At 37.6% G+C, this 72,089-nt stretch overlaps 1 protein-coding gene and 1 pseudogene across 11 annotated transcripts; one reads left to right on the top strand and one right to left on the bottom strand.

Moving 5' to 3' along the window:
* Positions 1 to 15,379: 15,379 nt before the first annotated feature.
* AGTR1 (angiotensin II receptor type 1) lies at positions 15,380 to 60,211 on the bottom strand. 11 transcript variants are annotated; one of them, XM_005546044.5, is made up of 4 exons: positions 59,777 to 60,211; positions 50,302 to 50,384; positions 19,512 to 19,609; positions 15,380 to 17,393 (listed from the first exon to the last, which is right to left on the bottom strand). In XM_005546044.5, exon 4 carries the CDS (start codon positions 17,344 to 17,346, stop codon positions 16,267 to 16,269), a length of 1,080 nt encoding a protein of 359 aa, XP_005546101.1. In that variant the 5' UTR covers positions 17,347 to 17,393; positions 19,512 to 19,609; positions 50,302 to 50,384; positions 59,777 to 60,211; the 3' UTR covers positions 15,380 to 16,266. The 11 variants fall into 11 exon arrangements, with proteins under 11 accessions (XP_005546101.1, XP_005546100.1, XP_005546099.1 ...); XM_005546043.5 differs by having other exon boundaries at positions 59,808 to 60,211; XM_005546042.5 differs by having other exon boundaries at positions 59,987 to 60,211.
* A 1,608-nt stretch (positions 60,212 to 61,819) lies between these two features.
* On the top strand, positions 61,820 to 62,047 carry LOC102118034 (large ribosomal subunit protein eL38 pseudogene; annotated as a pseudogene).
* Positions 62,048 to 72,089: the final 10,042 nt, after the last annotated feature.

Raw genomic sequence — 72,089 nt, 5'->3', positions numbered from 1 at the left:
GGTGAGTGTCCACTATACATCAAGCACCGTGCTAAGTAATTATGTAGCACTCATTTTGTGATGTGACATTAAATATCTGTAAAGCATGTCATGCCTCAACCAATTTTAATTTCTCAGTCTGACTGCTGGTTTCCTTTCTGTTGCGTTTAAGTAAAATGACAGAGTGGAAAGCCATGAAGACTTTCTTACAGAGCAGTGGAAGGATTTAGTTATAACACCTTGGAGCTGTTAGAAATTTTAGAACTCATCAAATCCAATCTCCTAACTGTATGGAGGAGGAAACAGACTCAGGGAGGCTAATCAACTTTTTCATGGGCTGACCATCACTAAACTGTGGGCTCATCATATTTTGGGACCATTTCCAGGCATTCTAAGTGTTGTGTGATGTGCAGATGGTGTTTCTTGGACATGGGATTTGGGGATTAGGTGGATTCCCTTATCTGTTTTTATTCTATTTTTAGATATCCACTTCTGCTTTCTGTGTTATCTTGTTCCATTTCCTCTGGTGGCATCTGGATCTTTCCAAGTATCTTGCTGTAGCTGTGTTAGGGATGGGGGATTCTGAGAAATCAAACCAGAAGTTTGACATTATGAGGCTTGACTGAAAGTAAATTAGGATTTATCAAAATGTACACCAGGAAGCTCAGCCACAAAACTGATTGAAAGACTAAACCTGAATCTACAAGTCTTCCTCTGTGTTTCACAATATATTCTTCTGTGCCAACATTACCTATTACATTTTTGTAAGTGTTTTTGTATTCACGCTATAGCTAGAAGAATGAAAAGTTTATGAAAGGATCAAAGCATTTATTTCTCAATTTCCTTGAGTTATAGTATGAATCCCTTCACACTGATGAATCTATTCATAGAAACGTGTTTGTCAGAGAAAATCATCCAGGATCCCATCAGTGAAACACTCATTTATTTTCTCTCTCTCTGTGTGCACTGTATATCAGAGTGTGATAAAGTATTATTTCCACAAACTCATATTTTCTTTGGGCTGGCTATAGGATATTATTCAGCAAGCTATTTTGAATTCTATGTGAATATAATTTTCCTTTGGGCTCTTTAGCAACTATATTTTGTAATTTTACTTCAAGAACTGTAACTATTGAAGATGTCTTAAGATAGCTCCTTAAGATATTTGTTGTAACAAATGAAAATAACCTTCCTGGCTCTCAGCTTTCATCTTCATGAAGTTCTTTTCTCAATGATAGTTGCAGACATATTTGTATTTCTTATGTGTTTCTACCTTTATTTTACATAATAAGAGGGCTTCCCTGTAAAGTGTGTATAGGTACATATAGTGCTGGTTTTGGTTGACACAAATTAATAGGAATTGGAAATTATTACATAATTCTTCCATTCTTCACTGGGAGCTGCAGTTACAATGCTGGCACTGGCTAATTAACAGACTCAACCCTGCCTTTTCAGTGAGAGTAGTCCATGAAGGATTTGATACTTTCCTTCCTGAAACAAACAAAAACAGCTTTGGAACTGTCAGAAATAACAGCGGCTCTTGAAGGCTAATCATTACCAGCTTTTGTCATGTGGTTGTAATTGTTGCATGAATTCTGCTTCAATCAGGGAAAAATATGCTTAAGTGCCAGTAAAAGTTTTTATGCTGCTATGAAATTTTGCAATTTATGGCTTTGTACAGATCAGCCTGTGTTACTAGGCAACACTGTATGTGTCGTTTACTCAAATTATTCCTTAATCCACAACATTGCTACAAATTCCAGATTTAAAAATGTAATAAATTATTATAACATACAGTTAATTTCTGATGACAAAAGTGAAATTGAGTTTTTGATGCTGAAAAGGAAGCAGTATTTTAAGAAAAAACACACTTGATGAAAAACAGTAAGAATATTTACAGCTTAACTATATTTACCTCAGGGAATTTAAAAAAAAAAAGGTTCTGAATGGATTGAACGATCATGTAGTTCTCTGATTGGTCATTAAGCAGACCAGGTTTTTGGCACTTAAGCAATCGTATTCGTGATGCTGGTTTTAATTAAGAAGTACACTGCAGGATATTCAATGACCAGGGAAGTGTGGCATTGCCGTTTGCTTGCTGTGCATCCATATGCATTTGAGAGAAGATAAAAGTCTGAAAGAGATTTAAGGGCTCTGTCCCTCCATCTTTAAATAGTCTGCCTGAGATTGCGGGTTGCTGCGCAGACTGAGTCTTGGAATCTGCACAAAAGTCTGAGCATTCTCATTTACAGACAAGAAATTGCACCTGGTTTCTCAAAGCAATAGCAAGTTAAATGGCAAGAGCAGAGCCAAAGATGCTTTGGAGATGTTTGATGACTCAGAGTGATCTTAGAGAAACCCTAGCCCCAGTGTTGAAATAGGCATAGTAGCTTGGTTTGTGGTTTGGAAGTGCTTTCTCGCTTGAACACTTTTAGTGTTTTGAATTTCTGGTTATCGTTCTCAAGCAGTCTAAATGATATTTCAAAAATAATCACCATGCCAAGATAATAAAAGTCATGTTTTGAGCAGAAGCTCCCCAAGTTCTATTCTAGTATAACGTTCACATATAGGAAATACTGCTGAGGTGAGAGCACGTGGTTTACATGCCTAGGAAGTGGGAGATTTGAGTTCAAACTCTGGCTGAACTCTGACCTCATGTACTAGATCCTCACTACTTGAAGTGTGGCCCACGGATCAGCAACAAGAGAATCTCCTGGCAGCTTGTAAGAAATACACACTTAGGCTCTGTCCTAGACCTACTAACGGAATCAGCAGCCTCACAAGATTCCCAGGTGAAGTGTATTGAATGCTTTTAGAGTTTGGGAAGCACTGCCATAGACACAGACTGGATTCCTCGCTGCCACAGGCCCTTTGCTTTGCTCAGTGTCTCTCTAGCTGGAAGGTGTAACCCCTGGGGGTAGGTAGGAGTTGTCACTCTGAAGAATTAAATAGGACAAGCTGCTATTGAGCTGGGATGGCTTATTACAGCGGCTTCTGCATGAACCTCTAGGCCTCTCCTTCCTAATTACTTGCAAATCTACCTTCCCCTTTTCCTCTTTTTCAGATCCCCTGGGTAGGGGTGATTTGTCATTTCTTCTAATTGCCTTTTTCTATTCTCAGGGCTGGCCTAAGGTGTGATTTTAAGAGTCCTAGAAATATTTTCTGCTCTGGAGTTCTCTCCTCTCGGTCTGATATTTAAGAATTGGGATTCTATTTTTAAAGGTCTGTTGATCTTAAAGCTAAGATTGTCCTGTGCTAAGGCAGAAAACCTGCCTCTATGCCTGGGTTCACCTTTTGGGGACTTGGTGTCTTCATCTGTAAAATAAGGGGGTTGGAGAAGACCTTACCCAGTGACTTTTCTTTTCCTAAAATTTATAACATATGAAGGTTTATTTGTGCCTTCTGACATAACTGAAATCTGACTTGATAAGAGACGGGGGGAAGATTTATGAAATTAAGTTATATGGTAAGTAAGAGATTAGCCAAGAGTTACCTTTTCGGTTAGTGAAGAGATGTGGGGAAAGAGGCCACAGGAAGGAAGGCCAGGAGCCCAGTGCACAGGCAGGCAGTGGGCTGACACCAACAGCAACTGGCATGGCTTTCCTGTTGCGTCCAGAATGCACTCTCGTCATTATCATTTTTTAACTTGGCCTTTCCTTCTTGGTATCAAATGTTTTCTGGAGAGCTCGTTTGTTATTGCTTGGTTGCCCAGCAGCTGAACATGGAATTGGTGCTGCAAACAAGTCAGCAGGTTTTGGGGAAAATTCTTTTCCCCAAAAAGAATTTTTTGGGCTGTCACCGTAAACCCACCCTCAAGCCTCTCAGTCCAGCAGTGTCAGTGAGGGCAGGGGACGAGGGAAGAACTCAGTGTCGAGTGCCAAGAGTCTAGGTGGCACTTGAGTCAACCATTGCTGGCAGGAGTGTCTTCACCAGGCTGTTTAGTCAGAAAGGGTTTAAGCTACATACCTTTTCTTCCTCCTTAGTGTTGGTGCTCACCTACATTAGGTAAGCAGGAGACAGAAGAGATGCAAAACAAGGGGGAGATGTGAGTGGGCCAAATGTTGGCAGAAATCCAGAATAGTGTAGTATTCATGAAGGCTACGGAGGAGAGAGTTTTAAGAGAGCCAGTTGCATCAATACAGAAAACAGATAGATGGATCTTCCTTTTGTTCAGGTTTGTACACAGAAAGTTAAAAATGAATAATCTGAGTATGTATTTAGGTCAGGATAACTTCAGGTTTGGTCATGAAACAATACGGGTTGTGTGCTTAGGTTCTCATGACTTGATAATTTTTCACAATAGGAAAAAAGAATTGTTTGGGGCCTCAGAAATAGTTAGATTATGATTATTTGAAACCCTCTGTCTCTTTCTTTTTGTAATCTATAGGAAACAGGAAAATTACTCCAGCACTTTAAATTTCAAGTGTTCTCTATGAAAGGTGGATTCTTTTATAGGCAAGTCTTGTGTTCTTTTTCTTGTGGGCTATGTAGGTTTTCAGGTTTTGGAAAAAAAATCTACGGAAAGTCAACTCATTTTCTCACCTTGCTTAAGAAGAAATTTGGAGATTCTTCCAACATCCAGAATGGAGAGGAGGAATAGAGAGGAGGAGGGGAACAGTATGATGCTAGGGAGAGGAGACAGGGCTCCACGCTCCAGGATACCGCATACCTTCCTCCCTTTTTGAGGAGATTGAATGAAACACAAAAGTGCTTGATATGAGTGGGTTTCTTAGGCACAGTGAAGAAAGAGCTGTGTTTTGCCCCAGGGCAATGTGGTATAGAATGGAGGCAGTTTGTGCTACAGGAGGAGCCCACGGGGGAGCAGGAGAAAGAAGGAGAAGGGGAAAAAGAGGAAATGGGGGAGGAGCTAAGCACTTCTCCAGGCTGTGGGGTCAGAATCACAGGGCTCTGCCCAGATCCTTTTTTCAGTGCTGAGACACTCATCCCTCAGGGGCTGGGAGGATTTGTGACCCACAGCTGAGAGCCCAGTTTCCTCATCAGGACAGTTGTCCTCTGCTGGAGAGAGCTATCTAGGTAGCACCCGTTCCTGAGGGCAGACCACATCCACAGACTGGTCAATGTAGGGGTAGAAAGATCAACTCTATTATAAAGGTATAGTGGTTACACCCCAACCTGGTGTTACTGTGCACGGTCATTCCGCCCCAGAACTCCTTGTGGGATTGTCTGAGACCGGCCGGCGCCTGTAGTCCCAGCTACTCGGGAGGCTGAGGCAGGAGAATGGCGTAAACCCGGGAGGCGGAGCTTGCAGTGAGCTGAGATCCGGCCACTGCACTCCAGCCTGGGCGACAGAGCGAGACTCCGTCTCAAAAAAAAAAAAAAAAAAAAAAAAAAAAAAGAAAATATCCTGAAAGTCTGTTTTTGGGAGAAGATGAACTTTTGCAGGAAAGAAAGGATGTCTAATATTCAGAAGGGAGTGGTTAATGAGACGAATGCCTAGGGTGCTAGGGTTGAGGAAATAGAAACTGGGTTTGCTTCTCCAAGGGAGGTGGTGATAAAAAAGGAAAGGATGCAGAGAAGGAAGGGAATGATGTGTGAGATGGAGTGAAGTCTGGGACTGCATGGAGTCCAGAGGAGAAATGTTCCAAGGGGCAAATGACTTTTTGAATCAAAGGTAATCCCTAATGACATAGCATGTTAGTATGCTGTTGAGTGAGTGTGTGTGTGTGTGTGTGTGTGTGTGTGTAACTGGAATTGTTTCATGTCTGTTTCACATGGAATATGGCATCTTACAGTCATGCAATAATGTGGCATCTTACAGTGTGGAGTAGTGACATAATAATCTCTAAACTGAACTGGAAAAGCGGATGGTCAAAACTAAAGGAGACCATGAACACATAAGCCCCTCAGGCTTCTGTGGAAATTTCTGGAGATCTTACACTGTTTGAGGAAATCTAAGCCTATCTTATCTAAGGTTTCCGTGGACCAAGAGGTCCCCATTGACATCATAAGGACATTGCTGTGCCTGTCAAGTACACCGTTGGGTGACTCTTATCTCACAGTGCTGGATACCCTTACATCACCAAGCTTCACTGAATTGGTGTCATGCTCTTGGCTTTTCAGAAGAACATTCTAAGAACAACTAACTAAGAATCAGGCTGAAATAAAAAGTGATGCTTAAAAACGACCCCTCTGTGACTCTATGTCTCTATCCACAGTCCCACGTGAGAAATTTCCTTAGGAATTCAGTGTCGAAAAGACTGCTCCATATGGGTACCTGTTCTGCAACTGCTTTGATAAAAAGAACTGGAGATTTAGTGATGCCTTTTCAACCTGGCTGCAAGAAGTTCTGAACCCAATATTCTTATCTGTCACAACACCTTTTTGTCTGTATAGTCAATGGTTTTGCTTCTTCCTTTTTGTGATTCGTTTGTCTGGTTTCTTTTTATATTACCCTGTTTTTTATTTATTTATTTATTATTATTATTATTATTTTTTAAATTATACTTTAAGTTCTAGGGTACATGCGCACAACGTGCAGGTTTGTTACATAGGTATACTTGTGCCATGTTGGTGTGCTGCACCCATCAACTCGTCATTTACATCAGGTATAACTCCCAGTGCAATCCTTCCCCCCTCCCCCCTCCCCATAATAGGCCCCGGTGTGTGATATATTACCCTGTTTTAATGTGCTTTTCATTGAAAGCCACTCAAATCCCCTATGGAAATATTTAGAGTAAAAATAAAATGCACCTTTGATTTTGTTCAATAAAAATTTTCATCAGACTCATATCAAATGCTAAGATACCGTAGAGTGTCCTGGTGGAGCAGCCAGCAGCACCACATGCTTACATGTTTCATTTCTGCACTTAGTGTCTTCTCTGAGGATTAGTTGCCCACTGGAACCCACACCTCCATTTTGTCTCCCATGGAAGTGGGGTTATAACCCTTTAGGTTTATGCCATGCTACCAGCTGCCTTTGTTACTAACGTTCATGAGTGAGTTTAAAATAAACTTTTGTTTTTCAGAAGCTTAATAGACTTGTCTACTTAGCCCCAGAAATGACACTGTCCCCCCACCCTTTACTTTAAAACACAATTTCCCCATGAGTTAGGTTATTTGGATGAAGTTCACGTGCCATGCAATTTGAGAAAGAGAGTGGGAGCACAGGAAAAAGAGAGAGGGAAAGACACTTTAGAGGTTATAAAAACTGGGAGACTGGCACTTCATTATTTAGCACAATTTACTGCAGCATTCACATAGCTTCAATGGTGTTCTTCCCTTCCTCATCTGCCCCAGGGGCCTCAGCCTTGGCACTACTGATATTTTCTACCAGATAGTTCTTTGTTGTGTGGGACTGTCCTGTGCATTGTAGGATGTTTGGCAGCATCCCTGGTCCCTACCCACTAAGTGCCAGTAGCACTCTCCTCTTTCAAGTTGTGACAACCAAAAGCATTTCCAGACATGGCCAAATGTCCCCTGGGGATGCGATCACACTTGGTTGGTTTTTCATTTTTTGTGTTTCTTTTTGAGACTGAGTCTTGGTCTGTCACACAGGCTGGAGTGCAGTGGCACAGTCTTGGCTCACTGCAACCTCCATCTAACAGGTTCAAGTGATTCTCCTGCCCCAGCCTCATGAGTAGCTGGGATTACAAGTGTGCCCAACCATGCCCAGCTATTTTTTTTTGTTTTGTATTTTTAGTAAAGGTGCGGTTTCACCATGTTGGCCAGGTTGGTCTTGAACTCCTGACCTCAAATGATATGCCCACCTTGGTCTCCCAAAGTGTTGGGATTACAGGCATGCGCCTGGTCCACACTTGGTTGGAAAACACTGATCTATGTCTAAGCCCAGCTTTCCTGTTGTGATAGGCTACATAGCTACTTTCTGATTCATCTTGACTTCTGGAACTTCCATCATGTTATGATCATTTCCTCAGCCTTTAATATAATTGCTTTTTTTTTTTTTTTTTTTAATGTTTTGGGTATAATTGCTCCTTTCTACTTGTTCTGCAGCCAGAAGCAAAAGGTGAAGCAGTAAACATATTTTATCTTTTCTGTTGCAGCTCTCTCCTTACCTTTCATGGTCTTAAATAGCATCCATTTTGAGGTGGTTTTCAATGATGCTGCTACAACTGTCCTTAGGACTCATGGTATGATCATAACATCTTTATCCTCTGGGTCTCTGTGCACAGTTGAAATAAATCCTACTTTTGTTTTAATTATGCCAGGTCTATTCTTCACCAAAATCTGTTGCCAAACCTGAACTGCAAACCTTAAAAGGAAATCTTTCTCAGACTATAATGTAGTTTCTTTAAAACATATATATTTTAAAGAACATCATTCCGTTAGGCTGTAAGAAGTTAAAACTTTGATATGAAAATTAATTTAGGAATTTCCTTTCCCCTCCCATTTAGTAAGTGCTATCTAAATTCTTGACTGCAGAAAGGACCAGAGCATTTAACTAATTACTGTGACAGTTAACAGTTGTAGCCTGTTTATTTGCTAGACCCAATATAAGCTCATCCAAAATCACATTACAATAAATGTAAAATCCAGTGTTATGCTTTGTAAGGTCAATTAGTGCTTTCCATTAGTGAGCCCAATTTTCAAGGACAAAGACTATTGAAATTCTATCTTGAAATCCAGTAAGATTGGTTTCAGACAAAGTAAAATAGTATTGCATTGATTCTGAATAAATAGGCTTGGACAATATATTGGAAAGTACCTACATGACTCATATTTTGTAATGCCATTTTTGGAGGTCAGGGGAGAGGTGAGGAGCAGAAGAAAGCAACACAGCTTAGCAAATAAGAGCACAGATTCTTGAGTCAGAATGCCTGATTTCAAATGTCAACACCAACATTTGCCAGTCATGTTACATTGGACTGATTATGTAAAATCTGTGTTTTATTATTTATTTATTTATTTATTTATTTATTTATTTAGGTCTCATTGGATAAAAACAGAACCAACATGACCAGGTGTTGTGAGGATTAAATAATATAATGCATATAAACAGAGAATTCTATGCCTGTCCTATAATCAGAACTCAATAAATGATAACTATAATAATTGTGTAGAAGATTAAATTCTGGTGGATAATTTTGACAGAAAATCCATCCCCAACTTCTTAAGATAGGGAGGTCTGGAGGACAGTGCAAATTTCTAGCACAGAAAGTCAACTCTCAAATGATGTCATAAGGACTTTGATTCATTTCCATTCTTTGTCTAGTCTTTCACTATGTTAGCTCCATACTTACAGTATAAATATACACTGTGACAAGTGTATGTGTCTGGAAACCCCACCTCTCCTTTGGAGTGACAATGGTTACAACAACTCCTCACATCTACCCAGGTTCCATAGAGTGGGAATGAACAAGCTTTTTGTCTGATAGCTGCTGGCACAACCAGGAAATTCACCATAACTGGGTTCATTTAGGTTATGTGTCCAACTCATTGCAGCTAGAGGAATATGATGGATTGATTTGCTGAAGTCTTCTCACATCCATGGTCCAAATCATATAGTTTGCAATAATGGGAGTTGAGCCCCTATACAAATTCTACAGCAAGAGTGGGCATGCAAATTGTAATAGGAGACTATTTCTTGAAGAAGGTGAAAAAGATAGGGAGACTCAAGAAATAGCTATAAAGGTGATATCATCAGTGGAAAGGGTTTTTTTTTTCTCCTATCCACTTACTACAAGAATTACTGAGAATAATGATTGATTGCTTAATTGAATAATTGCCTATATAGCCTCTACTTAGCTTTGTGTGCACTGAGTACTGCTTAGAAACTTCTCTGTAACAGCAATGGCCGGAAGAAAGCCACCAGTCAGGATGGATCCGCATTTGTGGGTTCTTGTGTCACATGGCGCTGGCTGATTCTCAGCAGATCTGCTCTGGTGTCTACGGACATGATGCTCTCCTCTCTGTGGTGACCTCTAGGAGGGCTTGTCTCCGTTGGGTAACACCAGCTGCTTTCTATCTGCCATTTTGGAGAATTGAAGCTTATTTTTGGAAAATTATCATTTAGCAACTGTACATGTCCATATGGCACAGCAGAACTTCGTCAGGCTTGGGAAAAAGTTCTGTGAGATGCATCCCAACTCACTGGGAGGTTGAGCCAGGATCCCTATTTCTCATCTTGTTCAATTTTTCTAAAGAATTTTTATAGGACGTGGAATGAATCAAGAACTGGGCTTAGGGGCATATTTGGCTCATCATCATTTGGATACTTGAAGCAAAATAATCGTAATAGCAAACTGGCTTTTAATAGTTTTAAAATTAACATCATTTTTTCATCAAATTTACATCTCTTGTGCATATAGATAAATATTTTCCTATTACACTGCTTGAAGGGTAAATCTCATGGTCTTTAAACTCTTAAAGGATTATTATACAAAGCTTCCTAGTATATGAGTGATTTAGAATTAAATATTACTAAAGCTAAATTCTCTTATTCTCAGCTTCTGGGAAAAAAAAAAAAGTCTGATTTCTAATTCTGGCTGTTCCTGATTTCCTGATTGTTGAAATGCATCTTTTCAACTTCAGTTATATGATTTCTCATGTAAGGTGTGTTAGCTTGGTAAATTAAGGCCTTTTCCATTGGATTTGGGCAGGTTTGGATGCTGTGCTCACTGGTTCTATCACTGTCGCTACCACTGTCAAGTAAAGAGAGGTCACTGTCAAGTAAAGAGAGGTCACTGTCAAGTAAAGAGAGCCCAGGCAACATGCAAGCCATGCATTTGGGCCCTCAAGTGGTGAGGAGTACTTATTTCCTCTCTCTGCTTATGATTTCATGGTCCAAATCATATTTTTTATATTTTATAATTGTTCTTGCAACAGAAGAGTATTTTACCCCTGTGCCATCTCAGGGAGAGACCTCAGTTTATAATAATTTACAGTAGTAGCTACTGTAGTAGCCTCAGCCTCCTCTCACTGTTGGTCCGTCTATATCACCACACCTCTTCCCCCTTAACACACACTGTTGAATGTCCTGGCTCTTACCATCTCATAAGGAGACATATGGAAGTGGGGTAGCACTTGTGACCCCTTATTAAGATAGGGACCAATACGTTTTGGGATGTAGACGGTATCACTCCTGCTGGGTAGCCAATGGATGATGCGCTGGCCACTACAAAAGGGAAATTCTTGTCGATCATAAGCGGGAAGAAACACTTGTAAATCTTAGCTATAGATCACTGTATTGTGGTCCCTTGATTAGAGAGGAGTGGGCAGGGATATAGCTGGACATAAGACGCAGGTAGAATCAAGGACTCAAGTATCTCCAGGGCTCTCTTGCCTTTTCTGTTTACTTCACTCTGCATGCAGACTAGCTTCTTCCACGTGGTGAGAGATGTGGCTGCTTTTGGTATCAACCTTACATCTCAGAAATGCCAACACTGGGGCCAACTCTTCATTAGCGTCTGTTGGAAAAATCCTCATGAAAAGCTATGATTGGTCCACTTCAAGCCTGGACCAACTAACTGTGGCCTGGGGATGGAGTTAGGTAGGAAAATGGTTCATTCTGAGGTGGTGCTGTCCCTGAGTGGGGCAGAACATTCATGTGATGAGGGGAAAATGGACACTGTTCAGATGGTTCCATGGGTGTTCACTACACAAGTAGAGAAGACTGGATATAGTTACAGACGTCATATGCTAACTGACTCAGTTAAAATTTTGAATTTGGAAAATTTGACTCTCTGATCATTAGCTCCAATATACAGTCATACAGCCTGAACTCTACAAAATCCATATGGTTAGGGTTTGGCCCGTACCATTCCATCTACTGTTTATGGCTTCTTCCCACCTTAATATTTGGGTTCCCTCTTCCTCTGGTTAGTCTGAGTCTAGTGGATCCAACATGGTCCTGGGGCCCTGAACATCTGTGTCAGCTCTCCTATGAGGTCTGAACCCTGGCCTTGTGGGCAGTGTGCGGCTGCTTCCAGCCTCCTGTCCACTCAGTCTCTCTGTATCTCTCTTGCTCTTGATTTACTTTCTTTACCCTCAGATATCTCACTCTTCATACCAAGTATCTGAAATTCTTTGAAACTTGTTTTCTTCACTCACTACTTTTGTGACCTGCTTCAACCTATTTTCTCTTCTTGGGCTTCCTAGAATGGCACATATTGTTGGAAAAAAATGCACCAGTATACAGAGTTATGAAACTGAAAAATCTGTGGTATCAAAACTCTGAGAGCCTTTCCATGATTTGCAATCAAGCTGCTTCTCACTTTGCTCTCCTTCATACTGCTCACAGCAACTGAGCAACACATTTATCCTACATGCTAAGCTGCTATATGTTACACAGCACTTGTTACCCAGCACAGAGCAGGGAAACAATACAACACTTATTAAATCCATGAATGAGTGAATTATTAACTAAATAAAAGTCTTCAGGCTGGGTGCGGTGGCTCACACCTGTAATCCTAGCACTTTGGGAGGCTGAGGCAGATGGATCACCTGAGGTCAGGAATTCGAGACCAGCCTGGCCAACATGATGAAACCCTGACTCTACTAAAAATACAAAAAGTTAGCTGGGCATGGTGACGGGCACCTGTAAACCCAGCTACTCGGGAGGCTGAAGCAGGAGAATCACTTGAACCCAGGAGGTGGAGGTTGCAGTGAGCCTAGATCATGCCATTGCACTCCAGTCTGGGCCACAAGAGTGAAACTCCCTCTCAAAAGTAAAACAAAACAAAACAAAACAAAATAAAACAAAATAAAATAAAATAAAATAAATAAAGTAAAATAAAATAAAATAGAATAGCCCTCATTCACCAAGCCAACTCACTGTACTTGAAAAATGATGTCACTGAAGTCCAAAAAGATGAATTTCCACAGTGAGAAAGAGCCAGCATTAAAAATCTGACTAGGCTTTTTTTTTCCCCCAAAAGCTTAGAATGAGGTAAACTTTAATATTACGTATATTGAAATTTACACCTCAGAAATGGGTGTAAATGGGTGTATATTGAAATAAATATTTCAATATAAATGTAGCTTTTGCATTCTGTTGGGCACCCAGATCTCTATGGTAAATATTCTTTTCTGTATGTATTTTTTAAATGCACCAAAAATAAGGAGTCTACCTAACTCGTAAATATGTTCATGAAGAATACATAATGGCATCCTATCCTAACATTTTGGTAAGTAGGGTCTCAACTCCAATATTAGGTTGATTTCACTAAAAACGGAAGAATAATCATCAAGGTTAGTAACATCGATTTCACAAGTAAGATGGGATAAAATCCCAATATAATTTGATGAAATTAAAATGAAAATGAGGCATGGAACATGTTATTAACACCATTAATAAATACATGATATAGGGGATATCTAAATACAATTATCTATCAGAAATTTTGTCAACTATAAACTATAATAGTTCAGCAAGTTTAAGATGATTACAATCACTTGGATTAAAATGACTATTGAGCAGGGCACGGTGGCTTACACCTGTAATCCCAGCATTTTGGGAGGCCGAGGCGGGCAGATCACCTGAAGTCAGGAGTTTGAGACCAGCCTGACCAACCTAGTGAAACCCCATCTCTACTAAAAATACAAAAATTTGCCAGGCGTGGTGGTACGTATCTGTAATCCCAGTTGCTTGGGAGGCTGAGGCAGGAGAATTGCTTGAACCTGGGAGCTGGAGGTTGCAGTGGGCTGAGATCATGCTACTGCACTCCAGCCTGGGCAACAGAGCGAGACTCTCTCAAAAGACAAAACAAAACAAAACAAAAAACAAACAACAAAAACAAACACACAAAAAAATCCTCAACTATTGAAAAAGAAAGAAAGAAAAAAAAGAACAGTTATAAAGCTGACCTGGAGGGATTTCCTATAGGATGTTTATGCTATAATTTAGGATAAGGTAAAATTTATTTTTTTGAGGTGATCGTTTGTGAAAATAGTAAAGGACCTTTGGGATGAGTGGCTGGCATTACATTAATGAACTTAGAAATAATATAAATTATATAAGGCATATGGAACCATATTTATTCACAAAAACTTTATATTTAGGAATGTGAGAGTAATACAGTCTGCTTTGTGAAAATTCTGCCCAGTGGCCAAGGCCTCTCTCTGAGGCGACACCCCCTTGCCCACAGCGACCATCAATTATTTTATGCATAATTCCAACCATTTGGCCACAGTTTATTGAGCCATTCAGTCTGCCCTGTATGAACTTCAGGAGCATTGACATCCTTTAAATAGAAGAATGAAGCAACTGTCCAATGGGAGCAGAAATGTTAAAGTACACTTTTCAGGCACAATTGCATCCTGGCCCTTGCATATGGCAACTGGATCCTTATAGTAAATCTCTCTTTTCTGTTAAATTTAAGCTGGGTGTGGTGGCTCATGCCTGTAATTCCAGCACTTTAGGAGGCCAAGGTGGGAGGAACACTTGAGGCCAGGAGTTTTGAGACCAGCTTGGGGAGTATAGTGAGACTTCCATCTCTATAAAAAAAATCAAAAATATTAGCCAAAAGTGGTGGAGCAGGCCTGTAGTCCCAGCTATTAAGGAGGCTGAGGTGGGAGGATTGCCTGAATCTAGCAGTGGGAGGTCGCAGTGAGCCGAGATCACACCACTGCACTCCAGCCTGGGGGACAGAGTGAGACCCTGTCTCAAAAAAAAAAAAAAAAAGAATTTAGAAAATACCCCATGCTGACAACAGGTAGTTAGAATATTAAAAAATGTTCATATGTGTATTTTAGTTGCACCACTTCTAGGAGTATGGGAAATTTCTCAGATTCACATACTTGAATGCTCATCTCAGTGTAATTTATAACACTGAAAAATCAGAAAAAAGCTCAATTTTCCAATTTGGTGACTAGTTAACTGTATCAGGGTATGTCCATATTTTGTAGTATTATACAAATATTAAAATGTTTTAGAAAAATATTTAAGTGGGTAAGAAACTACTATGCCATGACATTAAGGGAAAAATCTGTATACAAAGTACTATACACATCATGACTTCAATATCAGGATTGACACATGTATGTGTGTATAATGAATGAAAAAAGTAGAAAAAAAAGTTCCCAAATGTTAAAATAATGATTTTTGACTGGGGAAGCTAAACATGACTTTTATTTTTATGTTATTCTATATCTTCTAAATTTCCTGGAATGACAATGTATACAACTAGAAAAATTCTGTTATTAAATTACTAGTAAAATAATGTATTGTTCTAGCATTATAGCAAGAGTTAATTTTTTTCTTTGTTATGTGAAAAGCTGAAAAATTCAAAACGATGTGTTTATTCCATGTCATGCAGTAGAACAAAATGTTTTTATCTTTTCAATGGCAGGATAAAAAATCTATAACCAATAGTATTAAACTATCAGTTGTATCAAAATTTAAACAAAAATATATTCATATCATTCAAGGTAGTCTTATGTTAAAATAAATTAGTATCTATTTTAAGTAATGAAGATAAATACATTGCAATAAAATTATTTTATTTTAAAGTATATATAACTTTGCCAAATTTTAATCAATTAACAGCAGTTCAGATATAGATATACATATACATATATGTGTAGAATATATACTTTTTTAAAACAAGAAGGCATACTTCATGATATATAATCTTTTTACCACAAACTATATACACTTCTCAGATATTAAATCAAACTAATATATTAGGAAGACACTACTACGTGGGACCCGCGCAGCACCTTTACAAGTAGTTTAACTTTTATATGTGACTTTAGTAACACCATTATACAAATAAGCCATCTTACGGGCATTGTTTTGGCAGTGTAAACCTATGAGACACAGGTTGCATTTCACAAAAAGATCTGAAACTTGACAACTACTGCTTAGCAAATCTTTGTACAAAATGTGCAGTAATAGGTGCAAGTGTGGCACAGTTGCTAATAGCTAAAAACAGGCACAAAAGCTTTACTGCCCTTTGGAAATTGGACAGAACAATCTTGAACTCTCATTTCCTGTTGCTCCTCTAACAATTTAATATGTTCTAAATACCTTTATGTGGAAATAAAAAAATAACAGGACAAAAACAGACTAGGGAGATTGCATTTCTGTCAGTAAAATTTCTCAAATCAACACATTCAATGAGTTTCTGACATTGTTCTTCGAGCAGCCATCATCTGTCTAATGCAAAATGTGGCTTTGCTGTGTCTTGTTGCAAAGGGAAAGAAAAGCTTTTGTTCAGAGCTTTAGAAAAGTCAGTTCAGTCCACATAATCCATTTTCTCCTTCAATTCTGAAAAGCAGCTAATGCTCATTTGGTAGTGAAGTGCTGCCGAGGAATGTTCTCTTGCTCCTTCTTTCACAAAATTACTTTATGGACAGGTTTCGAACATGTCACTCAACCTCAAAACATGGTGCAGGCTTCTTGGTGGATGAGCTTGCATTATCTGAGGGGCGGTAGGAAAGCGTGCTCATTTTTGTTGAAAGGTTTGAGTGGGATTTGGCTTTTGGGGGAATGTATTTTAGAAGCTGGAGAAAATATTTTTTAAATTTTTTCCCCAGAAAGCCATAAAAAAGAGGATTCAGGCAATTGTTAAAATAAGCTATACAAATGGTGATGGGCATGGCTGTGTCCACAATATCTGAAATTCTACAGTCACGTATGATGCCTAGTTGAATCAATACATCCAGAAAAGTGAATATTTGGTGGGGAATCCAGGAAAAGAAAAAGAAAAGCACAATTGCCATAATTATCTTAAAAATATCATCATTTCTTGGTTTGTTCTTCTGAATTTCATAAGCCTTCTTTAGGGCCTTCCAAATAAGAGTATAACTTGTAAGAATGATCAGAAAAGGAAACAGGAAACCCAGTATATTTTTGGTCAGGCCCAGTCCTATCGGAAGGGTTGAATTTTGGGACTCATAATGGAAAGCACAAACTGTAATATTGGTGTTCTCAATGAAAAATACATTTCGATGGATTATAGCTGGCAAACTGGCCAAGCCTGCCAGCAGCCAAATGACGATGCAGGTGACTTTGGCTACAAGCATTGTGCGTCGAAGGCGGGACTTCATTGGGTGAACAATAGCCAGGTATCGATCAATGCTGAGACACGTGAGTAGGAACACACTAGCATACAGGTTGAAACTGACGCTGGCTGAAGCAATCTTACATAGGTAATTGCCAAAGGGCCAGCGGTATTCCATAGCTGTGTAGACAGCCCATAGTGGCAAAGTCAGTAAAAAGCATAAGTCAGCCAGTGCTAAATTCAAAAGAAAAACACTGGCCACAGTCTTCAGCTTCATGTAAAAGTAAATGACTATCACCACCAAGCTGTTTCCAAATATTCCCACCACAAAGATGATACTGTATAAAGTAGGAATCATGACAAATATGTAATTATGCCTTCCAGCTTTGGGACAATCGTCTTGGATTCTTTTAATACCATCTTCGGTAGAAGAGTTGAGAATCATTTTGATCTCCTGGGTCGAATTTGTCACAAACACTATATCAAATGCACCTGGGGAAAATAAAAATAAAATGGTAAAAATAATTCTTGTTGTAAACAAACAAATGAACATTCATGTCTCAGTCATAAACGCAGTAACTCAACTTTTGTCTTAGGAAAAAATACTAGATCATATTTCCTAAGGAAACTCTGTGAACTGATAAAGCTTAAGAATGCACATTTAAATTTTAGAACATAATTGCTTTTGTAGAAAATGGTAAATATCATCCAGAGAAGTGAAATTGGAGTTCTATGTGAATAAACCTATCCTTTTCCTTTTTTCTATAAGTAAATCTTAGTTTCCAAATTGATTAAAAACATAACCTACATCTTAGAAAATACTACTGAATTAAATTAGTTTTTCAGAAAGACTTGAAAGTTTTTCCTGAGGTAAGCAGGACCAATTCTTTTATCATTAACTCAGAAGTGTGACACATTCATATCGTATTCTTTAAATAATTTCTTTCCTCTCACAATCTTTACTTAGGTATAAAGATTATAAGTATTCTCCCTTAAGTGGTCAGAATAGTTGCCTTTAGGTGACTGACAAATTGGTCACTGTGGCGATTGATTTAAGAGGGGTAGGAGGTAGGGCTCAACTTTGAGGAACAGGATTTTTTCCATTGTTTTCCAGGCCTCTGCAGTCAGTAACTATGTATTCTTTAACTTCCAACTCAGTCTAGCAAAAGTGCATGAATCTTCTAACCTTCATATCTGCCAGCCATTTCTGAAGTTAACCCTGTGGTTAACGATTTGTGTAACAAAGATGTCAAATGAATAGGTTTGGCCAGGATTATCAAGAAAGCATGTCTTTACTGAGGGCTTGAGAAAGCAGCAGGTTTTCTGGAATTCTGGGAAGAATCAGATGCTCAGGAATGAACTGCACGAAGCCATGCAAATATTTGCTCTGATTTTCTACATAATCAACAGTCAAGCTATTCATTTATGTGATTTAGAAAATCAACACATTCTGCCCTGGATAAGAGTCCATCAGGAAGTCCCAGGAAGGAGGCTGAAAATTCAGCGAGAGTGACGTCACCAAATGTAGTACAGTCACACTCTGAGGTGAAGGTTAGCATTGGGCACAGGCCAGGACAGCTAGGTGAGCAGTGGTGCTGGGCACACAGATCCTATTGCTCTACCAGGAGCAGGTCCCCAGATGAACATGGCTGAGCATTCTCTTGTAACAGCATGCCCTGGGGAAAAAGAGCAGCAGAAATAGGACACCACTGCCATGCCAAGCATGGTTTGCTTGGCATTCAGGAGAGCTGAACACATGTTCTTAAAGTAGTGTTCACTTTGGTGCAAAGGGATGCTGTGCAAGGGATACAACTCCAGTAGTCAGCTTTTAAGAGAGAACACATGTGAGGGAGTTCTTAAGTGGCCTCTTCGCCTTCGCTGAGTTAGTGAAGTTGTTCTCCCTATGTAAGTTTTTGGTTGCATGTCCTCGTTATTGTTCCTTTTTGGTATCCATCTTATATAATGTACATCTTTTTCTTCTTTGACTCATGGGGACATTGGTACCCACAAACAGGTGCTATCTACCCTAAATGTCACATCTTTGGTAAAGCCTTCCCAACTTTTCTGAGCCCTTTGACACTTTGGATGTAGGCTTGACACTTTTTTTTTTTTTTTGAGACAGAGTCTCACTCTATTGCCCAGACTGGAGTGCAGAGGTGTGATCCTGGCTCACTGTGACCTCTGCCTCCCAGGTTCAAGTGATTCTTGTGCCTCAGCTTCCCTAGTAGCTGGGACTACCAGTGCATCCCACTATGCCTAGTTAATTTTTGTATTTTTAGTAGAGACGGGGTTTTGCCATGTTGGCCAGACTGCTCTTGAACTTCTGACCTCAGGTGATCCACCCGCCTCGGCCTCCCAAAATGCTAGAATTACAGGCATGATCCACCGCACCCGTCCTTGACACTTTATTGTAATCATCTGTTGACATATCTGTCTTCTCCACTGGTCTGTCAGTTGCTTGTGGGGAGAGCCTGTTTAAAATTTACTAGTGTTTACTTGTTTCCTTGTTTACTGGTGTAGGCCCTGACACATTCCAGGAGGCAGATGATAAATATCTCATGAATGAGTGACTGAATGGACAAATGAATGGGTGAGCAGCATAGAACTTACAGCTAGGAATGCAGCGTATCGAGACTAATTTCTGTGAAATCACGTGTTGCTCCTTGAAGAGTTTCACAGAGAATACTCAGTGTCAACCTGGGCCTCACCTTGGGAAAAAAACAGAAACAAAAACAAAACAAAATAAACAGGTAGAAAATTCCTTGGTGCTTTTAGAAACTTGTGGTTTAGAAAACAGAAGATGAAGGAAGAAATAATGTAACAGAAACTAGGGCTAGGCTTTTAGGGAGGTATGACTAGTTCTTTCTCACCCAGAGGATTTCCCTATAGCTTGTAGATTTTCTAGTTCATCTTATTATTGTTTCGGAACTTATGCCAACTTAGAAGTATACATTCATTTATATAAACACATATTCTTTATTAAAAATTAATTAGTCATTAAAGGGTTATGGCTAGCAGTCATTTGTGCCTTAATGTGGATTAATTTACCTATTTGCTATCCTTTTAACCATCTAGTAGAGATCAGCTGGATTTTGCTTAGAAAAAGAATTAGTAATGTAAAGGTTAAGGAACCTCGAAGGTTGAAAAGGGCCTGGGTGAACTCCATAACTGAAAATGAGGGCAGAGGTAAATATTTGGTTCAGCTTGGGAATAAGGGCAGTAAAAAATAGAAGGGAGTACATTTTATGCTGTAGAAGCCCTTGGGTGCCCTGTGCTGTGAGAACAGGGAGGAAATTTTCTTCTCTTTCTTCTCTCTACTCTTGACTCTACTTTGACAGCACACAACTCATGTGGGTTCCATTAATCCTACGTTTGGAGTGAGTAGAATTTTATTAACTAGTCTCAAACTATAACTAGCATTCATAATACAATTTCTGTGGGAAAAAGTCTGCCTTTGTGACAATCAATTTATAAGCATAGTTCTGTACTCCAAGTCCTTCACAAGCTATCAACCTTTTTTTTTCAGTTACCATTGATTCATATTGACTGGTATTTAATATATAAAAGGTTGCTTTGAACAGCTAGGGGATCATCCCTGGAAACTTTGGTGAGTTATTATTACCTCAATGAGAATTCACTTGAAAGAATCTGGACATAGCATGGAATATACCAATTAGAAGAACATTTTACATAAATGTTTGTATAATTACCAGGACTCCCTACCCAATAAGGAAACACATTTTTTTCATACTCGAGGGTAGAGGAAAAAGGGAGAAGAATTTTAGGCGATAGAAACAGTGGAAGGAAGCACAAGGAAGGAGCAAGGCAAACAGCACATTCAGTGGGTATTCATCAACTCATCATATATTCACTGAACACCTACTATGTGTGGGTGTCCAGGATGCAAGGGGAATAAAGTCACAGTTCTCCTCTAGGAGTCTAGCCGGGGGGACAGGAGCCTTAAAGGCAGTATTAGCTTTAGTTTGTTGAATGTTATATCAGAGGCATGTGGAATACTCTGTGTTTATCACTGACCCAGATTGGTGGGGAGAGTGGGGTTTGGGGGAAGGATGGTGAGAGGGCAGTGGGAGTGGGGAGAGGGATCAGGAGATGGCACCCGGAAACCAGCCAAGGTGCAGTAGAGATGGTGTCATTGCTGGAACTTTCCCCTCCTTACTAATGCCTGCAGCATCATCTATGGGAAACAGCTCTCATAAATTAATAGATATTGCACAACCCTCTTGGGGGTGTGGGATCTGGATGTGCACTGTGTATTTCTAGATGGGAGGGTGACACAGGTCATTTCCCAGTCTGCACTTCTGCTACTGATAAGCTTCCCTCGAGAAATTTGTTTCTAAGGAAAGAAATAAAGATGGGACTTTTGTGATTGGCAGTTACTTTAGATTGATGATAAATGACTGGGAAACAGTGGGGCTCTTTTTTCTTTGAAGCTGAACAGATGCTGGTTTGGTGGGAAGTCGAAGGAGAGAGAGATGTGATTGACTAGAAAAACCAAATTGGTGAGATCTAGAAAGCAGCCATGTTTCAGTCACATCCTGCTTCTTTTCCCAGAAGAGTTCTAGGCCGGTAGAACACTGATTAAAAACAAAGGAGGATCCACCTCTTCCTATTTTTCCTATGCTTGGTCTTCCTATGCCTTTTATCCAAGCTCTGTGGCTTGCATGAATTCCATAGCACCATTTCCCCTTAGGGAAAGGAAGATGAATTTGGGGTTGGAAGACTTGAAATGGAATCTTCCTTTGCCACGTACACATCTGTATGGCTCTGGGTAAGTTATCCAATTTCTCTGAAAATGACCCTCAGTTTTTTTTTTTTTTTTTCATCTGTAGGAAACAAGAACAGTGATATTTATTGCACATGATCTTTGTAGGAATAAAGTGAGATAATGTGAAAGCACTTGGTATATCTTTCAAATAGTGCTTAATGAATATGTTTTACTTGAATCTTTACTATTATTTTTTGAATGCAAGGCAAACATTGACTCAGAACAGCCATGGGTTAAGAAAGCATGAGAGTAAAGAAAAATGTTTATCATAGGTAAGTTCCTTCCGTTGCCATTAAAAGTCTAAAAATTCCAGGCTGCTGTTCTTTTGAAGTATGAGTAAATAATAATCTTAAGCAGCTGAATAAATTTGCGGTGAGTCAGGTGGGAACCTAAGTCTGTGGCAAACATAGGTGTTGGCTCATTGTGGCCAAACCACATTTATTTAACAATTGCTTTTGTAAGAGTTACCTTACATCCTTCGACAGCTTTCCTGGTTCTTAAAGCATAAGAACGAAGATTTTCTTTCCTTTTTTTATTGTAAGAATGCTTTCCCAAGACTTTTGATTAGAATATTAATACCTTCTTAAGCTTTTAGGCAAGCCAAAACCAATCTAATTAAATTGTTCATTACAAGCTCTTTTTAAAACTAGTTTGCAATCTAAAGAAAAAAAAATTCCCCATAGTGTCCTATGATAATAAAGAGAGAACTAAAAGACCAAGTAATTATATTTTGGAATAATCTTCTATCAAAGTATCTCTCTCAAGCATCAAAAAGAGTAGGCCAATGTTTGTAAGCCATTTGCTTACAGTGCTGGACAGCTCAGTAAACCATCCTGTTCAATAAACCATTGTCTTTATTGTTCCTATTTTGTAATTCAGATGTAGAAAACAACTGTTTCTGCTCTTATATCACTTCCCCTGCCCCCAGCCACCAAGTAAGGCCACAGGAAATAACTGTTAGGTATTCACTTGTGAATTCATTGACTCATAGAAATTGGCACTAATATTTTTAGGGTTTTTACTCGTTTCTTTTTCAGATCTACTTGTTCTTATTTCTTAGCCCTCTGTTCCTATTTTACGAAGTCTACTTCTTCTTTTATTTTCCTTAACATTTTCAATATCTGTCTGTTAAGAGCCCCTACCCAATTGCTTTACTATTTATAGTTCCTCCAGTATAAATTCTATTTATTGCACCTATGGACACTTTTTCTTGATAATGGACTTCCGCTTAGGTTTTGTAATCTTTGACTGTGTTCATTTTTGGTGGGAATTAACTTGCTTGGGAAGACTGAGTGTTGGGATGATGGTGGCCTATGAAACTTCAGCTTGGGGGTACAGCACTCCCTTGATCTGGAAGAGTTTATAATGCTCATTTCTGAGCTTAGTTTTCAACCTTATATATATATATATATTTGCAGATACTATACATTTGTAGTATTTAGTAGCTTAGTATCTATATCATTCTCAAATTCTGTCTGGTTTTCAGAAGTTTTCTAGTCTTTCATCATGAATAGGCAGTGATTTTTCAGTTCCTGGCTTTAATCGGGAAACACAGCTTAAATTGCTTTCAGTACATGTGCCTGGTGGTCCTGACTTTCACACTGCCAAAGTCACTGGAACTTTATGTCAGCTGCGTATCTAGTGTTAGTCCTGATCTGGCCCAATGTGGTCTTAACTTTTATTCAGAGCTGTGATCTGGTATTTTGTATTTAAGGCAGGAAGGGCAGTTTCCATGCCTGCTTCATCCATTTCATCTCTACTGAGGTTGCCCTACATGTTATTTGAAGGTGATAATTTCCAAATAAGTTGCTTAAACCTAATAGCTTTGGATTATAGTCATGGCTTTTGATGAAGTATTTGAGCCTTTACAGGTTATATTTACCTCCATGCGGGAATCCTGGCAGCCACGAAGAGGGAAGCATGGCAGACCACCTGGCACCATGGGGCAAGAGACAAGTATTGCTTTTAAGTCAGATGCATAGGAGAATGCCATGCTCTTGGTTGGTAATCCTAGCCTAACTTCATGTTAAATGATTTATTTGGAGATGATTTTGTCCACCCCTGCAATTTCTGAGTGAATAGTTCTCAATGCAAAATATTTTATTAAAATTACTAATATCATTCTAATTAAGTACTTAAGATCCAATCTCCTCAAACTCAATAAATGACTCTCTGATATGTGTACATGGTAAATAGTGACTTCTGGTCCTCTTCCCAAGTCATTATCATCCACTGTTGTCTGACCTCACAAGAAATAAAAACAAGGCAAGCTGCTTTATTAATTCTGCATGTACCAATTGTGACTAACTGTAGAGACAGTGGTTAAATGTTCCATCATTTCCAACTAGCCCTCCCCTTTGTTTCATCCAAAATAACTAAGAACCCAAAGAACGCAGTTTTATGAAAGGAAATTCAGAAACTTTATAATTTATAATAAAATTTATATTCAGGATATGAATTAAAATGAGAGTAAAATGTTAATCCCACATTTTAGCTTCTTGGAAATTATTCAAGACTACCGTCTGATAATGAAATTCTAAACTACAATTAAAATTCTCTAAACTCTAAAAGTTCCTACTTACTATAAATTAAACAACTCAGTTGTGATGAATGTCCCAATCCCTCCCACCCACATCACTATCCCAAATTCTTAGCTGTTTTTGTTGTTTTTATTTTATTCCAAAAAGTAAAGAGAAACAGGTACCAATGAAAGATACACGATCAAGTCTAATTCACATGCTTTAAACATCTTTCTTTGACATGTTGGTGTTAGTAGAAAATACTCTCATGTTAAATATGAAAGGCCATGAATGGCTTTCCAGGGTGTCTGGAGAGAGGAGACTCCAGAGACTAGGAGAAAAGGAAAATAAAACCTAACTTGGAAGAAGGCCTGTAAGTAAATGAACCCCTGTCCTCTTACACTTCTAAATTCTTCAAACTTATAGACTCAGAATTTCTCACAAGAATTATCGCCACATTTCAATGGATTAGTATCTCAGCCATCATGGGGAGGAAACATCATTTTTAATAATATGGCTCTTGGAGACTACTCACAAGCTTTTCAACAGAGAAAAGGGCAGCACCAATGTGGGCTTAGTCAATAACAGTTGCTTCATCCAACTTCTGAACAAAACCACAGATTTTGTATATGAGGCCACCTCACTTTTATTTCTCTGAAACTTCAATTCAGCAGCAGCAACTGTTTATCTCATTTCAAATTCCATTTTAAGGGGCGTGAGGAAAGTTATTGGGCAGGAAAAGAGGTACTAATTAATTTGCACCCTTAAGAAATTATGATAATATTAGAGAATTTATATGTATTATGAGTTTTATGTTAGGGTTATTGGTCACATGACAATTCATTGTAGATTAAAGCTTTTAACATGATACAAGCCACATAACCATAAATTTTAAATGAAGCTAGAATATCGATATACTGTACGTTTCTCCAAATTGCTCAATGTTCTGATTGCAGAAGAAATATTCTTTAATGATAGTCTGCAAATTGGTGGAAAATGTGGGAGCAGACTGAGGTTCTAATTTTAGCTTTCCCACTCACTAGCTGGGTGACCCTGAAGCTGTCATTTAGCTTCCCTAGACCCCTGTATCCTCAGGGAGTTGGTTATACTCTTAAAAAAAATTTCTGAAGCATGAACTTTTATAATCCTTCCTTTGAACAGGTATGCATCTTTTGAAGAGAAGGGCAAAATTGCTTGACAAGTAGAATAACAACAATTTCAAGAATTATAACAAGGCAGTTGATTAATGCTGTCATATATTGTTAAATCAGCTATCTATATAGATATTTTTAATCCCACACTGATTTAATAATATTCTATATTAAACACCAGAACTTTTTGTATTAAAACAACAAGGTGAAAAAAATTTACTGTTTACTCAAGATGAATAAAGAAACTCAACATAAGATGATCATAGTCACAGGTTTTTTTTTCTTTCTTTTAAAAAATTAACTATTACTCAAAGAAATATTTTCCAGGCATATTTGGATAGCTGGTTGTGGTCCTAGACTAATGAGGTCAATGTTAAGAGTTTGGGCCCTATCTGGACTAGTTTGTTTCATTCCATTTATGGCCAAAAGCTGTAAGCCTTTCAGACATCTCTTGTGTTATTTATTGACACTACCAGGTCAAACAATACAGTTTGGAACATGGCTGAAAATCAAAACTAAAAGCCTGCCATGAAGTTAGAGAGTTAAGATTACATGGTCCTGTGAAGAGAGGAGCACAATGTGACACTGTTAAAATACCATAGAAAATCAACCTATTCTGAAATGCTTTGTAAGAAAATACAACTTTTTAAAGTTTAGCAATTAGTTAATGTGGTCTAATTGCCCAGATAAAAACACAGAGGTGAGGGCAGAGTATTATAAGAGAACTTCAAGAGAAGGTTTCAACATTCTGGAGAGTTAAAGGGCCTCTGTTCTAAGAAAACTAAAGCTATAAGGGTCATGTTTATTTGATTTTATCACATAGTTTCCTTCTCTTCAAACACAGTTTTATATGCATTATAGTTCTTTACTTTTTATTTATTTATTTATTTTTTAACATAAAAATGCTGTAAAAATTGAGGAATAGCAGAACTGCCTGGAAGAGAAAGCATTGGACTGCTGTCCTGGCAAAGAGTCTGCTCTGCCATAACCGGCAACACAATCTAATGTTTCACTTTGTTTTCCTTTAAATAGTACAAGATATTTAGAATGGGAATACCAACACCTGTTCTCAGCTCTATTTCATGGACTGCTAAAAATAAAAAGTAAGTTCTTTGGAAGACATAAAAGCATTTTTAAAATGTAATTGTTCTATAATACAAGGGTAAGTAGAACGAATTAAATAAAGCTCAGACTTTCAAAATATTACTAAATATTTTTATTCGGAAGTTCAGCAGAAATATTTTTCATTATTATAATAATGCTTTTATTTGAAGAATTATAACAAGGCACTTGATTAACCCTGAAAGAAAAGTAAAATAGTAGATATTGGATTGTTTCTACATTTAATACTTGTGGCAGCAAATGTTTGGGTACAAACTGACCCCTTAGGGCAAATCTGATCAACGTATATATTTTCTTTAGTCCTCAGAGTATTACAGCTTTTGGGACTTGAATTTTCTGTAGTTCACTAATACCCCTCTATTTTATGGTTCTGTAGTTCAGTGCTGTCCAAAAGAAATAGAAAGTGAGACACATATATAATTGTAATTTTTCTATTAAAAACATTTAAAATGTAAAAAGAAACAGGTAAAATTAATTTTGATAAAATATGTAATCCAATATATCCAAACTATTGTCATTTCAACATGTAATCCATATAAAATTATTAAGATATTTCACAGTTTTTGTACTATGTCTTCAAAGCCCAGGGTATAATGTATGCTTCCAGGACGCCTCAGTTACACTAGCCATGTTTCAAGTGCTCATCACTCTGGGGCTGGCTGCTGTATTGGAAGCACAGTGTAGGTGCTTTTACTCACAGAAGTCCCCTAGTTGGCCCCCTAGCAATGGTTCTGAACGTGTGGTCCCTGAAACAACAACATCAGCATCACCCAGGAATTTGTTAGAGATGCAAATCTCTGGCCCCACCACAGACCTACTGAATCAGAAACTCTGTGGGTGGGGTTCAGCAAGCTGTGTTTAATGAGCCCTCCAGGTAATTCTGATACACACTAATATTTGAAAAGCACTGCCCTGTAGGCAACTTCATTTGCGATGCTGGCTTAAATGCTGATAATCCTGATTAACAGGCAAAACCAAATCCAACAAACAACAAAAGTACTCTCAGCTAAAATGTTTTCATTTAACGTTTATGAAGCATCAAAAACTGAATATGAGAAACTTACTCATTAAACTGCATATTTCTATTACCCATTCAGGACTGGCATAAAGTGTGTCCAGCAGGATGTCATCTAGTAAAATCCCCTTTGCACCTGCTCATAGATATCTAAAATTCCTATAATTCAGGTAGGGTGGAATACCCACCTTCATACCTTCTCAGGCAGAACTAAGATCTACCTGAGATGAAACACAATGGCTCAGGTGAGAACCAGAGTTAAGACAGTGGGAAGAGCATAGTGATGGGAGCCAAAAGTTCTCAATCAAGCACATGATTTACCTCCTATGACCTGTGGAGCCTTTGGCCTGTCACTTGACTTGTGATTCACTTTCTTCATCTGGAAAATGATGATGACAATAATAATGTTCAGGATGAGCATGATGAAGTAGCAAGCATGTGTCCAGTTTGGTGCAAAACGCTGCTGGAAACACCGAATGAGATCATGGGTCTGGAGGTGCTCTGAGACCCTAGAACTTTGAGACTTTCGTTGGTGTTACTAGGTTCACACTGTGGTGTAAATGACTAATTTAATTTTTTTTTCCCTGTGAGTAAATTTGGATAAGAGAAATTGGGAAACCGCACGTGGTGCTAGAAGTGGAAGAAACTAAAGTAGGAGCAAGGGGTGGAAAGACTCAGAGAGGGGAGGCTGAAAGGCACTGCTGAGAGGCTGCTTGGACCAGACTGTTTTGCCAGCTCTGAGAATTCCTTTTGAGTATTACATAATTTGTAAACATAAATTACAGTGATATTACATCACTGTAATAAAAATACTTAGACCGTTCTATCTACTATTATCTACCACTCCATTTCTTTTCTATGTTAGGCTACTTGCGTTTTCTAACTAAATAGCCTGTGATAAGAGACACCGATGCCAGGCCAATAAAAGGTAAACAACACTTTGCCAACTGAAAAATAAGATGAGCTACTGGTGACTGCTGCTTCCTGTGAAAACTTCATTAGCAATAAATGAGTTACCAGATGTCACACATCAGATTTGAAATTAAAATATATTCCCAGTAGTTGTGTGCTGTCTGAGCAGAAGCTAAAAATGAACTCTTTCCAAGAGAATTACATAAAATAATGCACCAGTTTTTGCCTTCTGATTGTTTGTTCCTCCGCTAAATGTAAAATAAAATGCACCTCCTGGGTTGTGAAGTGGAAATATAGCATTTCTGCATAGAAGGCTATGTAGGGAAGTGGCACATTACTCATATAGCAGTAACTCCTTAAGGACAGGAGAATTTTTTTAACATCCTGTGCCATACCAAGACCATCATCTCCTCTTGTTTTTAACTTTGCCATTGCAAATTCTCCTTTTCTTACCTTCACATTCAGCATGTGACTTCTGTTTTTATTACCAGCAACAAAACTGTTCGAGTCAGAAACTGTCAATGTTGACTCCACTCGTCCCGAATGCTGCTACAACCCTGTTAGTGCTTTTCTTTCTTCAGGAGATACTAAAACTCTCCTCTGGTTCTTCCAGCTAGCTAAGCTGAGACTCTCCTTGTTCTCAAAGTTATAAGTCTCCAATCCAAAAGTAATTGTGGTTAGGGAAGGAACCCCACAGCAGGAAATAGAAGAATACAATTTCATTTGAGCCAGCAGAAATTTCAGATAAGCCAGTGTGATAGAAATATCTAACACTCTCTAGTTTTTATAAACAAATAATTTTGGCTGAACTTCTTCAGCCCAGTTCCTCTGCAGTTCCAAAATTTTTGCGGTTACTAGTTCCAGCTGAAGATCATGGTCACTTGAAATCATTTGTTTATTTTTTTCTCCTTGGTTAATTTTGGTTCTTATCTCCTGCCAGATAGGTGAAGCTTATAAATCAAATTAAGAGGGTAAAAGTGAATTATCATTCTCAATCCACCTCTTGGAGAAATATTTACATGGAACTTCTCTATATGTAGAAATTCCCTGAAGCATGTAACAGTTTATTTCTGGATCATTAACTACTCATCAGATGCTGGGGATGTGCAAGCTGCTGGCCTTTGCCTTTCACAAGGAAGATGGAACATTTTTGAGATTATTTCTATCAATGGGGAAAATGTCAATTCAGTCTTTTCAGCTTCATAACTTTAGCACAAAATGACATACAAGTGTTTAAGTTTTTTAATGTACCATTATTTTATACTTCTTTTTGTTTCTGCTGATTAATAGAAAGGACTTATAATAGTGGCTTAATATTAGCAATAGTAACACTGATCACTTATTATTAATTGGATGCTTACTATGTGCCAATTGTTGCATTAATTGCTTTCATTTCTACGAGAGATTTACGAGGGAAGGCATCATTATTCCCATTTCTCAGGTGAAGAAACAGGAATAGAGAGCAGGTCCTTACATTTTTGACATTCTGTAAGTAATGGTTTAAGGCTGTATTATTATTATTTTTATTTTTTGGTATGGTCATCTCTTCACACTCCAGTCTAGTGCATCTCAATCAGAGTGATTTTGTACTCCAGGGATATTTGGCAATGTCTGGAGACATTTTTGATTTTCCCAGTGTGGGAGAGGGAGGTGTGGGGGTATTACTAGCATCTAGCAGGCAGACAAGTGATACTGCTAACCATTTTACAATGCATGAGACAGGCTCCCACACCAAAGAATTATCTAATCCAAAATGTCAATAGTGTTGCTACTGAAAAACCCTGCTCTGGTCCCTACTTTTTGTTTTAACCTTTGATAATTTGTATCTCTCACCTTTTATGGAATACATTAACTGTATACTGAATTTTATTGGAGGCTTTTATTTCATGCATTGTATCTTCCCAGGAAAACTACAGATCCCTCACAAAAGATAACATCCTATTGGGTAACCAAAGTCTAAAGCTGTGTTGGGTGCTTAGTGAGAGCTCTCAAACAGGGAGTTTACTAAATATCTGCTGTGTTAGATCATTCTCGAAATTACCGTCTGTAAGCATTTTTCATAACTTCAGGATTCTGCACAGATAGAGCCAAAGAGGGAATTTGAGCTCAGATTCATCATTAGAGTTTCAGGAGATTGATGGATATTGTGGTGGCCCCAAGGTCCGCACTGAAGGGAGGAAGCCACCTAGTCCGGAAGTCAAACCCTGCCCTCTTGTGGTATCACTGCCATAGACACTTCAGGGAATCTGGCGGAGGGTCAAAGGGCATTGATCTGTATCCTTCCGGTCTGAACTGACTGCAATATTTAAGTGTAAATTCAGCTGTACATTCACATTAGGCCTGTTCTTCTTTGTGGAACAGTACATTAAATATAACATGTAATCAAGGCTTTCATTAGAAACCAAGTAGAGAACAGCGAGAAAGACAGAGGACAAACATACCATACCTAGTTACAAACGTTACTTTCTGGAAGTTTGACAATCAGAGAGTTTCACTTACTTAGCTTGATTCTCTGTTACTTGCCTTCTCTACAAAACTGCTTTTCTGACTAATAAAGGCATGGAGTAGTTTTTGTAAGCAAGGAGAAACAATTCAGCGAAACAGCTTTGTAAGGAGCAACATTAATAGACATCTATACCCAAAATTTGATGCCTGTGGTATTTTCTCTACAAATGTCTTATAGGCTAGTTCAAGGAGAAAAGTACCATAAAGTTTGGAAGACCAGCTAAATCAGTGGAAATTATACTCTCCCCATTTCCCATTAAGAACTCTATTCTCTTACTATGAAAACACCACTGTTCTTTCTTATCTCAGAGTGCAGGCTTTTCTGTATACTGATGCCAAATGGGTAACATTTTAGTGAGACATTTGAAGTTGTGATATGCAACTCGGTGGGGGACAAACAAGGTCATTTAAAAGGTCTCTTCATTGAGAACATCAGAGTTTTCAAAAGATGCACACAGCCTTTCCTGGATAATTGGGGGTAAATGAAGAAAAAGCCCATAAACTACAAAAATTAAAAAAACATTCAGACGGAAACACTCAGAATTAAGAGTGAAAAAATATTATGAATGCTGATGCTAAATCTTAATACATAAAACCAAAGGCAATGAGTAAAAGAGCAAAGTAACTTAAGAAGTTGATGAACATAAATCAGTTGACAGCAGGCCAGGCACTCTGGCTCATGCTTGTAATCTCAACACTTGCAGAGGCCAACATGGGCAGATCACAAGGTCCGGAGCTCGAGACCAGCCTGGCCAGCATGGTTAAACCCCGTCTCTACTAAAAATACAAAAATTAGCCAGGCATGGTGGCATGCACTTGTAATCTCAGCTACTCGGGAGGCTGATGTAGGAGAATCGCTTGAACCCAGGAGGTGGAAGTTGCAGTGAGTTGAGATCACACCACTGCACTCCAGCCTGGGCAACAGAGCGAGACTCCGTCTTAAAAAAAAAAATCAGTTGACTGCAGGATTTAGGATTTAGCAAGGGAAAAAATAAACTTAGAACTAGAATTTGGGGATTCTTCTTTGCTTCTCTAGAAATTGAGGTCTTGGACAAATCATTAAATCTTCATTGGACTTTGATCTGACAAATGGAAATGATATTAATACTATGAAGCCTCTACCTTGCCCTTGGAAGAGTGTTTTAAGATTACGTGTACAAAATAATTTCTTCAAAAGACAGTATATTATACCCATTCGGTAAGAATACGCTAGATACAATAAAAAAACAAGTGTACTGAATAGCTGAAGTGCAAAGCTAATTTATAGACCAAGAGATATATATTCAGCACCTAGAATCTTAAAAAGGACATTAATTTAATTAATGTTAGCAGAGTCTATTATCTGGCTGGCCTCATAGGAAACAAACCAACGTTTGCAGTCTCACAGGTCAGGGTTAAGGACCTGTCTCCGGCCGGGTATGGTGGCTCACGCCTGTAATCCCAGCACTTTGGGAGGCCAAGACGGGTGGATCACTTGAGGTCAAGAGTTTGAGGCCAGTCTGGCCAACATGGTGAAACCCTGTCTCTACTAAAAATACAAAAATGAGCTGGGCATGGTGGCGGATGTCTGTAATCCCAGCTACTTGGGAGGCTGAGGCAGGAGAATTGCTTGAACCTGGTAGGAGGTGAAGGTTGCAGTGAGCCATGATCACGCCACTGCACTCCAGCCTGGGCAACAGAATGAGACTCCGTCACAAAAACAATACAAAACAAAAAGAACCTGTCTCCATCTCTAACTAACTTGTAACTGTCCAATTTTCTCACCCTCTTTGAGCCTTAGTCTCCTCATCTTTAAAATGGGATAAAAACAGACTCTATGCTGTTAACACAAGGTTTAAATAAAAGTTGGGTGGGGGAATTGCCATATATTACATAATAAATATTGTTACTATCATTATAAATATTTTCAATATATATTAATATGTCCTCATACATATACTAAGTAAATTGCTTCATAAAATTTTACTTTACAGATGCAATTTGTTGCATTATTATATATGGCCAAGAAATTGATTAGAATGAGGTTGGAAGCCCTAATAATACAATAATATATAATGATATAATTTGTTATTAATCCCATAAAGCAATTTAAAGAATTACTTTTGGGGAAGAAGTGAAAGAATAAATACATAAAGTACTGATGACTTTAAGTTAACTTTATGATGGAGGAAGAAAACATATCACACTATAGACCTTTGGTTGGTGAATCAAATCTCAACTAATTAAATGACAGAAACTTTTTTCAAAATGCAGGATTCAGAGAAAAATTTTGTTGCCTACAGCTCCCCTAGTATTCATATAAGTCTCTTCTGTGAATTATCTGACTTAACATGTGGTAATTGTTGTTTTTTAATAGGATTTCATGAGTTCACTTTCTAATAATTATACAACACTATGTTGCTTCTGGTAATAACATTTTTGGTATTACTTTATTACTATATAAAATAATGGAAAAACAAATTAGGCTAAGTATTTTTTGTACTCAGTATAGAGCAGGCAGATTTGTGAAGTTCATTAGGACTTTGTGAGAATAACATAATATGCTAATAATTTTGGATATTTTGATATGAAAAATATTCCAATTCAGAGAAAATACATTTTTGGAATCAGTCTATTCCAGTAGCTATAGATGTATAAATAAGTCAATGATCACCTTAGAACCATTCCCTAAATAAATTACATGGTGTCTTTATATCTTATCAGAAACCAGTGTGTTCTCTTTACATAAAAAGTCATTCTTCAACTTACAGAATTTTGGTTTAGGTTTGGAGGGTAGCTTTATCTCCTGTGAGTCAGGAAGTCACAAAAATGTCTGCTATAGAAAGAAATTTATGGGTCGAATTTATTGATTTTCTTCTTCAGAGAAATACAAGACTATATATGTATGCCCTTTGTCCGGTAAACATACACAATTACTATATTATCAAAGATGTTTTGGTTGTCAGGTTATCCAAGTAAAGTCTATTTTAACCTAAAATGTGGTTGAACTACTATTCTCTACAGTCTTTTGTTTTCCTTGTAAGTCAGAGATTCATAGCATTGTATTGTTGTTATGGTCTCTAGACGTTATACATTCCAGGGTTCACATATTCAAATACATATATAGGCTGGGAGAAATAGGTGAAGTGGACATGGTGGTGAATGGAGGGCCCTCCCCCTTTCTTGGAGGGGGAACAAGGGGTCACTTCTTGGCTATAGTCAATTGTGCCAATTGTAATGAGGTGGGGGAAAACAGCTAACTTTAAAATATAAACTTAAAATTTCAAATTTCATGTGAAATATCCTATTTTAAAATGTTTTCTCTCTCTCTCTCTATATATATACCCAACACTGTGGAACCTAACAGAACTCTTCTGCAGATTAGATTTAGTTAAAAAGGCTGCCAATTTTGAAACTTAGGATCCAGGCCAACCATCTCATTTTAGAACTAAGAAGAGACTCCAAGCCCCAGAAAGATGGTGCAGACACTCGTTCCAATGTTTTAACTAGACTGAAGACTTGAAGTATGTCTCTGTTTATTAGACATTCCCCCTTCCATTCTACATTTAGCAATTCATGGCTGAATAGTTGGAGGTTATGGGAAAACACAGAGATGTGATGAGACGAGGCTACTGTCTACCTTGATCTCACACAGCCAGCCTGCACAGTCTGCACTGCGTGAGATGAACCTAACCCAGTCTGAGAAAGCTTTCAGAATGGCAGCCTGAACTTCACCCCCACCCCTCATTGTTCTTGCTAGCAACTTATTTTTCCCTTTACATTTTTCTAGCCTGTGAAGCATACTGTTACGTCTCTTAGAGCTGTTGCTGCTCTAAAGTGCTCCAAAGTGATGTCTCTAGGTGAGTGAATGCAGAACAGAATCCATGATTTGGTTCTTCCTGCATACTATTTTGACATTTACTTGACAAATATTATCTAGTGTTCAAAAGGTCATCAGTAGTGAAAGGAACTGAAGCTATTTCATAGAGCCACACTCATTCAACGGCCCTGGCAATATGACTGGTGAGGAGTTTACATTTTAAAATATTTTAAATAAATACTGAAAATATTTATTTTTAAATAGTTCTTGTGAAGTGTTTCTGAAGTGAACACTGCTACAAGTATGAAATTATCTGTACATTTATGTTTTAAGGCTACATTTGTATTTTTGATACTAATGTATTTTCTAAATACATTCACTGCAGATTTGGGAACACACACACACACACACACACACAAAGTGCATGAAGAGAATATATTGTTACACTGACCGAGGGAGTTACACAGGATTAATCCTGGATGAATATGGAGTGTTTCTGATTAATAGTAACACTTGGCTAGCGCATTCATTGTTTGGGATTCTATCCCGAATAAAACTTCCTGGACAAGCAAGTTGATTTTTCAGATTTATTGAAAAATAGTTTAATTCTCATGAGCATATTTCAAACTCTGTACAAGGACAACATGGACATGTATACTTTGCTTAATTGCTTGGCTGGTTGGAAGAACACAGTTCATGATTTCATACACAGCTCCTTAGATATGAAGCGTTGGGAGCTACAAAAATGCTGACTTCCTTATTAACTGTATTTCATGTGAAGAGATAACATGTCATGATTTTTAACTAGAGTTTTGGGGTGAGTCAGAAAACAGAGATGGAAAATGGTGGTCTGATGATGCAAACTCTTCTAACTGACTCAGAAGGTGCCATGTTGAGGACTGCTGATGGCTTGATGGCTACCTCTTGAGGAGGTTCAGTCTAGAGTGGAGTATCAGTGCATGAAGGGAGTGGAATCTGCTCCAGGCCAGCAGGGACTAGAGTGAGATGAGAGAGAGGCTACAGAGTGGCACCCTCCCATCACTTCTTGGAATGAAGGACTTTTTCTGAGAGTTCAGCATTAAGAAAGTATTAAGCATGAAGTATTCAGCTGCTGGGAGCAAACTCAGTGTCCAGGGAAGAATGTTGTGGGGGATGTGAAACAAATGTAGTCTTAGCATCTGAAGTCCCAGTTTAAGTTTTCATCTCAGACATTGTAGTTTTCATCTCTAGAAGTTCAATTTCAGCCTTTTTAAAAATAATATCTCCCATGTCTTTAATATGTTCAAACTTCCATCGAGCATTTTGAACATATGAAATAGTCATAATAACCATTTAATGTCATAGTGTAATAATCCTATCATCTGTGTCATTACTGACTGGGTCTCTTTCTATTCATTTTTTTTTTCTTTTTATGGGTTGTACTTTCTAGGTTCTTTGCATGCCTGGTGATTTTATAATGGATGCTAAACAGTGTGAATTTTACTTTGTTGGATATTGGATGCTTTTGTATTCCTGCAAAAACTCTCCATCTGTTTTCTGAAAAGCAGTTGAGTTACTTGCAAATAATTTAATTCTTTTGAGTCTGACTTTTATGGTTTCTTAGGTGGGACCAGAGCAGCAATTAGTCTAGGGCTAAATTTTTCCCATTCCTGAGGCAAGAACCTAATGAGTATGCTACCCTGATGCTCCATGAATTTTGAGACTTTCCACTGTGGCTGGTGGAAATAGGAACTATTTTCTAGCTCTTGATGACCTCTGGGGCTTGTTCTCTCTAATATGTTTGGGTGATTCTTTACCCACATGCACTGAAGCACAAGGGGTACCCTTTGCAGATCTCTGGGTTCTCTGTGCAGCTCTCAACTCTCTGGTACTCTGAACTCTAGCCTCCTTGGCCTCTCTGGACTCCCAGCTCCATTTCCTCAACTCAGGAAGGACCCCGAGTTCCACCTGGGTGTACCATCCCTGTATCATGCCTGCAAACTCCCTCCACGCAGTGGGCTGGGACAGTCCCAGGTCATTTGTTTCCTATCCTCCAGTGATCACTGCCCTTTGTTATCGGATGTCCACTCTCTTGAAAACCAGTTTCATATGTATGTCCAGTTTTTAAAATTGTTTTAGATGGGGAGGTAAATCTAGTCCCCGTTATTCCATCTTGGCTGGAAGCAGAAGTCTCTGGGTTTGAGTTTTGCTACTACATCTTACACGCTACTTGATTTTGGAAGAACTACTCAGCCTCATCCTCTCTGCCCATTTATGAAGTGGGGATAATACTGCAACAATTAATCGATGGAGTCATATAGGGGAAAACATGTTATAGTCTAGATGATTAGGCAAAGGAACACTCATACACTGAGAATGGGCTTTTACCAAAAGAACTGAAGCTGAATGAACCTACTCTCTCCTGGGCAAGATCACCTGAGCCCTTTTTTCTTGACCACACACACAGGGATAACTACCTTCTTTGTTGCCCTCTAGCCAATTAATGACCTTGCCCTTTTACCTTTCTGAACATGCTGGCAAAGACCTTATAGGACAAATAGACAACTCACCTCCTCCCAGAACCCATGAGGCAAAAAACAAGCTTATCTGAAATGTTTTGCCAAAGCTATACCTACACAGGATTATAGTACCACCAACAAATTCTGTGTGATTTATAGTAATCAAAAGCTCATTTTTTCTTATTTACACCTTAATTTAAAATAATCATTTTCACTAAACTGTGAAGCAGAATGAATAAAACTATTAATTGAGAACATCTGCCCACAATTATAAATATATGGAATTCACTTAGTTATAATCAGTACATTAACATTTGAAAAGAAAATGATTTTTTAATGCAAAGATATCTTTCTTCTGACATATTAAAATTCCAACATCCTAAAGTGGTAACGTGAGTAAAAAAATAATAAAATCCTATGGCTTTTTTATTGCATGTTTATTTAGGCCAAACCAGTATGAGGCAGCTAGATTAATTACTTTTATATTGTTAAGTACTGTACATAGTTAATTATTTCATCTAAGTTGTGGCTGAGCCAAACCTGTGAATTACTATTCATGCAGGGCAACGATGATAATTTATGTACTCCCTCTATGCTACAGCTTGTTAACATATTATTTTTGATTTGAAACTAGATGTTAAAAGTTTGCAAGAGCCTTTTAAAGACTACCCCATGACATAAGTTCTAAAATTACGGATTTGAAAAATAAGGTTGACCACATGCTATGATGGGAAGTTATTTAGATAGAATTTTAATAGATTTGGTATGAAAAATACATTCTCCCATGTTTTCCTCTGATCTGTTGACACTTATGCTTTGAGCCTGTGTGTGTGTGTGTGTGTGTGTGTGTGTGTGTGTGTTATTCTGCTTGATTTTATGATGTGGTTGTTTTTTGGTCCCTTAGCTTCCTACACATCTACCACATGCACAAAACCTCTTTTAACCCACTCTCCCAATATGGCTAATCAGATATTTAATTGTAGCTACAAATGCCCAGTAGCTTCAAGCAGTTAGAGAGATGCTCACAACTATCAAGAACTTTTCAAGATAAAGAGATGACACTGAATCTGTATTTAAAATGTGAGATCAACTTCTCAAAACTTCAATAACAGATTGCCAGAGATACTTGTGCATAGTGAAGTGAAAGAGAACTTTATATCTTTTACAGATCCAAATATTAAAAATTTAAGAGATGTCATTAAAGTAAAAGGGCAAACAAAGAAGAAACGAGTAAAAACAAAAAATGTAACTAAAAAATAAAGAGAGCTGTCATGGAACCGGCTTGCTGCTCCGGGTGGCCCTGGATGGGCAGCGTTAGCATCAAGTGGGAGTTTACGAACAAGATAACCTCAGGCCTCACCCCAGACCGGGACAGAATCTGCATTTTAAGCAAGTTCCTCAGGTGACTTGGGTGTTCATTAGGGTTTGAGAAGCACTAGTCTAGAGGCACATGGAGTTTCCCTCTCATATGGACTAAAGAGCCATCCAATCGCTGAGCCCACTGAAGTGTGGCTGCCCATGGACAGAACCTGAGAACGGGACAGGCAAGTTGAGGTGGCTGGAGATTCTGTTTTCATGGGGAGCCCCTGGAGTATAAAGGAAGCAAAGCTCCAGTGAGGCAAAACTGTGTACAAAAATATATGTTTCACACAATACAGAGATCTAGCAGCTCTGTTCACAGTATCTTTTAGAGAAAAATAATATAGATCCAGACTTCTTGCTGTGACTTTGGCTAGAGTTTTTTTTTATTGATTATTTAGAGGAATTGAGGAACATCTAAAAGGATAGGAAGCATGCCACCTTCCCTTGAAGCGCATTCTGGCTTTTTTTTTTTTTCTATGAAATATGTGAATTTTGTCATCTGAATAATTTTAACTAAATTTTCCCCTTAAAATGCAGGTACTTTCTGTACAATTTCCTTTTCTTGCAGAGGCTTTCAAACTGTTCAACCACTAGAGGTCTGTATTACCTATTTTAAAAAACCATTACTAGCTGGCTGAGACTTTCAGCTTTCAACTTCAATACCTAATTGCATGTTTTAAGATTTAAAATCTCAAGACATGACACCAGGGAATAAAAAATCACAACACTTTAAGAAATGAAGGACAAAACCGAATAGGAGCCCTTCCATTTGGAACAAGACTGAGTCTCCCCTGTTATTTCTAGTAGACAGCTGAGCACACCTTTATACTCTCAAACACGGAAATCAATGGCCAATCACAAATCATGGGAACAAAATTTATTTTCTTCAAAATGCCTACACAAAACAGTTTTTATCTCAATATATTTAAAACCCGTGTTTTAACTTCAAATTTTAAAGCATTTATTTTCCTATTGGAACAAAAGGAAAAATTAAAGTGGTTGAATTCCCATTTGGTTTATTTAAAACACCAATTTTACTGCTTTTATGACGATTTTAAAATAAAATTTCATTTAATTAGTCATACTATATAGGTTTAAAAACTCATGTCCTTTCAGTCTTATTTTATAAGGCTCCGTTGCAATTTTATAAACTAATACATGAGACTGAGCTTGCCTGGTTAAAGTTATAACAGAGGTGACACTTGCTGGTGGCCTCAACTGCAAGTTGGATACCCCAGGTTTTCACTGCGTTCCACGTTCACCTAGAGATTTTCACTAGAGTAGTCCATTTGGGTCTATCCTCTGCCAGTAGCAGCCCAGGCTCTGAGGCTTCCAGAAACTTGAACATGAGGTGTCCCATTTACAGGGTCATCCTGATTAGAAATGACAAAACCTTTCCCTAGCATATGGGCAGGCCTCCTAAAGAACTCCACACTCATATATTCACATATTTAAGTAGAATGGTTGAAAATATTAGACATAAAAGCTGTAATTTACTGAGTATTGCATAGAGGTTTGGGATTCTGACGCTAGATTTTCATAGATTCTAATTACGCCCGCATTTCACTAAGTGGTTACATTTGTTGCCAGGCAAGGTGTAATACTAGGAAGCTCACTTCTTTTAAAAGGAATTATTGCATAATGTTCCTGCCCTGTAACGCCTCTAAAAGCATAAGGACGTTTAGTGTGGCTTCCCTCTCAGTCTGTCACTTTATTAAAACACAACAATTTCCAAGTGTTATTTGGCAGATCAGCTGGGTTCATTTCAAAGGCTAATATTTAACAGAGGGGAAAATAACTCATCCCAATCCTTTTAAAAATTGTTTTCTACGTATTTGCAGGCAAATTGCCTAGTGTTTTATATAGATCTCAAAGCTAGGATTCAAGAATAATTTTAGTAATGTCTTGCACTGCTTGTCTACATAATCAAAATGATCAATTCTACAGCAGAAGGAAACTAATTCACGGCACAATAATTTGTACTACAGACCACCGTATTTAAAGTAGTTAAGTTTTTCTTCATTTCCTGTTGCATTTCTGCCGATGGCTGGTGGCATATGAATTAACAATTTTCCTCACTGAAATGTGACAGAAAAATATCTGCTTTATTCTATCCTGAACATTCCTCTCAGAGCTGCTGACTCTTCTACTATAATTCAAAATGATGTTAGCTTATACTTGTACCCAGTATCAGTATAAACCTATAATTAAATACTAGCACAGTGCTCATTTATATTTTTTTAAAATGCTGCAATTGTAGCAGTTGATTAAGATCTTAGCCTCTGGTGAATTTGGTGGGTTATTTCTGGGAGAAAATGGTTGGAACCAAGGTGTCAGAATTACTCCCAAATTTGAGTTGCTGGCCCTGGCATTGGTTAGCCATTTGGGAAATTTAGGCTCAGCTTCTGTAAAGAAAATGGAGTCAATAAGATAATTTAGCCTATTTTTTTTTTGTTGGATTAAATAAGAAAATGCAGATGGAGTGATTGACACAGTGCCTGACACCAGTAAGTGTCCAATTAATAGAAATTCACTATTATTTTCTCTGATCCTTTCTGTCTTCCTTTATAAAGTGGCAACACAATATAAAGGCAACAATTCCAGTTATGTCTAAGTGTTGTGAGCAATAGATAAGAAAGGCCACGTGTGTGAAACAGTACCAGGTACCAGTTGCTCTCCCAACAGTTTCCCCAAAGTTTTTTGCCCTTAAAACTAGATCACATGTTGGGAGAATCTCAAAGATGATTCATTCTTGGATTTGAGATTTATTTTTATTTTTTGAATAAGGAGACTGTGCCATTGAGATTAATTCGTCTCTCTCTCTCTCTCTTTTTTTTTTCCCTCATCTGAATGATAGCTTAACTCTGTGACTCTACCAGACAAAATACTGCATTGAAATAAGAGTCCACCAGGGACAGAAACCATTTTCAGAGCAGTTAAAAAAATAAGGTTAAGAAACTATTCAAATTCAGAGAACTCGAAGAAAAAAACATAATCTTGCTTAAAATGCAATTTTCAAACCCTTGATTATTCCACTCCTTGTGACTTAGAGATGTTTGTTTTCTCTAAAATGCTGTATAGTATCTCTTTTCAGGAGTGAAATCAGTGGCAGAAGGATTTGAAGGAAGTTGTGATGAACTAGGTTTTTTTTTTTTTTAATTAGGAATGAAAACTTCTTGTTTAAGGTTATGTATTGCATATTCTCAAAATGTTCTAGATCCTTCCATGGCTGGTTTTATGGGATGTTAGTAATACAAAAGGTACTGGGAAATAAATTCCTGTATAGTTATAAATAAATAACTGTCTTTGTACTATTAACCAGCCTTGGGACCTGAAATTTAACCAGCCTTAGGACCTAAATTCTACTAGATCTTGTTCTCTTTGGATTATATTTCAATTTAAAGAGCCCCACATCTCCGTCAACTCAACACAACCCCATTTCTAGGAGCCTCCTTTTTAGTTCTGTGAGACCAGGGCTTCTATGAGAGAAGTAAGGTTCCCTTGTGGGATAGGGGAGACTAGGAAAGGGAGTATGGCTGAGGAGCTCTGCCGAGGAGGACAAGGGCACTGGTGGAGTGCTCTGAAAAGGGCCTTGCTGAGGACCACCTTACTCCTTCCCTAATGTTGCTTAGACCTGCAGATCCCTGAACATAATTCAGTTTAATTTGCTAAAAAGGCATTTTGACAGGATAGAGTTTGGGGGTAAGTGCCACGGTTGCATAGTGTTTAAGTATGCAGCTGTGATCTGGGTTAACAAAATTCTGGATTTCCATCAGGGTACTAGTTGTTTGAAAGTTATCCAAGTCACAAACTCGCTAACTGTCAGAGAAATATGAAGATTAAATTAAATTAATTAATATAGTCACAGGTTCTCACTAAATGAAAACTATTTTAACTATTTTTAGCACAAAGCACATGTATATATGAATACAAGGGTAAACTAACTTTCTTATGGTCCAATTTTTCTGATATTAAAATACTTTCTAATGATAGTGTTTAATTACCAATTTACTTAGATTTATAACAATTTGAAATACGCTTGCTAAAATCTTATTTGACTAAAACAGTGACAATAAGCAAGAATAATGGCATTTATTTTTATCAGAAATTGCATTACTTTCAAAGTCCTTTAGGCCACAGAACTTCCCAGCATCGAGCTACTATTGTTTTTCTCAAATAAAGGAAGCTGCATTTTTTTTTTCTCATTCTACTCATGATTATTTCTTATTTCTTACTCTGGGGGATGTCTCTAATGGAGGCTGGTGAGGCAGCTACCCATCTGGGGGAGGCATGACATCACAGATGCTTGTCTTTTCCTTGGCTCCCATCTGTTGGAAATAGTAACTAAGTCCTCTGCCTAAGCTGGTAGGAGAGGAGCTGTAGAAAATCAAATTAGCAGGAGAGAAACTATTAGTCTTCATTTTCTTGTTTCCAACCTGTGAACACAGATTGTTAAATACGCCTATTCCCTAATCCTCATTAGGAAATCTTAAAGAATAGCAGGACATGAAAAAAGCATGGGGATTATGAGAAAATGTTACCACTGAAAAATAACACAAAGTGAGGATAGTTTTCTCTCATTCAGATTATTTGTACATTTTTAGAGTTAGCCTATTTGAAATTTTCCATTAAGTAATTTTATTCCTACTTACATGTGGATGGATGACACACACACAATTCCAAATTTTATTTAGAATTTTCTTATTAGACTTGAAGATAAAATAATTTAAATGGAAAAATGAGTACATGACATTTTGCATTCAGTGGTATCCCTAGGACTTGTATGAATACATTGCTGTATTTATCTAAAAGGGCAAAGCTTTTATTAAAAATAATCTAGTGGCAATGTTGTACAGCTCTAACTGTCTACTAAATGAAAAGCTATATTTTCAGGCCCAGAGACACAGGATTACAGGTCAGTGATAGGCAATGCATATTTGAAGTATACCAAAAGCACCAAATAAGGTAATTGAGTGTCCAGAAGGAACTGATATAAAATGCAGGTGTCTAATTACTAGAGTCATTGCCACAGTACCAGTCATTGATGACTAAATTATGCACTTGGTTTCTTGCGAAAATCTGCAGTTTTGGGAATATTTCACTACATTTCAGAGCATTTTAAGTATTTAAATCATTTAGCTTTTAAAATTCCACCCATTTCTCCTGTGCTGGCATCCATTCTAAATATGTCTCTAGTTCCTGTCAGTTCATACTCTTCAATACTTGATTTCACTTTTGTTATCCACTCTTCTCTGTGGTTTCTGAAGACCCTGGCATACTTGCTGTGCCTTGACTATGCCAGCATGTTGCTGCCTCAGGGAATTTGCATTTGCTGTACCCTCTGTCTGGAGTGATCTTCTCCCAGATGTCCACATAGCTTCCTTCTTCCTAAAGAGAATTTCCCTAAACACTCTTTTAAACCTGAAGCCTCCCTTCCACTTTCTTTCCATTTTCCATGCCATCCAACATATAAATTTTACTTGATTGTTGTCATCTTTATGCACCGGAATGTAAGTTCTATGAGGCCAAGCATTTTTGTTCTACCTTGCTCATGACTTTGTGCTCAATGCTGAGAACAGTGTCTGGCATGTAGATGTCCAAAAACGCATATTGACTGAAACACAATAGAATCTGCTGCAAACTGCAGCCCTAAGTAGGAATACCCAGTGTTTAATATCCTCTCTCAAAAGTATTCCTATCATCATGACATTTCTTTGATATTCCTATTCTAGTGGCAAAGGGAAGAAACTTTAAGGTACCTCACAACTGTTCAATATCTAACTTCTAGGTCATGATAGTTGCAAACTAAAGTATCATTGGGATTTTGGCAGCTAAATAACTGTGTGAAACACCCAGTATAAGGCATTAAAGAGTGCTAGAATCTGTGACAAATAGGAAGGTTTATATTTTGCTCTACGTAAAACCATTCAGATTTGAAAGAGAAATTTAAAACATAGCCCTGTCTGAACAAAACTTGTCTACCTGTGGTTTCAAAGCCCTTTTTGGCTGCCAGTTGTGGCCAATATGACCACAAGGACATTTTCTAAGTCATATTGGGTTTTTTCCTACCTCCTTTCAAATATATTCTCAGGTTTGGGTATGTGACTGACTCCATATCAGGACAAGAATACTCAGTTGATCAAATCTAATTACATTTGCTTCCCAACTAAATTGTATATCACCTTCCCCTCTTGTGAGCGGAATGGTTCCTCTCGGGTCCTTGGCATCTGATTATTGCAAACCTAACTGATTTGCGACATTTCATTAATAAAGTTAACTAAAACTAATTATACATATTGAGTAAAAGTTTCCTGTGAAATGAATTTTTCTATTTAGCTTAAGGGTTCTTAATCGTTAGACTGAACTGCTGAGGAAGACTGCAGAATTACTTTCTCTTGGGAGACATATATATATATATTGCCCTCCTCCAACCAATATGGATTGATGGATGGTGATACCATAGAAACCAAAAAAGAAAAAGAAATGATTAAATATGAAGGTTAAAGATACTGAAGCATTGTCCTAAGAAAATAAAACTGCAAAATAGGTCACATAGATCTATTTAAGATGCTAAATTAGGTCTGTTGTATTTGTTACATTATCTTAAGGAGTTTAAAATTCAAATTTTCAAATTTATTCACATTTATCGTTTTATTTACAGTGTAGATTTTTCCTTCAGTTAATTGGTGAATATTGTATTTCTCACTCTTTCAGAGAATATGTTTTGTCTAATTCATCCATCTATTTAAATTTAAATTCTAGCAGAAGTCCAGGGGGAGCCTCCTACTACCTCAGTTGCCTCAAACTCAGCTGATAGACTGTGAGCCAGTATTTTTCACAGGACCATTTCCAGTGTTCCCTCTTTGTTTAGTCATGTATAGATAAACATTCTGTAAGTGAAAGGAAAACTAGCATTCATTAATGGTTCAGTGTTGAATAAAATATAGCTGACCCATTACTGCTATAAAATAATTTTGCATATCACATGAGATGCTCTCATGATTAATGATCTGAATTTGCATTGCTTTCACTTTCCCAAAGCAGACTGGATTTCTTGCTTTGCATTGTTAAGGAAGATACTTAGCTGTTTTATCTTCCCACTCTGTTCACTGACCAGGCTGGAGGGACCAGGAGGCAGCAAACTGCCCATCTTATTTTTCCTCTTCGATCTGGGAGTATTACTGAGGCGCAAAGGTGCAAGCTCTAGATCAAAAGACAGCTCTTACCCCTGACTGGTTTCATCTACAGTGGCTCTGTTTTTTTATGGTGTCTATACTGTGTGCAGAAGTATTTTGGCCTTGGCTAGAGGTGGGGAGGAAGAATGCTGCTTTGGATTGGATTTTGGACTTGCAATACCACATTGTTCCTGTTGTCCCAGTTCTCTGGGTGAGTTGAACATTTGTTTAGATTCAGGAAAGGCATTAAGGCCCGATTTCAGATAAATAATTATTTTCCACTGGGTCTGCACTGTATTATTCCATTTCTGAGATATACTAGATCTTTCTGGAATTTAAAAAATGACTCATACATTTAAATCTTAAAAGTCTTAAAAGGAATGACTAATTGAAGGGAAAAGACAACAGCACTCTTGATTCCAGCTAAAAGCTTTTCCTGTCAGCAAAACAGGGCCTCTAAATTTAAAAGCTATTTCTTTGAGTTCTTCTAATTGTTAAAAATATTAACATTGGTTGGGTGCAGTGGTTCATGCCTGTAATCTTAGCACTTCGGGAGGCTGAGGCAGGAGGATCACTTGAGGCTGGGGGTTCATGAGCAACCTAGACAATGTAGCAAGATCCCATCTCTGCCAAAAATTAAAAAAAAATTAGCTGGGCATGATGCATGTGCCTGTAGTCCTAGATACTTGGGAGGATGAGATAGGAGGATGGCTTGAGCCCAGGAGTTTAAGCCTGCAGTGAGCTATGATCACGTCACTGCACTCCAGCCTAGAGGACAAAGTGAAACTTTGTCTCAAAAAAATCTGTCTGTCTGTCTATCATCTATCTATCTATCTATCTATCTATCTATCTATCTATCTATCTATCTCTATCTAAATCTAATTTAAATTATTATTTTCTATAGAGTTATGTGCTATATTATTTAAGCAAAGAAAGAATGTTACTGAGAATTGTGTGAATAGTAGGTTATTTGGAGTAAACATGTTTCATAAAGCAAGCTTCATTTCTGTTTATTGAAAAAAAAACAACCCCAGACACAAATGACTAGCATTTATCTTGCTTTTGTTTTCTGTTAGTAAGATTCTGAGATTAATATTTAAAAATTCCAAACTGGTTCCAAACTTATTTTATTTATGCTTTCATTGAAAAATGATACTATTAAATGTGTAAAGGAAATATCAGCTGGATATTTATATCCCTTTTTCACAGCTAGTTATATAGCTATTTCAAACCCTTGATGCTTTGATGACTCAAAGATAAATTTGTTTTTAATTTTTTGCCTTGTGTAACACATGATCATTAGTCCAGGAACTAAATGTAATTGAACTGCTAGGTATAAGTGACTGGAAAGTAATTGAGACTCACATTTTATTAATGTTATCACATTAGTGACAAATAGTGACTAAGAACTTTAAGAATATAGCAGGATCATTATATTGATGAAAAATGAAAAACTACTGTTATCTGTGACTGTGTTAGTCTATTCTTGTGTTGCTATACAGGAATACCTGAAACTGGGTAATTTATAAAGAAAAGAGCTTTAACTGACTCCTGGTTCTGCAGGCTTACAAGGAAGCATGGTGTTAGCTTCTGCTTCTGGTGAGGCCACAGGATGCTTACAATCATGGAGAAGGTGATAGGGAACCAGCATGTCACATGGCGAGAGCAGGAGCAAGAGACAGAGGGGGAGGCATCAGAGTTTCAGAGCGAGAAGTCATTCATTAACACGGGGAGGGCACCAAGCCATTCATGAGAGATCCGCCCGCAGGATCCAAACACCTCCCACCAGGCCCCACTCCAACACAGGGGATCACATTTCAACACGAGATTTGGAGGGGACAAATATCCAAACCTTATCAGTGACATACAATTTAAATAAAAATAAAGCCTTCTAATATGTACATTTTTATTAAAAAATAAAATAAGTATTCTAGCTCTTATTGTGTTTGACTTTCCAACTGCTTAAAAAATCAATTAATTATGTCTATGCGATGGAGAAATGTTTATCATTATTGGAAAACTCAAGAAAATCTTACAGAATTTTACAGAAGGTAATGAGTAAGGAAGAAAGTATTGGCCTTTATAAATGATCCTACATCTTTTTTACTTTTGCTTACTTGGAGCTGTCAGCAATGTCAGTAACCAAGCCAACAGCCATATATTTTAGTTCTTAATATAACTGTGGGTACTTCTTTTCATAATTTTAAGAAATCAAGAACTACAACTTTAGAAAAGCACATGAAACATTTAATCCTATATATTTTAATATGCAAACAAACAGGAAAAACAAAAAGTGGTCTATGAGAGCTATATATTAGATAATCTAATACTGAGGGTATCGGAATTTCAAAAGTATTAAAAATTTCCCAAATAAGTTTAAAAGAGCAGAAAACTTTCTCACCAAGTGGCCATGAAAGTCTGCTGCATTATTAATAAATGTGTTTACAGCAGTACTGTCCAGTAATACTTCCTATGATAGAAATGATCTAAATCTGTGCTGTTCACTAACCACATGTGTCTACTGAGCACTTGAGATGGGGGTAATGCAACAGACGGGCTGAATTTTTAGTTTTATTTAATTTTAATAAATTTATATTTAAATATAAATAGCCAGATATAGTAAATGGCTACCATATTGGATGATGCAGGTCTATAAATTTTAAGCCATTGAATATGGTTCTTTATTTATTCGTTTAAATGTACTAATCAGGTTTTTCCCATTTGTCATGAGTAGATTTCAGCATAATTTTTTTGGTCCTGTAAAACAAGCTCTGAAGTGCTGTTTACACATCACTGGTTTAAATCAATAAGAGATCAGAGTTCTGTAGTTTTAAGTTGGTAAAAGTTTTAAAGGGAGACTGCAAAGTTCAGAAGGTCCTTTTGCGAACACTTTTTGTATTTCAGTATACTGCCCACGGATTGAGATAGGGCCTTGGAGATTATTTTACAGGAAAACCAGGGAAAGGTTGATAATTAATATTAGAACTGGTATAACATCAGTTCTTTGATGAACAAAAAATAGCTTCTTAGAATTAAGTATGTTTTACTTATTCATCTGAAACTTAACGGTTTGAAAAAGTTTAAAATTTCACAGAATGTTTTCTTCCATGTTTTGTTATTCCTAAGTAAAACATCATAGTTATTTGGGAAGCTTTGCTACAAATGTGTGAATGTTAGAAACCAAAGACTTCCCAAATACAGTAGAAGGAAGGCTGATTCCAAGAATCATTTCCAGTAAGAATCCCCTGGGTAAGTGTCCTGCTTTTCCTGCTATTGGGCTGATGGGGTATCATGGACGAAACTCCTTCTGTTCAATACTTTTAAGATGTAAAATAAAGTATACTGTCTTTGTGTCATCCTAGGATATGTATCTTAATACACTCTTTCCAGAGTGGATTTTTTGCGGAAAATATGCACAGTCCAGATTCCCAAGCTTCACTAGACCTGAAAAAAACAAAATCAGAAAAAACCTCCCAAAATAAAATATCCCTAAAGATATCCATTGACAGAACTCTGTAAAGCATTACTATTTTTATCTCCAAGATTAAAGGCATTCTAAATAGTTTTCTAACACCACCACTGTGGAGTACCTTCCAGAAAATGATTCCTACTTGCCCATCTATTACAGCAAAGAAGAAGCATCACCTCTAATATTTATCTACCCACTCAGCACCTACGTATCTATCCTCTACTTTGATAAAATGGGAGCACAACATATTCAGAATAGGAAAAGCTACTCTTCATTTTCCCTGGAGGGGACTAGGAGAAGCCGAGGGCTTGTTCTTTGAACTGAGTTTTTGTAAGGCGGGTGGGGGAAGTCTTATTAGTTAGGTAAATCCCAGACTCTTGTTATGAAAAGTATCACACAGGTCCAGGTAACAAGAGTTAGATAGACAAAGCAGTCCTGGCTAACCCTGCTGTGCTCCACACCAGGTTGCGAGAGAGTTTAATGCCCTGCCGTGTGACTCATGCTTGTAAAGAGGCTGAGAGGGCACCTCCATCTCCAATTTCATATTGTCTTTTTTCCTATATCTCATCATTGGAGGAAGGTAGAAGTTTGTGAGAATGAAATTCTGAGACATTTGGGTTTTCTGAAGGTGACAAGGTCAACGGTTAAGGTTTATGGTCTTAAGACTTCTGAAAGTGAGCACTGGGGTATCAAAGAACCGAAATGGCCCAGGAAGTAGCTGACAAGAGAGTACAGTCATTTCCCTCCTGGTCCTCTCAAGCCCTACACAGGAAGAACACTGCTCGAAGCAATCACCTGTGGCCACGTGGAGTCCTTGCCAAAGGACTTTCTCGCATGATTCATTATCAGTACATGAATGGAAATACCTTAGTAATTCTGATGTTATTTATGTTTAAAACCATATAAATACATATGCTCTTAATATGTATATTGGAGGGGATGTGGTAAGACTGGGATTTCATTATTTTCTGCTTCCTCTACTTCTTTCACAAGATAATGGTGTGTGTGGGTTCTTGTACTCTCCCCACTGCTAACACATTAGAGAAAACTGCTGACAGGCCCACTGCCGTAGATGTAAGGCATTTACCTGGTGCCGACTTTCTGGGATGGCATCAGTGAGTTATTCAGATAAAAACCCAGCCATTTTAGATCAATTTGTCAAATATCAACCTAAAAAGAAAAAAATGATTAAAGCATTTCACTGAATAGAGTCAAGTTTTTATTTTTTAATTTACAGAGTAAGCTTCAACACTGCATCTTAAGAATGTTTTTGAAGGGAATGAAACCATCTGGTTCACATCAAGAACATATTTTTCCTTATATAGAGCTAGATTGCATTAAGTGGTGGGCATAGGATCTCATCATCTTCCTGCCTGTGGTCAACATCTTCCCCAATGCCCTTGTAGATATACATTAGGCAAAGAGAAAAAGAATGTTTTAGGGTAAAATAGCGCAGTCTCATTCCTAGCCATTTCTTTCTATAGACATGGCTACTAAATGTAAGAATATGAAAATAGATTGGATTTTTACTTGTGAATCTATAGCTAAACTTGGTTAAATGATTCTACTACTTAGTATAAAGCTTATGCAAATTTTATTTTACCATAATTTTAAAAATACCTTTTTAAAAGATTACCTTTTCTGTTTTCTTTTTCACAGAAGTAATGCTAACGTGTTGTATAAATGTCAAGTTACAGGAGGATGTAAAATAAAAGTAAACATATCCTTACCCTCTATTACTTTTCTCTGCATCTACTTCCCAGAGGTACTACTAATAGTTACCTATGTCTCCTTCTAGGACTTGCATACACATGCATATAAATATGTATAATCATAAAAAATGCATACACATGCATATAAATATGTATATCTATAGTTTTTTCTTTTTGTACATCATAGTGTTTTCTTCTCTGCTTTATTTATTTTACTATGGCTAGCAGATTTTCTACATCAGCATATATAAATCTACCTCATTCATTTTGATGGCTGTACAATATTTCATTCATTGTACTGACACATAGTTTATTTAACCAGTCTGCTATTAATGACCCTTAATCTGTTTTTTCAGTTTTCCTTTTGGCTGCTACAAAAATGTCTCAATAATAATATTTATATATATATATATATATGCATTTTTGTACTTATATGAATGTATCAGTATAATAAATTCTAAACAGACTGTTGAACCAAATTGTTTGTATATGCTACGTTTTTGATAGATATTTACAAAACGTCCTCTGTTAAGGTTATACCAAGTTATAATACCAATAATCTGGATTTTATCAAATCATTTTTTCTTTATCTGATAAGTAAAAGGGCATATCTTTGTTTTGACGTGCATTTCGTTAATTATGAATGAGGTTGAACTTCTTTTCATTTTCTCACTGTTTCCATAGTAATTCTTCTACTAGTTTGCTCAGCCATGGCTCTTGCTCATGTTTCAATTAGGTTGATTATTGCTTCTCACATTAAAGAGCTCATGTTATGATAAGGAAACAGGAATTTTACATGTAATGGCTGGCAAAGAGCGTTCTCAGGTTTCTTGTTTAGATTATAACTTTGTTTATGGTACTTTTTACTGTATAAGCATTTATTTTTATGTAGTCAAATTCATCAATATTTTTCATTATATATAGGAGGATTTTTTAAATAAGAACTTTTATTTAAAGTTGAAGAGTTATTCAAGAAGATGGTATATAGGTTAATTTTTAGACCAACTTTAGCATACCAACTTAGCATTTAGGCATACTAACTTTAGCATTGTTATACAGAATAATGTTAGCATTGGAAGGATCTATTAACAAAATAAATTTCCCATAAAATGATTTCTTCTATAAAATATCATGACAGTGTGAATTCTGTGGACTCTTTGTGAGACACTAGTGTACTGTAGAAAAAAAAATTACAGAAAGGGTCAGATTTATAGTACCAGTCTCCAGAGAGTTAATAATAGTTGTCTAGTACCTAAAATCTAGAGTGAATTATAAATAAAGTAATAGAAATTCCAAGACAAATAGAAAGTAAACAATATAAAATCAATAGAGATCCATTATAGAAAATTTTGTAGGTACATACAAAAGAAAGAAAAAAAATCAACCTCAAAAGCTCTTAAGATGTGTTGTATATTCTTCCTAATTTTTCTTATTGACTCCACAGATATGCATGCATTTAAAAAATATGTAAGTGATTTTACTAACAAATCAATCCTAACAAAATTAAATGAATTTCATTAAGATGCCAATAACCCAAGACCTTAATGGCACCTTGACAAGTATCTACCAGGTATACACATACATGGGATCACACTTATGATTCATGTGTTATACACTGATGTTTTCACTTACTATTATCTTTCCTTGCCACTAAATAGTTTAAAATATATAAATTATATATTACATTTTATATTCATATAAAATATATAACAACTGTAATGTTCTATCATATGGCTTAAGTTAATGGAAATTAAAAGGAATGGGAATAATTGTGTGTTCTCTCAAAAATCCATTCTGGTAACTCAGTAGATAATAGGCCAGGACATACTCAAGAAATCATTACCCAAGAATCACATCAAATTCTTTTTCATTCATGACAAAGTGGCAGCAATTAACTGTGTAACTGAGGGCTGGGAGACATCATGATACAATGTGTTTTATATGAAGTGACATCATTTGAATGGGAAAGAGAGTTAGATTATTAAAGCTGGGTTAATGGAAAATTCTCATTCTAAGGGCAGGAGCATTTGAATTGACGGCAAGAAGAATTTGAGTTAAAAAGTAAAGTATATGTGCTGATAAAATTGTAAGTGTGAAGGAAAGTATACGTGCTGATAAAGTTGTTAAGTATATGAAATTTACTAGAAAAAATGCTATGCTATGAGATTTTTTCCAACTGTTAAAAAGGAAACCTTGTGCAGATTGCATTCAGCCACAGTCACAAATATTGGGGCTCAGTGAAACCAGGGGACTCTTAAGGGCTATAGAGGGTGATCACTGGTACTTTATATTTTATTAGTACTAAGAAACTCTGCCTGCTATGTGTAAGATAGCTTTTGGATATTTCTCCTTCTCTCCAACTTCCACTACTTGTCATGATGGCAGCCTGGATTGATTTTGCCCTAACCCATAACTTACAGATTAGATCTTGTAATGTCAGTGGTACTTGAATATCCACAGTTCTAGATTCAAGCAGCTGGTGAAATTTTATCTCCTACAAATTTTCTCAATACCATTGAAAAAGTGGCTGCTTAGTCCTGTTGGCACAGGTTTCCCCTCAAACATGATCCCAGAGAACTCATACACACCTGTCTTGACCAACATCAATAAGCTCCTGTCAAAACAGGAGATATTTGGACAGATCCAACTGATGGCTGCCAGAGAATCTATCTGCCCTAGGTGAAGTAGTTCGGGGACTGAATAATGTGGGGAGTCACTGGCTTAAAATACATCACCACTTGCTTGAGCATTGACTGGTTAGTAACTATATTCTACCACATTTTTGTAAACCATGCTTGTAGTAAGTAAGCATTTATATTAAAAGCTGAAAAAGTAGTATGTAATTTGAGTTGGAATGCTGAACAGTCTATGTATATGTAGAAAACAGAAAATAACTACTTGTTCAATCCAAGAGAGAATTTACTTTATAGCATGAGAGTACCAAAAGGTAAACAGAAAATTTTGGATTTTTTATGAGAAAAAATAGAGATATCAAAAGTTATTATTGCTATCACTATTATTCGAGACAGGGTCTTTCTTTGTTGCCCAGGCTGGAGTGCAATGGTGTGATCATGGCTCACTGCAGCCTTCTCCTCCCAGGCTCAAGCGATCCTCCCAACTCAGCCTCCTGAGTAGTTGAGACTACAGGTCCCAACTACCACATGGTGTGTGCCACCATGCTCAGGTAATTTTTTTTTATTTTTTGTAGAGATGGGGGTCTCAGTTTGTTGCCTCAGCTGGTCTCAAACTCCTGGCCTCAAGTGATCCTCCCTCCTTGGCTTCCCAAAGTGCTGGGATTACAGGTGTGAGCCACCACACCTGGGTTCAAAAGTTAATTTTTAAAAGTGTGTCATCTACTATTTTTTTAAAAAAAGCTTTATTGAAGTATAATTGATATACAAAAAGTATGCATATAAAAATATATTTTAGGGCCGGGCGCGGTGGCTCAAGCCTGTAATCCCAGCACTTTGGGAGGCCGAGACAGGCGGATCACGAGGTCAGGAGATCGAGACCATCCTGGCTAACACGGGGAAACCCTGTCTCTACTAAAAAATACAAAAAGCTAGCCGGGCGAGGTGGCGGGCGCCTGTAGTCCCAGCTACTTCGGAGGCTAAGGCAGGAGAATGGCGTAAACCCGGGAGGCGGAGCTTGCAGTGAGCTGAGATCCGGCCACTGCACTCCAGCCTGGGCGACAGAGCGAGACTCCGTCTCAAAAAAAAAAAAAAAAAAAAAAAAAAAGTTAGTTAAAAGTCAAGAAAACACCTCTTCATAATTATTCTAAACAAGCCACAGGTACTGTATACTGTGTTTCTTTTCCCTTAATGTGCATCTGAATCACCTGTGGATCTTGCTAAAATGCAGATTCTTATGCAATCAATGGGTCTGGACAGTGTCTGAGATTCTGCAGTTCCAACAAACTCTCAGGTAATGCCCATGAGGCTAATATGGAAACGGACACGTGAGATGTTTTCCTCCTAATTTGTAATACAATGTGTCTCAAAATGGGGAATGAGAACCGGGAGAAAAGAAGGTGTGGATGAAATGTATATATTTCATATGCCCCTTGGGTGATTCCAATATTCTTGTCGTCTTAAGAACCACCGGTTTAATATTTCAACCTTTTATTCTTTTAAATTTTTCTTTCCTTAGTCTTTTCTCCACTTTGCCCTTGCCACTGCTGCTGTAGACTGAAATACTGTATTCATGCTTAGCTCTTCAATTAGCCAGACAAAAGCATCAAATTCGTCATTGTGTGTAATAGGATAGTATACCTAAATTAGATTAGAATTATTTATTTCTTAACATTTTTTTAAAAATATAAGGGTCTGAAAATGTATTTAACATTTTCTATAGTTTTAGCCAAAAACAAACAGGCAAGCAAGTGACTTCGTGGAACACTTAGTAAAAGGAAACAAGGATGCGTTAGGTGCCGTCTATACTATCAAAGGAGTTATAATCTCACGAGGAGGGGAAAGGAGCAGTGGTTATTACAGAAGTGGCCAGAACCAAACAGTGTGACCACTTTAGACATTCTGTCTGGTCTGAAAGGCAGGACAGAAGGAGGGGCCATTTTTAAATGGCTTCCCACCCTACTAGCATTAGACTATTAGAGACCCATGCCAAAATATGTGCTCAGTTTGACTACTCTATCTCTACGGCAAAGACCATTTTTACACTTTGGCGTGTGTCCTCAGGGCCTAATATCACTCAGATCCACAGTATTTCCTCTGTAAATATCTGCAACTGTTGTTGATATATTTTATAGACATAATTCTTCATTTTCCAAAGTAGATAAGAGAAGCTTTGACTAATATAGAATGAGAAAATAACTAAATAAACTTAGCAAATTGGCAACAACAAATTCTCTTTAAAAGTACACAATCAGGCCGGGTGCTTGTGGCTCATGTCTGTAATCCAGCAGTTTGGGAAGCCGAGGCAGGGAGATCACTTGAGGTCAGAAGTTTGAGACCAAGCCTGGCCAACATGGCGAAACCTCTTCTCTACTAAAAATACAAAAATTAGCTGGGCGTGGTGGCATGCACCTGTAATCTCAGCTACTAGGGAGGCTGGGGCAGGCAAATCACTTGAATCTGGGAGGCAGAGGTTGCAGTGAGCTGACATCATGCCACTGCACTCCAGCCTAGGCAACAGAACAAGACTCTGTCTCAAAAAACCAAACAACAACAACAACAAAAGTACACAATCATATGTGTATTTCTCAATATTCTTATTTCATAGTTAAGCATACAGAGTACTTAAATCCATTGATCTAAATAAAATTTCTACATTATTTGGTGAAGATGAAGGCATCTATGTGTGTCTAAGTGGACGAGAAATCACATAAAAGTTGACTTAAACTGAAGGATTATTAATTCTATGATTTTAAGTTTGAAGAACATCTAGAATTGGGACTTGATATAGGAAAGCACATTGTAATAATAGGAAACAAGGCACACTCTTTTTTTACCCATTTTCCAAACTTTTAAATGTTAAAAAAATAATTAAACGCGAGACTAACAACACAATAAAAATATTCTTGGTAATAGGAAGGAGACTGATAATCACTGATAGATTGTAGACGTTTGTTTCTACTTAAGACAGTTAGAGAATGCACCTATTGAGGAAACAAATATAAACAAAACAGAAACAATTCAAACCCTTCTAAATTAACTATAAGAATAATGTAAAGGAATGTAATCATACAGCATTTACACTACATAATGAATTTTTCTGTTACTTAAATGTTTTGGAAGACAATTTTGATTTTCATATGCAAGAAATTTTTTCAAAGCATCTGCTATGATAAGAAAGAAGAAAAATCAGATAGTAAATATTTTAATGTTAATACAACCACAGCTAGCAGCAATAGTCACTAGTCCTTTTATGACTGTTCTAAACATATACTCTGTTTTCTATTTCCAGTTGTCTAATTTGTCACTAATGTAATAACTAGGGAAACATCCGGCAATTTATAGTTCTTTAAATTATAAGACTTTTTTTTTTCTGTGATTAAAACATTGTATTTTAGAGTTTTAATAGGATTACGGTAGTCACTTTCAATTCAGTGGAATACTACCTTAAGTCATATAGATATTCCTTGATTTAAGATGCTTTATATATTAAACTATTAAAAAGTTGATTTTTAGAAGCTAAAGTTCATATTATGAATAAAACAAAATGTAAAGCGATAGATAAATTTAGGATACAAATCGATCAAATTTACTGTTGCTTATCAGAGACTGAGTATACTGCTTTAACAAGCACCTACGTGAAAAGAAACACAAACCACATAATCCAATGATCTTAGGCAATTTTGAAAAAGAAACATTAAGACTATTCTGAAGAAAAATAATAGCATTTTCCAATCATTACGAGTTGGAAAGCTGATTTGTCAGTTTGCTAGATAACATGGGAGAAAAGTGTTCCTAAGCTAGGCTTGGACACTTGGTCACATTTTGTTGCTCTGGCTCCATATTTGTTTATTGCCACAGCACATCTTCAAAACAGCATTTTAATCTTTACAACACTTGGGCTTACTGCAAACTTTTAAACACCATTCTTAATTTGGTAGCCTACTTGGGAGACTCTTTGGCATTCTCCAGTTACGACCGAGCAAAAAAAGAGCTAGGTAAACTAATAAGCATGGGGCTAGAGGGCAAGAGCTTGCATTAAGCAGCCAAAACACATAAATGTGAGGGGTCACTATTTTTGTCCCTGTAACAAATTCAAAGGCAAAATACAGCAACTCTCAGTTATCTGCTTGAAAGGACACTGTGGCAGCACAGATAAAATGACAGCAGACATGCATCATGCATTTAAACTATGAGTTTTAAATTCCTTCTCAGCTAAGTATTTCACCTGGGCTTTGGGTAAGTAGCAGATTAAACTTTTCTTCCTTAATTTTCCCTCTAGCATAGGGGAAAATGAATCATTAGTATTAATTAGTCGTAATCGAAATAACAGCAGTCATAAGTAGCAGCAGGAACAAAAAACCAAAACAAAATTATATACACAAATACACAACTCTGACCCCAAACTAGAAAGAAAGAAAAGAAAAGTGAGAAACCTGAGCAACCCACAAATCTGCCCTTTTTTGAATACCGACCCAGGGTAAGAGAGAGAAAGATTTAAGCTTAGAATGCTGTGGGACAGCAGCGTTGCCGCAGCACCAGTGACCGAAAGACATTTTGCAAATCGCAAGGAAGACAAGTCTTCCATCGGCATCAGTGGAACCGGTGGAAGGAAAACAATTTTCTTCTGAGTTGGATGATGGAACAGTTGATTCAGTTTAAGGTCAAAGAAGAGCAGAACCAGAAATCAAGGTCTCAAGATGGGAACAAAGAACAATGAAGTCAGGGAAAAAAAAGGTGGCGGGGATAGAGAGTGGATAACAGAGGTGAAACTAAGAATCACAGAACTTAAGCAAATGTTGAGACCTAGCAATTATGATGGGCAGTTTCTATAACCTAGCCTTAAGCTTAGACTTTTATTTTAAAGCAATAACCAAAAAACAAAAGGAAGGAAGGAATTATATCACTGTAGGGGACCTTATGGGCAGAGACTTGAGGTTCAGAGTTGTGAAATAATGCTCCTACTATCACACAGCAAGTTAAGTGGGAGTCTCCATTTCCCTTCTCCCCATGCTTTCCTGCTCCTACACTGTCAGGAAGGGTGGTGAAGAGGAAGGAGAAGGTACCAGGGCACCCGGGAATACATCACAGCCTGAGGATAGGTTATGCAGGTGGGGCCTTTACAGCTGGGGAGACATCAGAGAAGACAAGGGAAGTATGGCAGTTCCTTTCTTAGAGAAGACTTATAAGAGGGTTAAAGCATATGCTATGTGAAATAAACACCTGGAGATCCAAGAACCTCAGGTGGTAACTAACAAGAGAATCATGTTGGGATGCAGCAGCTTCAAGGGGAAGCACAAGTTGCTCAACCAAGTAATAAAATAGATCAATAGGGTGCCAAATTGCTTGCCTCTTACTCTTACTTTATCTTCTCAGAATGACACAGGAAATAAATGTCGCCAAGTCCCAAATTTGATCCCAGGGGAAAGTGAGTACCCAAACTTTCGTTAGGAGAGGGTTCCTGAGTGGGGGAAAGTAAGTTTTTAATACTTAACGAGGCTATTAGTAAACGAAGAGAAGGGGGCCCAGGTGAGCTCAATAGCCAGGTCACAAATGGTTGCCCCAAAAAACAGTGCAGAAGGAGACACTTTGGCGAAGAATTTCTGAGGTCTTCAGGAGACTATAACAGGCTGGCACTGTGGAGATGTTTACCTGGACATTTAACAAAATCGGAGGATGGAGTTGGGTGCCGGGGAGTGGCCCGCCAGAGGCTCTGTTTAGTCCTGTGAAACAGAAGACCTTTTGCTAAAATCCTGTCTCAGTTACACAAATGCATTGGCTAAGGCTGTAGGAATTGGAGTGTGGAGACATCTTGCTTCTCCTTCCTCAGTTTGATCATTCAAAGAGCATCTAGGAACCCTGAGGGTGGGAGAGTTTGGCCCAGGTTGAAGGACGTCCCCTGTCTAGGACCCACCGCTATAGTTTGCAGGGAGAGAGCTAAGGGGAGGTGAGCAGCGCAGGGACATCGTCTGGGAAGCAGAGAGCGTGGATGGGGACACTCTTAACTTCACCTCAAAAGTAGCACAACTTTTAAACTAACGCCTTGCAGAGTCCTATGGGCTTCCGACTCAGATGATGGCTAAAAGACAAGAGTTAACTAAAAGCCTCAGGAAGAAAGTTTATTGAGTTGCATCTTATTTCTGTAAATTTCTTGCTTACACTCGGAAGAGTTTGGTCAAAATGGATTGAGAATTTCGGGGCACGTGGCAAACAAACCTACCTTGTTCCCTCCCGTTCCAGAAGCCCCTCACCTGATCTGGTGAAGTGTGGCCAGCTCCAGGGGCAGGCGTTGACCAGAACTACGGTCGCTCTTTCCTTGGTCCCAGAGAGCTTCCCAGTATAGAGCCAGCAGTTAGGACACCGTGACATGAAACTTAGCACCCCACCCCTGAAGTCCCCCAAGCGTGCCTGGCGGTCCGCGCGGACTCACCCGCGCCCCGGGCGCTGCGTCACGTCCCGCCGAGGGCCGGCTGCGCTGGTGCGGTCTCCCGCCCGCCGCCTCGGCGTCCCAGCTGTGCGCCCTCACTCGCTGGGTCCGCTCCAGCAGCTCCCCATCGATCACCGCCGCGGCCCGGCGGAGCTGCTAGCGGCGCGCCGGTCCAGACGTCCTGTCACTCGCTGCTGCCTGGGATCCTGGCTGTCAGGCGCTGGAATCATCGGCGAGGAGGCAGCTCCGAATTTATAGTGAGGGGCGTTGCTGCTTCTTGGGTTCCGGGGACGAGGCTCTGTTTTGCATTCCCTCCTCCTTCGCCCCGCCCCGGGAGACCCTCCCGGCCCAACCTCCTCCCTCCCAGGATACTGACGGCAGCAAGGATGATGCCACAGTCGTCCCCTGTCAACTATCAGATTAGTGTCCACCTGGCCTCGAACCCCGCCTAGCGAGGGGTCATGAGGGGCAGCGAGCTGCGGGTACAGGAGTATCATTTCCTGCGGAGATTCATGTTCTTCAACATTTTTTTTTTCCCTGAACTTGGAAAACTTTTAAGGACGAATTAGAGAACTTCTTTCTCTTTCCTATGAGTAACTCGAACTTTGGTAATACTGTTGTGGATCATAGATTACATGGATTAATTCCAGGGTTATGAAATTAAAGGGTGGACACTCATTTCTTCCTATTGGACATGCTACCCAAGTTGCGTTTAAAAAAATGTATTGAAAAAACCCAATAAATATTTAAAGAAGATGTAATATCAATTCTTCACAAACTCTTCCAAAAAATAGAAGAGTAAGGATGATTTCCCAACTCATGCTATGAGGCCAGTATCACCCTGATAACGAAACGAGATAAAGACATCACGAGAAGACTACAGTATTTCTTATGAGTATAGACATCAATATTTCTTATGAGTATGGATAAAAATTCTCAACAAAATGCTGGCTAATTGAATCCAATAACATATGAAAGGGACTATACACCATGGTCAAGTGAGGTTGATGCCAGAAAGTAAGATTAGATTAGTTTACCAAAAATCAATTAATGTTTGATAGGTGAGTAGGGTGACTATAGTTTACAGTAATCTATTGTATATGTCAGAAAATAATTTGAATGTTTCTAGCATAAAGAAAAGACAAATATTTAAGGTGATGGATATCCCAATTGCACTGATTTGATCTTTACAAATTTTATGAATGCATTAAATTATTGCATGTACCTAAAAAATGTACATCTATTGTGTATCAATAAAAATGAAATTAAAGAAGTAAAAAACAAGAATAAAGGACAAAGCCTACATGGTTGTCTAAATTTTTTTAAAAAAACTATTGGGTAAAATTCAACACTTTTTCATGCTATCACTCAACAAACTAGGAATAGAAACTTCCTCAAACTATAAAGTTTATTTATGAAAAACTTAACTAATATCACACATAATATTGAAAAACAACGTTTTTATGTCTAAGATCAGGAACAAGACAATATGTCTAGTGTTCCCATTTCTATTTAACTTTGTACTAAAGGTTCTAGTGAGGGCAACTGGACAAGAAAAAAAGATAAATGGCATCCAGATTAGAAAGAAAGTAAAATAATTTCTATTTGTAGATGACGTGACTTTGTTTTAAAAAGCCCTAAGAAATCAATTAATTATTAGAACTAAGAAACAAGTTGAGCAAGTTTTTAGAATACAAGATCAATATACAAAAATCAGTTGTATTTCTATACACTAGCAATAAACAATCAACAAATGGAATTAAGAAAACAATTCCACTGTTTGCTTCTCACCACTTGCTGTGTGGGTCTGTGTCCTCTCCCGCCCGACATGCTGCCATGCCTCAAAAAGTTAAGGAAATCAAGGACTTTCTGCTTATAGCCAGGTGAAAGGATGCCAGATCTGTCAAAGTCAAGAAAAATAAGGATAATGTGAAGTTTAAAGTTTGATGCAGCAGATACCTTCATACATTAGTCATCACAGACAAAGAGAAGGCAGAGAAACTGAAGCAGTTCTGGTACCCTGGTTTGTTAGAGAAGAAGATGAAATCAGACACACTGATTTGAACTGTGTTAAAAATTTAAAAATTCAAAGATAAAAACAATTTTACTTACTATAGATCAAAAGAGTAAAAATACTAAGAAATGGCCGGGCGCAGTGGCTCACTCCTGTAATCTCAGCACTTTGGGAGGCTGAGGCGGGCGAATCACGAGGTCAGGAATTCGAGACCAGCCTGGCCAACATGGTGAAACCCCGTCTCTACAAAAAATACAAAAAAAAAAAAAAATAGCCGGGCGTGGAGGCGCTTGCCTGTAGTCCCAGCTACTCAGGAGGAGGAGGCTGAGGCAGAAGAATCGCTTGAACGCGGGAGGCGGAGGTTGCAGTGAGCTGAGATTGTGCCACTGCACTCCAACCTGGGTGACAGAGTGAGACTCCATTTAAACAAAAAACAAAAAACAAAAAACCCTAAGAAATAAATTTAACAAAAGGGTATAAAACCTGTACTCTGAAAGCAAACAACAACAACAAAATTGTTGAAACAAATTAGACCTAAATAAATGGAATGACATTCCATGTTCTTGGATTGGAAGATTTAATATTGTTACAATGGCATTAATCTTCAAATGATCTACAGGTTAAACAAAATCTCTATCAAAACCCAGCAAGCTTTTATTGCAGACATGAACGGAGTTATCCTAAAAACATGTGGCAGTGCGAGGGACCCAGAATAGTCAAGACAATTCTGAAAAAGAACAAACTTACCAATTTCAAAATTTACTATAAAATTACAATAAACAAGACAGTGTGGAACTGGCATAGGAATAGATAGAAAGATCAATGGAACAGAATTGTGTCCACAAACTAAACCCTTACATGTATGAGCCACTATTTTTTTTGAAAAGGGTTGAAAAAATGTAGATGGGTAATCTTTTTAACAAATGGTACTGGAATAATTGGCTATCTATATGCCGAAGAATGAAGTTGGACTCCTTGTAATACCACACATAAAAATTTAGTCAAAATGGATCATAGACCCAAGCTTAAGAGAAAAATTATAAAACTCTAAATAGAAAACATAGGAGTAAACCTTTGTGACCTTGGGTTATGCAAAGCCATCTTAGATACAACTCCAAAAGCATAAGAAATACAAAAAAAAAGTAGGTAAATTGGATTTCATCAATATTAACAGCATCTGTACTTCCAAGGGTATCAAGAAAGTGAAAAGAAAAAGCCAAGAATGTGTGAAGATATTTGCAAATTATATATCTGATAAGGACTTGTGTTCAGAACATATAGAGATAATAAAACACATATAAAGATAACTTAAAAAACCGTTAAAAATGGGCAAAGGATCTAAATATACATTTCTCTAAAGAAGGTAGACAAGCACATAAAAACCTCAACATTATTAGCAGGAACATGCAACTCAAAGGAACAACTAGATATGATTTTATGCCTACTAGGACAGCTATAATCAAAAAGTCAAATAGTAACAAGTGTTGTCCAGAATGTGGAGAAATTGGATCCCTCATGCATTGTTGGTGGGAATATAAAATAGTACAGCCACTTTGGAAAACAGTGGCAATTCTTCAAAATGTTAAGCATAGAGTTACCAGATGGCTCAGCAATTCCATTCCTAGGTATATACTCATGAGAAATGAAAACATAAGTCCACACAAAAATGTACACATGAAAATTCATATCAGCATTATTCATAATAGCCCCAAAGCAGAAATAAGTCAAAGATCTATTAACTGATGAATAGATAAAAGGTGATATCTCCATACCATGAGATATTGTTTGGCAATAAAAGGGAATAAAGTATATGTTACACATGGAAGTACCTTGAAAACCTTGTACTAAGTGAAAGAAGCCAGTCACAAAAGAACACATATTATATGATTCCATTTATATGAAATATTCAGAAGTGACATAACTGTAGAGAATTTTGGTTGCCTAGGCTGAGAGTGGAGGGGTAGGAAGGAATGGTAGTGTCTGCTAATTGGAAGGTGATAAAAAATTGTACATTTCATTATGGTGATCATTATACAACTTTGAAAACATGCAAAAAATAATTGAACTGTACATCTTTGTTAAAAGACAAACCTAGTCAAATTAAATTTAACAGTGTTTAATTGAGCAAAGAATGATGTGCAGATTGGGTAGCCCCTCAACTGCAATAGGTTCAGAGAGACTCCAGCGCTACCTCGTGGTTGAAAAAGATTTATGGGCAGGAAAAGAAAAGTGATGTACAGAAGACAAAAATGAGGTACAGAAATAGAATTGGTTACAATTTGGCGTTTGCTTTATTTGAACACAGTTTGAACAACTGGCCACTTTAGGTATGCTGAAACTCTGTGATTGGCATAAGACTAGGTTACAGTCTTTTCAACATACAGTTAGATTACAGTTCACTACATACTGAAAAACTTTTAGGCCAAATTTAAAATATGTAAAGAAGCAGCTTTAGGATAGACTTAATTTAATTCTTTAAATGGGTGATTTATATGTAGATGATATATAAATAAAGCTATTTTAAAAGGTAAAATATGAAATTTGTGTAGATGAGTAAAGACATTAATGTATGATTTTTGTTTCTTGCTTCTAAGTTTCTGAAGAAAGAAGAGGGGCTCAGTTCCTATCTTTCATGCCCTCCTCTGCAATGGCTAACACCTCTGTGCTAGACAACATTGTGGATCAGGAACATAATATAAATTATTATTAATTAAAACCTCTTTTTAAAATAAAGGTTTTTATTGAGCAGCATACCATATGTTGAAATGACTTATATGTTTTGAATTTTCATAAAATTAAAAATGGCAAATTTACTCAAATATAATCAAGCATGTAGTAAGCATAGGTTTCTGCAGGGGAACTTTCTCAGAATGCAAACCTGAGGAAGACATGGCTCCTAAGTCCTGAGTGTGGTGACCCAGGAGGATTAGCATCCCCTTCTCCACTAGATTGTGCCTCTGCGACAGGGCTCTGTCTTATCAGTTCACCGTATTCCTGGGCTAAGAATCCCCACAAATGCAAACAAATTTCTCTGATATAAGACTGACTTTTAGTTCATATGAGAACTCTGTCTTGGAGGAAATGTTATTTGAAATGGGTCCTGAAGGATAGATAGCATTATTTGAACTGAGGAACAAGGAAACAGCCTATGTAAAAGTACCATGGCAACAAAGTGTCATTTATGTGGGAACAGATTGTTACTGAATTTTTCAGGAGTACATAATTAATAATGACTTATCATTTACTGGATGCTTACTATATACATCAGGCATCTTATTAAGCCCTTCATATCTATTAACCTAATTAATCATTATAGCAAATCTGTATATAGAAGTTATAGATTTTACAGATGAGGAAGGTAAGGTACAGAAATTAAGCTACGCAAGGTTACATGGTTTGTAAGAGGCAGAGACAAGAGTCCAGGTTCTCTGGCATAAAAGGCCATGCATTTGCTATAAGAGGGAGTGGTAGAAAGAGCTAGAAAGATGGATTATCATGAATGCGGAGCTCAGAAGTTTGTAGAGAGGTTTGAACTTAATTTGGTTCTTGAGGAATGGCTGAGGCTTATGAGTGAGGACAGGCATGATGTGTAGGGTGGATTAGAGTGTGGAGATGTTAGAAGTAGGAACACTGTTAAGTGGACCAGGCTAGAGTGAACACACACACAAAAACCCGCGCCAGTGAAATTAGGACGAGAGACAGTGTCAAGACAGAATACAGATAATTTACAAAAATAACTGGGGGTTTGGGGTAGGGGTTCATTGAGCTTGTAAGACACAGCTGATCGGCTTCATCTACTAAAGAACCTTGCACAGATGTCACACTGGCCATATTGGAAGAGAGATGGGCCTCCTTTGGAGAGCATCAAGGTATTTACTTTGTTGTTGATTTTTTTTCTTGGTGAGAATGCTTGGTTTTTAGTTTAAATGGCTAGAAAAGATATACACAGGTTTTGGTGGCTTTTAAAGATTTGCATTTATATTCAAGACCAGGGTAACCAGAAATTAGATGTGAAAGTCTCCTGTTAGGGGAGAGAGCACTAGAATCAAGAGATGAGTGGCGTGGTAGGGAACTGACAAGGAGGCAGGGGTGCTGCAGGAATGAACCTTCCAAGAAGCTTGGCAGTGAAGAGAGGGCATGATGGAATCAGAAAATAGAGAAAGGGTGAAGCTACAGTGAGATTCTTCGAACTTTTTATAGGATTCTGGCCATTTTTCCTGCCTTTCAGCATTGATGTCCACGCCTTGTAGTATTCCGTTTTAAATAGACAACACTTTCTTGGACGTGACATCTCCCTTCGTAACGTGCCTGCTAGAAGTCAAGAACCTACAGTGTTAGTGTTTCTTTTGGTTTTATGTAACATCTTCCTGTTTATTAAGTTTTCAGTCGTCTCTCCTGGGTTATTTACTTAGCAGATGTTTATTGAGCTTCTTTGTATTTCATGCTATGCTAAGTGATGAGGGAACAGAGATAAAAGTCACTGCTGGTCTGCACTGACAGGAGACTCACAACATCCAACTCTCTTATATGGTGTAAAGCTTGTCCTAGGCATTCATTTATTTCTCTGATCAGTTTTGAAATTGGACTCTTTGTGAGACTTACCTCATACCATCCAGATATTTGGAACCATTTATCACAAGTCATTTGTAGAAAAGCCAGAAGTGAGTGACAACCAAAATCTAGAATCTGTGACTGAAAATAGAAAATGCTCCTCTGAGTATTAAGATTCAGGGGATCTTTATATTTTTGAACCTATTTACTGCTGAAAATTCCTAACCATAGTTACTTCTATACTAAATTCAAACTTGGTTTTAGAAATAACCATAGTACGCCAGGCACGGTGCCTCATGCCTATAATCCCAGCACTTTGGGAGGTTGAGGCAGGCAGATCACGAGGTCAGGAGATCGAGACCATCTTGACCAACATGGTGAAACCCTGTGTCTACTAAAATACAAAAAAATTTAGCTTGTCGTGGTTTTGCACACCTGTAGTCCCAGCTACTCGGTAGGCTGAGGCAGGGGAATCACTTGAACCTGAGAGGTGGAGGTTGCAGTTAGCTGAAATCGCGCCACTGCACTCCAGCCTGGATGACAGAGCGAGACTCCATCTCAACTTAAAAAAAAAAATTACCACAGCGGAGTTTTGAAGACTGTAAATTTCTTAGAGAGTCAACTGTGTTGGTAAAACTTCTTGAAAGGGCAGGGTTTGATCTCAGAGATATTATATTATCAGAAACAAGCAGATGAGAAGAAAACGATGGTATCATTACTATTGTAATGAACTGGCTGAGTAATGGTATGTTTTAAACCCTGGGCTTTTCTACTGCGGTTACACGTTGGTCCTACACAAAAAGGTATACCTTAGAATTGTGACTAGAGGCAGGGATTCGAAATTCAACTTTGCTGTTGTTCACCCGGTACACTTAGACAAGTTACCCCTGTGATAATGGATTTTAATATAAAAGGCAATAACGTTCCCTAAACATTTGTCAGGGCTAAGGAAAAGAGTATATGTGAGAGCTTCAGACACTGTCTGGCACATAGTAAGTGCTTAATGGATACTAGCCGGTTTTATTGAGAAGCAGGCAATTTTGCAGCCAGGTCAGGAATATACTGGCTTTTTGATACTTTTTAAAAAGGGATAAAACATCTTGGTATCTTTCTGATTATTTTGTTTCTACTCTCAAAATTATTAAATTTTGACATAATTGCAGTCCTGATGGTATGGACTCAAGTACAGGCTTTTTCTTTCACTCTCTCCCCTCTGTATGTGCCACGTGAGGCAGGATTGGATGGTGCTGTTACTGTGTAGCTGGAAGTGTGAACACACAGCTCAAGGGAAGCCAGGCTGTTGAAATGCTAGATGAGCAAAGACAGTACCCCAGAACCCCACTTCTGCTGAGGCCAGGGCTTGGCTGGTATCAGATTCTAGATCACCTACCAAAGGCCCGACTCAAAATATCATTCTGGAAAAAAACTCGACAGGACATGCAAAAGAAATGCAGTGTATAATAAACATGAAAAAAGTTTACTCTTTCTAATAATGAAAATGTAATTTAAAGTAACAAGGTACAATTACTCATCTATAAAATTGACAAAGATTAAAAAGAAAAGATGATCATACCAGAAGTCAGTTTTTGCAAGAATGTGGGGAAGTTCGTACTCTCATGCACACACATACACACACACGTGTATATATGTGTGTGTATATATGTATATACATACGTGTATATATACACACATATGTATGTATATATACACACACATATATACCCACACACACGTATATGTGTGTGTGTATTTATAGGATTGTTGCATATCCTCATCAACCAGGAACTTATTCTAAATAATAATAATGGATATGAGCAAAGATTTATATATAAGGATGTTATTTACATTGCTATGTATAATAGCACATAATTGGAAACAAACTTAGTATCTCTCAAGTAGAGGGTTGGTTATGATACATCTAGAATGGAACTTAACCACTAAAAGTAATGCAACGGATATTTAAGTATATGGGAAGTGTTCATGATATGAGAATTAGTGAAAAATCAGTTTGTAGAACAATATGTAACCTGCTATCCAAATTATGTAAAACGTCGCAAAAACACATACACATAGAAAAAGATTGGATGTGTATTTCCTAAAATCCTTACAGTGGTTATTCCTGAATATAGGTACTATGGCTAATTTGAAATTACACTTTCTTTTTCTGCTTGGTTATATTGTCTAAATTTTATATAACAATTTTATCACTATAAAAAATAAGCCGAATGAACAAGAGGGCAGGGAACTTAAGACAGGATCTGTTTGGAAAGCAAGGACCGTTGAGGGGAATTTTTGTTGACAGCTTTTGCTGACACTAAACTTGAAGGCCCAATGGCTTCAACCTTGTAAGTGTGCCTGTATCTGTATTTTAGGGCATTCCTCTGGTTTTGAGTATGCAACTGGTTCTCCCAAATTTTATGTCATTTCATAAAATTTCAGCTGGTATTTATGTGAGAAAGGGTATTATATACATATGTAAATATTCATCATGTTCAGGTTTCTTTCTAAGTGGAGTCCATCATAGTCAAGAGATGCTGAGAGAATCGAGCCAGGCTTTTGAGATGGATACTGTGGCAGACAGCAATGTTAAGCTAGTCTATCACTATGTGTTTTATGGCTTTTTTTTGGTCTCAGAGAAAGCAGAGGGTTAGACTGATCATATTTTATTATTGTATGTAATATTGTATTATAAGCTACTATGTAGCTTACAAATGAATTCATTACACAGCCACTGGAGATTATAAATGGGAACTCATGCAAATGTCTACTTATATTACTTATGATGAAAAAAAGAACATTTTCTATATTTCTGTTGTTTTATTTTTTTCTAAGAATATCATTAAGCTTTATGAATTTAAATTTACAAGGAGAGCTTTATTTTTGATTCCAATTTCCATCACTCTTCCCTGCTTTAAAAATTTTTACCCATACTACTAAATTCTCTCAGAGATACCTTTCACATCTTTTCAATTTTTTTCTTTCTTTCTTTTTTTTTTTTTTTTTTTTGAGACGGAGTCTCGCTCTGTCGCCCAGGCTGGAGTGCCGAGGCCGGATCTCAGCTCACTGCAAGCTCCGCCTCCCGGGTTGACGCCATTCTCCTGCCTCAGCCTCCCGAGTAGTTGGGACTACAGGCGCCCCACCACGCCCGGCTAGTTTTTCTGTATTTTTTAGTAGAGACGGGGTGTCACCGTGTTAGCCAGGATTGTCTCGATCTCCTGACCTCGTGATCCGCCCGTCCCGGCCTCCCAAAGTGCTGGGATTACAGGCTCGAGCCACCGCGCCCGGCCCATTTTTTTCTTTCATCCTTTTGCCTAGGCTGACCCATCGTTTAGATTATCTTCCAGCTTTTGCTGTTCGAAAAACTTGCCTATCCTCGAAGACTCAGATCAAATGCCATTTCCTAATTTCCCTGATCACATCTGCCAGAAGTCACTACTTTCTCCTTTGAACTTACATCTTGTTTTTGAAAATAAAAATGTAGCATTATTTTATGGGAAGAAATGTTAACAAGGACTTCAGAGACCTAGGATCCTTTTTCCTTTCTCTCAAGAGGCATCAATGGAGCTTGGTCAAGATATGAAAATTGTCCAAGATACGAAAATATCTTTACATCTAGATATCTCCTGGAACTTAAAATAAGGGATTTCCAATATCCTGTTTTCTAGTTGTGTGAACTTGAGCAAGTTATTTGACACCTCAGTGCTTCAGTTTAATTATCACTAAAATATGGGTAGTGATAGCACCTAACTCAATGTGAATGAGGATTAAATGAATTAAAGCAAGTAGAACTGTGCTTGGCTTGTAGTTAGAGATCAATACATGTTAGCCATTTTTATTAACTCCAATAATTCTACATGTGTGTTATCCAAATATTTAAATTCAGTCACTAAGAAATCCTTTTGATAAGATAGGAATCTATCTTACTCAATACACTTTATCAAAATTTATATCCCTGCTTTTAGTAGTTTTACAAGGATATAAAGAGATGAATATGACAAAAACAAACAAAAAACAAACAAACAAAATAAACAGTATTGTTGAACATTCTTTACTAGGGCATGTTTATAATGTTTATAGCCTCACTAGTATAACTGTGTTTTACAGGTCTGTGTATTATAATGAAAGTCTACTTCTTGGGTGATTTATTTCAATGTCCATATAGTATACTGTTAGAAATGAATATGTAGGGTGAGTAAACAATGACTTTATCCCTCTTATTTTCTACCTCTTACAGATATAACCTCTTAAAAAACTAAGTTATAAACTTCACAGATCATTAATCAGGCAGAATTTCTACTATTTCTTATTACCTTTATTTATAGAAATAGAGAATGAACATTGGCAATGTTCTGTAAACTTGTCAGGGCAGAAGGCTATTTTAAATATTATCCAATAAGTTGGTAGATATGATAAAATTTGTAGAGGATTAGAATAATCTAAAAGGGTAAAATGTATTATTCTAAATTATGTTTTGCTTTAACTATGAGTTAAAAAAATTTTAAATTGCATAAATGTTCATGAGGAAAGAAGAGAAAACTAACAAAAAAGCTATTTTTAACATTAGAGATGAAGGCGGATATAGTAAATAAAGATGTATCACTTTTGTATTAAATTAATTTCACTTTCTAAAAAAGGCAAGGTTACTGTATTCACCAATAAAAATGTTGATAGATGATAGGAAAAGAATTACAAAATAAAATTCTCAACAGGACAGTTTTTACATTGAGTATTTTAAATTTATGAACATCATTGTCGATCACCATCAAATACATATATCATACTCTGTATAAAGGAACTAATGTACCTAAGAGTTGTACCAATTAGTTAAATATTTAACTTTAAGAGAAGAAAGCTTTATATAATAAATGAAGGTGCTGAATAATGAAGTATCAGGGAAGAAAAAGGGAGACATTTAAGATGATAAACAGTATATATTTTGGCCCATACAAAGAATCAACAGACCTTGAAATTAAACATTTTAGAAAAATGGCTGGCTTTTGAAAAATTGTGTTTGAATTTAACTGACTGAGGAACAATAAGAAAGGCAGGCTGTCCCAATTATAGTTATACTTCCATTGTGTCATTACAGGAAAACCCAAATATTTTCCACCATATTTCTTATTGTGCTTCAGTTTTGGTGGGTGGCCCTTTCTTTATTGTCAAACAAATTAGTCACACAATTATGCTGGCTGTCCTTTACCCACTACAGAGGTCATGATAGCAGACTGTCCACTTGGCCAACACTTCTTTTGCACCCAGCTACTTTGAGAATGCCCCTGTTGCCCAGGGCTCACTCCCGCCTCTGCTGATTGAGCTGCATGATTCCTGATCCAAGCAGAAGGTTCCTCTCTCGTAAGTAAGTGATAGGCATGTATTTCTAGAGAGGAGATGCTTATAGATGACCTGAGCTCCATTATGTTAGAGACAGCCCTTAATGAGTGAAGCTTCCTCTGGCCCATTTAGACAATCTTTAACTTCCCTTTGTAGTCCAAATACTTTTAAAGACTTTGGTTTGAGTTCTTACACATAATCAAATTATCT

The sequence above is a fragment of the Macaca fascicularis genome, chromosome 2 (genome assembly GCF_037993035.2).
Source record: "Macaca fascicularis isolate 582-1 chromosome 2, T2T-MFA8v1.1".
Lineage (NCBI taxonomy): Eukaryota > Metazoa > Chordata > Mammalia > Primates > Cercopithecidae > Macaca > Macaca fascicularis.
Note: the sequence above shows the minus strand (reverse complement) of the source record. Positions and strands in the feature narration are given on the sequence as shown.

Excerpts from the sequence above, each read along its gene's own strand:
- AGTR1 (XM_005546040.4), bottom strand. The coding sequence starts at position 59,925 with ATGTCACGGTGTCCTAACTGCTGGCTCTATACTGGGAAGCTCTCTGGG. Across the intron at positions 17,394-59,807 it reads GCCACACTTCACCAGATCAG|GTGCATTTGATATAGTGTTT; the intron begins GTGAGGGGCTTC and ends TATTTTCCCCAG.